Here is a 72,089-nt window from a genome sequence, read left to right as displayed (position 1 = left end):
TTTACAAGATTCCAGAACCAAATCACAGTCATCGCTAACTCTGTTTGACGCATCAGATTCAAGCATTAACTTCATCATCGCTAACTCTGTTTGACGCATCAGATTCAAGCATTAACTTCATTAACCACTACACCCCAATTCACTGAATTCAGTCTTTATTTATTCTATAGTAAAGTTTGGATACACGTTGCGTTGCTGTGTTTAGTTTCATGCATTTCCCCTCTTTTTTTTCTTTCTTTCTTTTTTTTTTTTTTTTCACGCATTTTCCCAGCAAGCAGCTACTGTTCATGTGCTATCCACAACTTTTGACCCTTTTTTGTGAATAGTATATTCATGCACTGTTTATGAATTCATAAATTTCTTTTTTTATCAATTTTTTCATTAAAAATAGATCTCACAGCCCTATTCAACTATTCATACATTTAAAACCTAATAAATTCTAATAATAGAAACTTATAAACGTTACTGGTCCCCCCCCCCCCCCCCCCCCTCAATAGGACAACCACTCGTTGTTTACATTGCATATAATATATATATATATATATATACATATAAATTAAAATTTTCTGACCATCTATTTCTCAGTCAAACCGTTTTATATTATTTTATTTTTTCTACAAATTCTTTTAAGTTTTTTCTAGATTTATTTCAATTTTTTAATTTTACTTTTTTCAATTTTAAACCCTAACTTTCAAATTTATATTCAATTAAAAATTTTTCATTATATACTGTGGTTAATTTTTTAATTTTATAAATTTTTCTTCAAAATTTTTAAATTAAAAAAATTTAATTAATGATTGAAAAATATTTTTCACAAATAAACTAAAATGAAATTAAGAAAGTTACTTTAATTAATAAACAAAAATAAAGAAAAAAAAAACGAAATTTAGAGAAATTCTTCCATATTTGCCCGAGAAAGTAACATTTTACCTAGAAACAAGCAGTAATTAACGAAGTCGTTATTAATACTACAGATTAACAACCACAACCGCAAGATTGGCATTTGACAATTACGAGGAAAATGGATCAGAAAAAGAGAAAATGAAAACCTAGAGCGGCGAGGCGTTGCTGTTATTGGCGTTGGCGGTGGTCATCATCTTCTGGAACTCCTCGAAGTTGACATTTCCATCGCCATCAGAATCGACGGATCGGATCATCCGGTGGCAATCTTCGACGGAGCAATTCATGCCCAAACGGTTGAGGACGAGGTGGAGCTCGGAGGCGGAGATGAGGCCGTTCTGGTCCTGATCGTAGAGCTTGAACGCGTCGCGGAGCTCGGAGAGTCCGCCGTCTTCTGCGGAGCTGGAGCTGCAGAAGGCGGCGAACTCGGTCAGGGAAATGAAGCCGTCCTGGTCGGAGTCGAGCTCGTCCATGATGCGGCGGAGCTCGTCTTCGTCGGAGAAGGAGGAGCCGAGGGAGCTGAAGACGGCGCCGAGCTCCGTTACGGAGATCTTGCCGTCGCCGTTGGTGTCGAAGCGGTTGAAGACTTTCTCGACTTCTTCCTTGCTCTGGATAGAGAGGGATGATGGTGATGGTGATGATTTGTTTTGGGTTGATGAAGAGTTCAATGGGGCTGAATTGGTTGCCATGTTTTTGGGGGTTTGGTTTGGTTATTGAGATTTGAGAGCGAGTACAACGTGAATTTTGAGAGAGAAATCAGAAACAGAAATGAGAAATCTATTACGGAGAGAAATGGGAGCGGTTATTGTTCATTTATAGACCAAGTTTGACAGATAAGCCGCGTATGACTAGGACGTTCGTATTTATTTTTGGCCCCCACACGCCCCTTATTTTTATTTATTTATTTATTTATTTATTATTTTTTTTTTTTTTATGAAAGCTTATTTTGTTTTCAGAATAGTACCACTGACAGATTTTTTTTGAGACGAAGAATTTTTATTTTGGGAAATGATAATTTCACAAAAATATTTTAGAAATTATTAACATGAGGAATGGTTAATTTTTTTTTTTTTGAAAGAGGGATATTCATTCATTTAAATGGATAATATATCATGATACAAAGCATCCATGGCGGGTGGGGGAGAATCCTCCATCCAGTACAAATCCTCATCCAGTGAAAATCTAGCATGTTGAGCCAAGGCATGTGCTACCCTATTCTCACCCCTCCTAATACAACAAACAGCAGACCAATGCAATCCCCTTATCAAATGGCGAATATCATCCACAATGTTACCAAAAAGCGAATTATTTTCTGCAGAAGAAGAAATAACGTGAGTAACATTACTGTTATCACCTTCAATGATCAACTTATAAAAACCTGCATCCACAGCAAATTCTAAGGCTCTCCGGCAAGCGAGTAACTCTGCTTCTTCACTGGTATATATAGCCGATCCACAAGCAGTCATAGCAGCCATTACCTCTCCCTTTTCATTTCGAATAACTGCTCCAATTCCTATTCTGCCTAAGTCTGAAAATAATGCTGCATCAAAGTTGAGTTTGTACGCTTCTGATGGTGGTGGTTGCCATACCTCTCCATTCGGTTGCTGCCTTGGCTGAACAGTTAGCTGGGTTTGAGCACTTTTAAACATGAGGAATGGTTATTAGTAAGGAAAAAAAAATGATTTTTCAATATTTTTACAAATTGTTGAAATGGTAAAATTCTTAGAACATTCACATTAGTCCGTGTATGATAGAAAAATGTGTAAAATTTACACAATTTTGCCTAAAAATAACTCATTTTAATTTGTGTATAATTGTGATAATTGTGTGAATTTACATGTTTACTACAGTAACCGTCTAAATTTACACTGACACTTTATTTTTGTATTTAGTTGTTTAATCTTTTTTTATATATCTTGAGAATGAAGGAAAAAAGTGTAAATTACATGTTTGCTACAATAACCATCTGAATTTACACTAATATTGATCATTTTGTATTTAGTTGTTTAATCTTTCTTTATATATCTCGATGATGAAGGAAAATAGTGTAAATTTACATGTTTGCTATAGTAACCGTCTAAATTTACACTAACACTATTCATTTTTGTATTTAGTTGTTTAATCTTTTTTTATATATCTTGAGAATAAAGGAAGAGAGTGGATATTAATTGTTGTGTATGAAAAAAGAGAAATAATTTTAAAAAAAATGAAAAATTGATATTTTATTAAATATAATATAAAATAGATAATCTGATGTGGGGTTTTGAAAAGTCAGTATATAAAATCAAAAAAAAAAAAAAAGTTCATATGCTAAAATAGATAAGAATTTTTTCACGAACCGATGTGAATGCTATTACTGGTTCTCATATGAGCCTACTGTTAACATCATTTTTTCACTTATCAATAAACACTCACCACATAAGTAGTTTGTAAAAATATTATAAAATAGTTTGTATTTTTAGCAATTTTTAGTAAAAAAATTATGTTCATGGTAGGCCTAGGAGAGAACCAATAAGAATTTGTCATATCAATTTGCCCACGATAGTTTTTCAAACGTATGACATTCGTTTCATGATGATCGCATTTTATCATCATGTTAAGACACAAATTGGTTTTGAACCTAAATTTCTTATTCGATGACAAGAAACTTTACTAGTTGAGTTAATTGGAACCAATTAATATCTCTTTTGTTCTTATAAATATTTTCTTAATTGAATTATTCTTATTAATTAAATGAAAAATTTTGCGGGTACAATAAATTCTCACAATATTTACACAACCACCTTGTTTTGAATTGAGAAAGGTCTATTTGTATTTTTTAATCTAACTTTGATTTATGGTGGATTGACATATCAGTTTGTTGTTAAAGTATTGTGAGATTTTCATACCCATAGAAGGACTCTAGTAAAAATAAAGATATATAATGAGTTGAAGTTCATTGACAAACTTTCAAGATATTTAAAATGAAAATTATTAATTGTTTAAAATTATTTTATTATCTATATTTGGTTTTTGATAAAACTTTAGACTTACATGATGTATATTTATTATTAACAGAAAATAAGGTATTTTTTTTCTTTTACATATAATTTTGCCTTCAAAATAAGTTTATTTATTTATATATTTACAATTTAAATATTTTATTGAATTTATGTATGATTCTTAATTAAGCCATACAAGAGCATAAACAGGTTTAGCATAGAAAGAACATATTACATAAATATCTTTATTTTTTGCGATAATTTTATATATGGTAGGGTTTTCAAAATTTTAATTGGTTTGTTGTTAAATTATTAATTAAATAAAATGAAGTCAAAATTAAACTAACTAATGTTTTAATTTGAAAATTTTAATCCCTATATTAAAAATATATATCAAATTGGTCCTCTCCTTATATTCTGATTAATTAACTAGATACAAAATGCTATTTTTAAATTAAAATGTTATAAGAAAATTTTAAAAATTGTTTAAAGTTTTTTTTTTTCCTTTTTTACTATCCTTTTCTCTTATTTTCTTGAAAGAATTCTGTAGACCAAGGTAGTTGAGACCGTATTGTACTGTTCGGTATTTAATTTATTACTAGTAGGTAAATCGATTCAAAAATACCTACAAAATGTACAACTTCGAATTTTGTTCAATATGGAATTGAATCAGCCTTTTTGGGAAAAACTGACTATTTCTACCGGTAAATCTAAACCAAAATAAAATAAAATTTGTCACTCACCATAATATCCTTGGTTGCCGCCACGTTGCTGATCGCACCATCCTCTACTTCATCTTGCCCTCACATTGCTCCTCTCCTCTTTCTTCTTCCTCTTCTTCATTTGTTTCTTATTTTATGTTTTACTTTTACAATCCTTTCCCCTTTGATTTTTCCACCCAAGCCTACCTCCAAGTGATACATAGATTTAACTGCCAAGGTTACCCCTAGGTGAGACAGACTTAAAATTTTAAAGACTTTATATATATTAGTGATTATCGTGAAAGAGTACATTGGTATTAATTGGTACTGAAATATTTTATTAACCTAACCAAATCGAAACAACATTTGATACAATGTTGACTACCATGGTTTTGCCCTCATGGCTATGCTCCTCTGTGAGCTTCCTTTGTCATTGCCGTTCACCTTCTCATTACTGCCAATTCTCCTTGTCAACGGTGACACTCCTTGTTTCTTGCGTCTCTATATCATCTTCCCTTTTCTCTATATTTTCCTCCTACAAGGTCAATAAAAATTGCTATTGCTTCGTGGAATGCTAAGGAATAAAAGAGGGCTTGACATTTACCCTTCTTGGCACCCAAAGCCAAAGCCCTCTTTTATTCCTTAGCATTCCACGAAGCAATAGCAACTTTTATTGATGCCAGGTCGTTGTCAACAACGACATGGGGATAAACCTTCAGATCTAGGGGCTTGTGTCATTGGTTTGCACACTAATGGGTTTTGTGTAGTATAATTCTAGTACTAATTAAAAAGTTAAAATTATGTTGTGAGTATTTGTTTCACTTTTACGTAAACTTATTATTTATAGGGTTCGTTTGAATACAACTTATTTTTACTGAAATTGAAAACTGAAAATATTATAGCAAAATAATTTTTAATATTTTTTTTGAATAAAGTGGTTATGAGTCCTATGAACAGTGCGTGAACAGTACATAAATAGTGCATGAACAGTAAAACTTGTCTCTAAAAGCTGAAAAGCGTGAAAAAAAAAAAGAAAAAAGAAAAAAAAGGAACAAAAAGCAAATGCCAAACGCAATAATAATTTCTATCCAAACACTTACATAATCATTCATGTGGATAATTGGAACAGTAAAAAAACTGAAAAATGATCTATTTTCCTATTAAATAGCTAGTGATTCGGTTTTTAAAATCATGAAAATTGGGTTGTGTGATTATTTAGAATGAAATGCATTTACCTTCCAATTAAATAATTAACTAACAAAATTTTGAAAAATGATCATTTTACTCATTTTCAAATTAGAATTTTCAAATTAAAACAAGAAAGATTCAATTTGATTTAAACACAATTTAGGAGATGTTTATGCATTTTAGTTATTAAACTAACTCTATCCATATTTTTTTAATGCAACGATTTAAAATATTTGTTTATTATTTAATATTCTAAAATTTTTAAATTGGCAAATGGTGACAGATGCTGTGTTGTTACTTGGCAACGTGGAAAAAAGCACCCCACACGGCTTTGACGCGGCTTTGACGCGTTTTTGCTTTTTTCTTTCTTTACGCATCAAAAGGAAGAATGGGACGTACACGTGATTCCAAAGGTAAATTTGTTTGGAGGAATGGTACATATTGTTTTACAATATTTTTACAAAATGTTGATACGGTTAATCTTTTATTGACTACATCTAGCTTCATCATTAATATTACATTTTCATTTATCAATAATTAGTCATAACGTTAGCAATTTGTAAAAAATTTATAAAATAATTTATATTTCTAACATTTTTTTTTTCTTTTTAATTCAAAAGCAAAATAAATTGCTTTAACTAAATCGACACCTGTCACTTGGGTCTCAAATTGAATGGACTAGTAAGAGCATTAACACCTGACAACGTTTTCCCATCCTATTTTACCATCTCAAAAAATTACTTTATCAATTAAATCATAATATTTTATAATGCACCCAACATTTCAAAACTCTATTATTCTACCATTTTATTAAAATATATATTTTTTTAATCTTTCTTTATTATTTCTTTCTAACACTCACTTTTTTTCAAATTTAGCATAATTCCAACGGTCACATTTTCCTTGACATTTTATTAAAATATTATTTTTTAATCTTTCCAACCATCCTTTTTTTAAATAATGATTTTGATTCCAACGGTCACATTTCTTTCCAACCACCTTTTCTTTTCTTTTCTTTTTTCTTTTTTTGAGAAAGAATCTCTCAAATATCAATGTACTCAAACTTGCCAACTTTAAAAATCCACATATATATATATTCTATCAAACCTACCAAATATTAATATAAAATCCACATACATATTTATAGATGCATCATGCCAAATGTCAATGTATTTAACCTTCCAACTTTAATAATCCACACACATACATACACACACACACACACACACATATATATAGAACCTGCCAATTTTTTTTTTTTTTTTTTTTTTTTTTAGAAAGAACCGGCCAATATCAATTTACTCATGATGGGCTTTTGTGATAAATGAGTGAAACTCATGATGGAATGTATCAAAATAGCAACCTATTCAATCTTGATCAATGGGGAACCCCATGGCAATATTGTACCCTCAAGAGGACTTAGGCAAGGCGACCCCCTCTCGCCTTAACTTTTTCTTTTCTGTACTGAAGGGCTACATGGCCTGATTACTAAGGCAGCCAATAGTGGAGACATTCAAGGAGTTTCCATTTGTAAAAATGGACCTAAACTAACGCATCTTTTGTTTGCAGACGATAGCCTTGTTTTTTTCAGGTCCACAGAAGCTAAATGTCGCACACTACTCCATGTATTATCTACCTATAAGAGTGCATCTGGGCAACAAGTGAATAGAGCAAAAACCAACCTGTTTTTCAGCAAATCCACAACACCAAACATGCAAATTTTAATCAAGAATGCTCTCGAGGTTGAGGTGGTGTACCAATATGAAAAGTATCTCGGCTTGCCTTCCTTTGTGGGTAGGAACAAAAAGGCAAGTTTTAATAATATTAAACAGTGGATTTGGAAAAAGCTCCAAGGATGGGAGGAAAAATTGCTTTCACAAGTGGGGAGGGAAATTTTAATCAAAGCAGTTGCCCAAGCTCTCCCCATGTACACCATGTCATGCTTTAAGCACCCCCTTGGTTTATGCCATGATATTGAGTCTCTTATTCGTTGATTTTTTTGGGGACAAAGAGGCAACAACAGAAAGGTAAATTGGATAAACCGGCAGGAGCTTTGCAGGCCAAAATCTCAGGGGGGGGACTCGGCTTTAAGGAGCTGCCAAGATTTAATGACGCCTTATTAGCAAAACAGACATGGCGGCTTCTCCACGAACTTGATTCCTTATTCTATAAAGTCTTCAAAGCCAAATGCTTTCCAAACAGCTTGGTAATGGAGGCAAAGATTTCAAGCTTAGCATCTTATGCTTGGAAAAGTATCATCAAAGTGAGAGAAGTCATAAGGAGAGGTGCAGTTTGGAGGATTGGAAGAGGAGACTCTGTTCGGGTTTGGGGAGATAATTGGCTGCCAAGGATTGACACATATAGAGTTTATCTCCATGTTGGTATGGTGCAGGAAACTTCACAGCCAGCCTATTCATTGATCAAGTTAATTGTAGGTGGAGAGAAGACTTGCTGGATTACTATCTGATGGACTTTGAGGCAGCCAAAGTAAAAGCCATTCCCTTGCCAAAAACACAGCAACAAGACACTCTGACTTGGCCACACAATCCCACAGGTGAGTATACTGTGAAATCGGGGTACAAGTTTCTGTAGAAAGAATTCCAAAATCAGCAACCAGGTCCTTCAAATTCAGAAGCAATGAAGCCTTTGTGGCAGCAAATTTGGAGATTGAATGTTCCATCGAAGGTAAAGAATTTGGTGTGGAGAGTATGTAAAGATTCGCTGCCAACAAAGTCCAATCTGGTTCAAAGAAGAATAGTTGAAGAAGACACATGTGTTTGTTGCAAAAATCATTGTGAAGATGTGATTCATGCCTTATACTCCTGGCCGAAACTCCAAGACTTACGGAGTAAATGCCCATAATGGAAACAAGCAAATTTGCTGCTATACCCAACCTTTATTGACATTATGAGTATTATCTTGGCTGAACAAAAGCATCCTGAGTTGTTTTCGATGGTGGTTTGGACCATATGGCAACAGCAGAATAATAGTTGCCTTGGTAAACATGTGTTGCTGCCTTCTCAAATTCTGCAACAAGCACGGGAAAAATTGCAGGAATTCTCCACTCTTCACATTCCCACATCACCACCTAAAACTACACTGGTTTCTTCTTGGAGACCTCCAGACCATGACTATGTCAAAATAAAATTTGATGGTGCACTTTTGCGCAAGGAAAACCGGGCTGGAATTGGCGTTGTCATACGCAATGAAGAAGGTCTGGTATTGGCTTCACTTTCACAGCAAATACCTTTACCTGCAACAGTATTGGAGGTAGAGACACTTGTTGCAAGAAGAGCTCTTGAGTTTGTAGTTGAGATAGGAGTAAATAGAGTTATTCTGGAAGGGGATTCTTCAATTCTCATCAAAGCACTCCAAGGCAGAAACCACTCCTTAGCTCAATTTGGTCACATAGCAGAGGATGTTAAATACATTGCTTCATGTCTTCAACATTGTATGTTTTCACATGTTCTAAGGCATTGTAATAAAGTGGCTCATGTTTTGGCAAGAAGAGCACTTTTCTATCCTCATATGTTAGTTTGGATGGAAGATGTTCCACCAAACGTTTTTGATGTATTACAAGCTGATTTGAAGGGCCTTGCTTAATAAAATGCAAAGTATTGCTTCTCAAAAAAAAAAAAAAAATTTACTCCAACTTGCTGATTTTAAAAATCCACATACATACATATATATGCAACTTGCCAAATATTAAGGTACTCAACCTAAATCCACATACATATATATATATGCAACCTGCCAAATATTAATGTACTCAACCTGCCAATTTTTAAGATCCACATACATACATATATATATATATATATATATATATATATGCAACCTGCCAAATATCAAATATACACAACTTGCTAACTTTAAAAATCCACATACATATACATAGATGCAATCCACATACATAACTATCAATGTTATCTTTAGAAGACTCGTACATATATCAAATTACAATAAAACACCACATGCATAACTCACACACTTAAGTTTCTACAACTCCCCTTGTAATTGCCATAAATGCTCAATGGGGTCTTTGTGTGCTCCCGTGACAGTTGTATGGTAGGATTGTCATCAATTTGCTCATAATCTAATTCCACTGCTTCATTTACATCTTGCTAATCCTCAACAATCATGCTATAAAGAATTACGCATGCTTTCATGATGTCTTGGAGTTTTTCACTATAGAAAAATCTTACAGGTCCACGCACAATTGCGAATCTTGCTTGAAGCACTCCAAATGCACGCTCTACATCCTTCTTATTTGCCTCTTGGGCTTTTGCAAATTTTATTTTATTTTATTTTATTTTATTTTTTTTTTTTGTTGTCCTCGTGGAGATGGAATTGTTTTAACAAATGTTGACCACTTTAGATATATGCCATCAGTAAGGTAGTATCCCATTGTATACTCAAGACCATTGATTAAGTAATTAACTGCAGGAGCATGTCCTTGTTCAAGCTCAGAAAATATAGGAGACTGTTCTAATACATTAATGTCATTATTTAACCCAAGTAACCCAAAAAATACATGCCATATCCGAAGATCAAATAATGCCACTGCTTCCAAAACAATGGTTGGCTCACGAATGTGACCAGAGTACTGACATTTCCATGCAGTTGGACAATTTTTCCATTTCCAATGCATGCAATCAATGCTCCCTATCATCCTTGGAAATCCACGTCTCTTTACCCATTGGCTAAAAGTCTAGCAATGTCTTTGTTGTTTGGGGACCTCAAGTATTCATTGGAGAAAATATCAACCACCTCAAGTATTCCATGCAGAGATGAGGAGGAGGTCCTCATTTACACTAAAGTTGCCACCACGTTTTGTTGAATTAGAGGTGACAATTTCAACTTAAAAATAGTTCCACAAAATTGGAATCTCCTTGTAAGAAATTAACATATCGTGATATGTCTTCTTGTATAACCATCCCTTTTAAATAGGGAACTTAAAACAGTTAGTGTATGAAGTCAATTCTTATTTGTATCTTTACCCATTGGCTAAAAGTCTAGCAATGTCTTTGTTGTTTGGGGACCTCAAGTATTCCTTGGAGAAAATATCAATCACCTCAAGTATTCCATGCAGAGATGAGGAGGAGGTCCTCATTTACACTAAAGTTGCCACCACGTTTTGTTGAATTAGAGGTGACAATTTCAACTTAAAAATAGTTCCACAAAATCGGAATCCCCTTGTAAGAAATTAGCATATCGTGATATGTCTTCTTGTATAACCATCCCTTTTAAATAGGGAACTTAAAACAGTTAGTGTATGAAGTCAATTCTTATTTGTATCTTTACAATCAGTATAAGCTAATCATAATATTTTGGTGGTAGCTTCTTACGTATAATAACATCCTACAATATATGTTGACAACTCCTAATCAAAACAATATATGTTGACAGCTCCTAATCAATATATTTCGACTATATATACTACAATAATTTTTTGTTACAAAAATACTAGCCCTTTACACAGCCAAATATTAATAGAATATTATAGCAAATATAACTCAAAATATATTTTGTATAGTATGTTTGCAAACACAGCCCATACATAGCCAACATGTACAAATAGAAATCAAATAAACACCATAAAGTTGAACACAACAAAAACCACTAATAAAACCTTTGCATACAACATATTAATTTGTTGAAGAAAAAATCACTAAACAAGAACACTGATTATCTAACAAAATTGGGATTTTAGTAGAAAGAAATAAAATAATTACTATTACAGATCTATTAAACTTTGCAACGAGGAGTTGTTGAATGATTTGTGAGGAAAAAAAAAAAAAAAGAGCTTATCAAAGAACGGTTTTATAGAAGGGTATAAAAACAAAGAGAAAAGAGAGAAGGGAGAGAAATAGATAGAGAGCGAAACTTACTGGTAATTAAAGTTGAACCTGAGCAAACTTTCTAAAATCCCATGACAGAGAGCGAAAACCTCTCGTGATGAAGCTGAATCTCACCTCTGCAAACATCAACAACAATTCTTTAATCAAAACCCAAACACAAACACAAGCTGAATCCCTTTTTTTCTTGCAGAGAGAGAAAAGAAACACAAACACAAAAACTAGAATACATTGATCAAAACCCACCTAGTATATTGCTTTGATTTTGATTTGATTTGATTTTTCACAATGTGTTACGGTCAGCACAACACCGACAGAGCTTCGTTTTGAATACAAACAAAATCTTAACCCAAACCCAAAAACCCTTGAGAATCTCAGTTTGAAAAGAGAGTGATAAAGTAAAGAGTTAAATGGGTTTATGAGATGAGTGAATCGGCAAAGGGATTTGGAGATGGGTGAGGGTGAATAGGTTGAGCTACAGTGAGAGATGAGAGAGAGGCCATGTGAAGCTTTAGCGATGGAGATGGGTGAGGGTGAATTGGTTGAGCTATAGTGTGATGAGAGATGACAGAGAGGCCATGTGAAGTTTCAGCGATGGAAAGGGTGAGAGGCTTGGTGAAGCTTTAGCAATGGAGAGAGAGATAAGAGACTGTTGAAGCTTCAGCGATGGAGAGAGAGAGAGAGATGAGAGACCGTGTCGTGTGAATGGAGAGAGAAAACCTAACATTTTGAATAAAATACTATATTTTGTTTTACAATTGAGGTACAGTGCGATTCCATTTAGAATTGCACTATAGCACAATTCCAAATATTTTTACAATAGTACCTTTTTAGAAGTCTAGATGTAGAGTTTGTTTTGGGCTTTTATGCTAAATTGAACCAACATATGGCATATAGCATTCCCAATGTGAATGCTCTAAGAGCACTAGCATCCAAGGATGCCAAAAAAACAAAACCTTTTTTTTTGCATCCTCAAATACTACTTTATCTATTTTACCAATTCATTTTACAACTTACCCTATATCCCATTTTTTATTTTTACGTACAACCCAATAAAATAATATAAATTACCTAATAAAATAATAAAAAGTATTCTTATATCTCTCTTTCCTCCCACTATCTTTTTCTATTCACACACAACCACAAGATTAAATATTATTATTTTCTTTACAACCTAAGAATAGTAAGGTATGCAACCTTACTATTCTTAAGTTGCAAATTTTTTTAGGTATAAAAACTCAGATGGAGTGAGTTTTTGCTGTTTTGGGTTGTAAAATAGCAACTAGGGGGTGTTTACACCCCCCAATGCTAGTTCTCTAAGGATTATAAATATGAAAAAAAAAAAATTGTGGATATAATTTCTTGGCCATGATTTTGGCTGTGTTTGTTTCAGTGGTAAATTGAAATTCGAAAGCAATTTACACCCGAGTCCATGTTTGGCACCACTTGAAAATACAGTCAAACTAAAAATAGAATTCAGTTTAACTGTAAAATTGGCTACACAACCCGTAAAATCATTTCAACCTTCATTTTACCTTCAATTCATTTCAGTATTTCCTCACTCCTCACACACTCCTCTCACTCAGTTCGAATACTCCACTCAAAGCTCACCTCAGTTCATCCCTCCCTCTTCACGCGAAACCACCACAAGTTCGAGCTCCACCCCATGCACCGATGAGAGAGAGAGCTTCAGTTGTTCATCGATGCCAATCCGAGCTCCACCCCCACACTTCGATGAGCAGCGCCGCCGTTATCCCCTCCCTACTTGTGAGTTTTCTCCCTTTTCTTCTTCATCTCACTCAACCTAACCTCCGACCACTCCAAGCCCACCTCGAGCTCTGCATGTACCTAATCTATAAAGCCATAACTCTCCCTCACATCGGTGAAGCCCTACCCTCCTCCAACATCTCTGATTTGTTATTTGAAAATGTGTTTGTGCAAGCATGCTCTGTTTGTATGGAATAGGTGTTGCCGTGTGTCTGGTGTTCATGTGTACACTTGAGCTACTATAAACATGTGAGCATGTATTCTAATAATAAAAGCATAGCATGAAAATGGACTAGGACCCATTTTGTCTTTCTATTTGCTATTGCTTTCCTTCACACTGCTTGCTTTTCCTTTTGACACTGCTTCCTCCCTTCTCTCTTTGTCTCTATGTTTCTTTGATTCTTGTCGATTGTTGTTGTATGTGCTTGTTGTGGTTGTTCTTGTCACTGCTATTGTTGTGGGTTGTAGTTGTTGGGAAATGGCAAAAAGGAGTGACCTTTGTTGGGTTTTTGGCTTAATGGTAGAAAGGAAGGAGCTTTCTATGTTTTGGCTCTATTTTTGGGGTTTTGGAGGTCGGGGAGCTTGTTGTGTTTGTAGTTTTAGTTTGATGTAAAAAGGATGGATTTTTTTGTGGGTTTGAGTTTGTAAAAGAAATGAGGGAGCTTTTGGCAACAGTGAGTTTCTGATAGGTTTTGGGGCCATTGTGGGTGAATTGAAATGGTTGCTGTGTTTGTGTTGGAGGAAGGATTTTTATTTGTTTTTTTTAGAGTTATGTAGGGAAGGGTATTCTTCATTTCTTTTGGCGCCAAAAAGCTAGGTGCGGGGTTTTAATTTTGGGTTTTGCGCCAAAAAACTGACATGAACGTACTATATCAAGACAATTTTATCCCTCAAAATTTTCGAACCCGCGCCATTTTCTCCCTTGTTTCTCATATCTGAAATTGCGACATAGATGACTACATAATGCAACTTATGTTAGCAGCCGAGAGAGAGCATTACATAAATAGAATTCTGTATGAAAGTGAGAGACATTGTGTAAGTCAAATTAGGATGAAGCCTATAGCTTTCCACCAGTTATGTGACATCCTTACTGAGAGAGAACACATATGGCCTACTATTCACATATCCGTTAGTAAGCAAGTGCTAATTTTCTTAGACATAATTGGTTATAGTGTGAGGTTCCATATAATTGGTAGTTGGTTCCATAAATCGACTAAGACGGTTCATAGATATTTCAGGGTCGTCCTTAAAGGGATTCTGAAATTATATAGAGCTCTAATAAGATTGCCTAGCGAAGATACACCCACAGAGATAAGGGATAGCAGAAGGTTCTTCCCATATTTTAAGGTAAATATTGGGACTTTGTGTATTTTTGTAAATTGTGAAGATTTTGTTTATTTTTTAATCTATCGAAAATTAGGATTGTGTTGGAGCCATAGATGGTACACATGTTTGTGCATCTGTGCCACCTGAAATACAAGGAAGGTTTCGTGGTCGCAAAGATGGAACCACTCAAAATGTGTAAGCTACCATTAGTTTTGACTTGAAGTTCACTTATGTATTTGTTGTATAAGAAGGCAGTGCACATGATTCACGTGTGTTAAATGATGCATTTACTAGGCCAAGGGGATTTTCAATTCCCAAAGGTATTATAGGATTACTTCACCTTTTGGGTTTATTAGTTTTAATAAATTTTGTTCGTTTTACTAAAGAATAGTAGTGATTTCGTTTTATTTTTCAATATATGTAGGTAAATATTATTTTGGTGATGCTAGGTATGGTAATAAAAATGGAATTTTGTCACTTTATTGAAGTGTTCGATATCACTTAAAAGAGTTTAGTGATCGTCCTCCTGAGAATGAACATGAATTGTTCAACCTCCATCACTCATCCTTGAGAACTCCCATTGAGCGAGGGTTTAGAGTATTGAAGAAACGTTTTCAAGTCTTGGATGCAGAACCATTTTGGTCTTTTGAAACCCAAGTGGAGGTAGTGTTAGCATATTGTGTGATTCATAATCACATCATGGGAGTTGATCTTACTGAATATATTATAGAAGCTGCAATGAACCAAGTAGAGTCTAGTAGTGGAGAACCAGAAACATGTTCACGTGGGGACTCCATCAAAGAAAGTAAAGTGTGAAATGTAAGAGAGATGAGATATGCCATGCCATGTGGTCTGATTATATCAAGAGTGGAGAGTAGTACTTTAAATATGTGTGATTCAAATTTTTATAGTTGTAATATGTAATGTATTTTTCTATGATTAATGACACTGAGAATTATAACTATCTGTTGTGTAAGGACAATATATTTACTATAGACTTATGGTGGTGTAAGGATAATTATTTTCAGTATTACATTGTTATTTCCAATAGTTGTTTCGTTTTTTGTGCACATTTATAAGTTCATTGAAGTTAATTCGTTTTTTCCTCAAATAAGCATGGTTGTATGTGTGTTTGTTTTGTTATTCATATGCACAGTAATACTTTCACTATACAATTTTTATATGTGGCAATGTTGAAAGAGAAAAAGAATGAGAAGGTGGGCTCTAAGCAGTTCAGGTGGTTACCCCCAATACACACTACCATGCTTATCCTACTTGTTGAAGAGGCTATGAAAGGCAACAAGTCCTCAAACATTTTCAAGGTAGGCTCTTTTGCCACTGTAGCCAAGGCCATCTCTACTGAATTTGGGGTAGAGTGCTACCCCTCGTTTGTGGAGAATCGGCTGCGTACATTGAGGATTATGTGGAGTACCATCCAGACTCTTCGGAAGAAGAGTAGATTTGGATGGGAGAACAACCTCAAGATGATCACATGCGACGCCAAGACCTATCAGGAGGAAGTTATGGTATGGCTTCCAACAATATTTTGTTAATATAGTCTTATTTTGATGCTCCTGCGATGTGTACTGAGTTATGTTAGTAAATATTGATTATATGAGTGAATATGGCATCTATATGAGTCAATTTTAATTATTAGAGTGAATATTCAATTTTCTACGTTCCTTTTTCCCTTACAGGCGCATCATAAGCATGCCGAGTTTTTGAACAAAATGATAGAGATGTACGATAAGTTGGCCCTTGTAGTGAGTAAGGATATGGCATAAGCGGCTTTGCTAAGTCATACGTTGATTTTGACACACAGTAAGAGAATGATGGTGACACTAAGAATGTAGCTGACAATAACGAGGAGGGTGTGGTGGATAAGGGGGACAAGGGGAAGAATGTGGTAGAATCATCCACCACCAAGTCCACAGCTTCAAAGTCCTGCAAGAGAAGTTGTGCACCTCCCAATGATGATAATGTTCTCACTGATTTGTCTAATCAACTTAAGGAAATTGTTGTGGCCTTGAAAGAAATCAATTGAGGGCTTGTTGATTACACCAGTCTTTACTCTGAGGTGATAGCCATGGCGTCAGATGGGTATAGTAAAGATATGCTCACAATTGCCTTTAATCATCTGTGTGAAAATAAGAAGGCAACTGGAGGATTTCTGGTCAAGAATGCTAAGTTGAGGAGGCTTTGGATGGATAGTTATTTTTTACTCAACTCTAACGACACTGTTTGGTGTTGACTGTTATGGTAGTTTTTCTTTTTGGTAATATGTCGTAGTACTAGTATTCACCTCTGATTGTACCATATATGTGATAGTATTGTATTATCTGTAAACATCAGCTTGTATAAGCAGGCTATGTATGTATTTCTAACCTTGGACATATGATGATGGTATGTATTTTTTGTGGATTGTTATGCTCCAAGGGATAACAGTTACATACCTTGACTATAGGATGTAATATTTTGTGTGCTTAGGATGATACAATTACCCAAGTTATGTATGTTTAGTGTAAGCATGTAGGGCACATGTGTACTATTTAGATACCACGTGTAGGTGTCATTTTTGTAGACCATGGAGGCTCAACTCCAATGGTGAATGCTACATTATGTGATTATTGATATGAATATTATGAAAATATTTATTAGATGCTCTTTGTTCATGTTGAAGTAGATGAGTACAATATTTGTGTAGATTGTTACAGGAATGTAGGTTTCTATTTGCTGTTCATTTCATATTTTCCGATTTTTTTTTTAACAAACCAAACATGGGAACATGAATATAGTAAAACTATTTCTGCAGCAGCCAAACACTAGAAATTGTTTTCTGCCATGTTTTCCATGGCGCAACCAAACACATTGAAAGCATTTTCCTTACCAAAAAAATATTTTCCCCTGAATCCATTTTACACTCGAAAATGAATTTACATAAAGTCAAATGCAGCCTTTAAGTAGTGAGTTTATGTGAAACTAATAGGCAAGTCAAACTTTTATGTAAAGTTGTAGTACAATTGTTGTGGTCCTAGAAGAACTCAGTTAAATAAATTTACATATGTTAAATTATTATTTAAAAATTATATTAAAATTTTGATTATTAGAAAAAAGTATAATTTTTAATATTACAATGCTCATAAATCTCATTAACTCAAATAATGTAATTACAAATATAATGTAATTATTAATTATTAACATAGATTTGTAAGTGATTTTTTTTTAATTTGCATGTAAACACCCCATTATGCAACTAAGAATGGGTTCAAAAAATTTGGTATACTCCTTAAATAGCTTGTTATGGGTCATGCCATCATCTCAATCTAAATCATCCTTAGATGACTTACCATTTACACTCTTGTTAACCTCATTAGCCCTTCCAATTGAGGCTGCAAACGCCAAGAAGTTACATTCTCATCCCTACAATCATCTGACTTTTCACTCTCACACTAATCACCCATAGTCACATTCATAGTTTATCATTGGGGATTTTATAATTTGGATTATTTTCTCAAACATGCATCAAATATCCTAAAGTTTTTTTTTTTTCCCTTCCTCTAGAGTCTTTCCTAGGCTAAGAATTCTCACTAGATTTACTATTGGGTTGTTCACGATTAGGGATCTTTTTACCTAGATTAAAACTAGAGTTTTCTATGTTAATAAATTTGACACAAAATTCATCAAAGGTTTCAAACTAATTTCCTCAAACTTCTAAAGCTTTGATTTCTTTACATTTTTAGTCTCCTCGTGAGTTATTTCTAGAATATCCCAAGTCTCCATGGCATTCTCACACAAGGAGATTATCTTAAACTATTCTTGGGATACAACCATAAAAATTACATTCTATCCTTTATTACTCCAATTGCACTCATTCAACTAATCTTTAGACAATTTCTCTACCTTGGTTTGTCTTTTGTTCCATCGTTTTTTAGTTGACAGCCATACTCTCTAATCTAAGGATTTAAGGAACTATTTCATGCTAATCTTTCAATAGGCATAATAATTTCCATCAAAGTGAGAAGAAACTGTGAGGGATTTGCTTTAATCATGACAACTGGGATCAAGGATCACACTTAGAAGTTATCTAAACTAAGTGAACATAAGCTCTATAAGTGATACTGTCCACTAAGATGCCTTCACCTGCCATTCTATTAAAAGTCCCTATTGCTTCATTTGCTTGTTGAAGTTTAAACAAGCTGTGAAGAATTGCGTTATATGTCATAACACCAGACCTAGCAACTCGTTCTGGCATTATGTGATGCAAAAAGTTGAAAACTTCCTAGGCTCTTCCAACATTTAATAAACCACATATGATAGTAGTGAAGTTCACAGCATCTGGGGCACAAAATTTGCCTAATATCATATCATTTAATACCTTTAAAGCTTCTTCAATCCTCCCCACCTTATAATACCCATTTATAACTGTGTTCAAGGTAATGACATTAGGCTGATACTGGTTCTGAAGCATAAAAGCAAGAGCATTCAAAAGCTCCATTAGGTTATTCATAAAACAAAGAGTTTTTAAATATATATTGAACATTATAGTTTTTTGACTTTTGTCCACACCCTTCTTATTCATCATATATTGGAGAAGATTTCTTGCTTTTTAGAAGTTCTTAGAGGTCAAATTCTTTGCAACGACCTTCTACTAGACCCTAATATGCATACTTGGATGTTAGGTACCCAAACTCAATCCCTTCCTCCAGCAAGTAATATGCCCTCATATAACCTCTCTCCTTGCATAGTCTATGTATGATAGTATTGTACAATGCTAAACTTGGAAAAAACCCCCCTCTTCCTCATTACGTAAACAAATCCTTGAGTCCCATGATGCCTTTCGGCTTTACAAAGTGAATCTATCATCTATCCGTAAAAGAATTCCTTAGACACATTCTTCCCTTGAGACATATCTTCCACAATCCTAAACGCTTCCTTAAAAAACCCTTCTCTACACACAGGATCACCCAAGCAAAAGCAGCATTTCTCAAAGGCAAGTCCTCACTCATCCTCTCCCAAATGTGCACATCAATTCCCACCCACCTCATGATACATTATATGTTAGAAAACTGGGTACTACCCCATTCTCACCCATTTCATCAAACACCTTCTAGGCGTTACCCAATTCACCAATTCGAACCCCATATCTCTTGTTTAACACCAATTGAGTTGGTTTGTTTATGTGTGTGTATACATAACTTGTGAAATTTTAAAATCCTCACAAGTGCACTAACAATACCGATGTATAGTTTAACAGGAGCGATGTTAAATCCACAGAGACTTGTGTAGTTGTAGGAAAATTAACCAAAATCTAAACTAAATAAATCATACTCTAGTTCAACAAAAATATGATTTTTCAGATATAAAATCAAACTAAGAATACAAGTAATCTAAATAGGAAGTAATCAAAAGTAGTAAGCTACCAAAAGAAAAGAACCAATGTTTTGGAATCCACTATGTTAATTCAAAACAACATATGCTCATCATTATGGGTTGTTGATTTTCTCTACTCAAGGCTCTCAATCCATGAAGAAGCGGAGTAAAATAAGAGGACATGCCAAGCCTATGGTACTAACGAGGTGGACCAACCAAACATTGTAAGAGAAGAGAATTTGACCCTACTCAAAGACCCAGGATTCCAACCCAGCAATGTCATTCACTGCGAATTAGTGCTTGGCCTATAAGACACAAATCTCGGCTTACCTGACAATATAGAAATGAGCCGAAGAATGTATGCAGTATGATCGAAACATGATTGGTGAACCATAGAAGATAGCGCCTAAATCCAGCGACAGTTAACTCCACATTAAATAGATGTTCCCATCTTATAGGGCAATATTTATTACCGATTGACCGGCCTAAATAGTCATCCCACTAAAACGTGGAGGAAACACCTAATGAGACGAGTATCTTCTAACTCTCATCACCAAAATCCACTATTGAAGGAAGGGCTAACTAGTATAAATAGAACCTTTCTCCACCTGAGAAAGGGGTCCAAAAAAAAGGGGAGAAAATATATGTCTGGGGGAGACAACAACTATGAGAGAGAAACTGTAATCCTTTGTATAAAATTACTTCTTCAGCAAGACCGAGGATAATAATAGGAATAGATCCCTTTTTTTGTCTTATTGCACTTCAGTGTCCTTTAATCCGATTACCCATTTAGGGTGAGTTTGGTTCAGCTTTTTGTAAAAGTGCATAATGAAAAAGTGAAGTTTTGTTAAAAGTGCATAATGAAAAAGTGGAGTTTCAAAAAACTGAGTGTTTGGTAAAAGCTGTTAAAAAGTGCATAATGAAAAAACTGAGTGTTTGGTAAAAACTGTTAAAAAGTGTATAATGAAAAAGTTGAGAGATAAATTACCAAAAAGGACAATGTATATATAAGAGAATTTATTTCATACTTTTTTTTTTTTTTTGTTGGATGTGAGTTTATTTCATCTATTTCATATACTTACTAAAAGATAATAATAATAATAATAATAATAATAATAATAATAATAATAATATATTATTAGTATTATTTTAACAGACTCAATAGCAAAGGTTGATGTCTTTCTGATTTTCTATTTTCCCTAGTGCAATTAAGGGGTTCCTAAATTGTGAATACTGTATGTTTTCAGCCAATAAAAAAAATTAAAAAAAAAAACTATAAATCAGACAAAAAATGAGCCAAGCTAATTAGATGTAGCACAAAAGGAAAATGAAAATCCATAAAGAATGTCACCCCAGTCTAATGTACTATAAGGAAAAAACTTCATAAACAAACAAGGCCAAGAACTGTTCTGGTCAATCTCAAATGTCATTTCCTCATGCAGGTAAGAATTAAACGCAGCACATTTCATTTAGGGCCAATAATACCAACGGAATAGTAGATGATCATGGGTCCAACCCTGGATCCAAACAAGAAATCAAGTTGCTATTAAGAAAATGGAAATGCTCTCTATGTTAGAATGAGAAAATTAAACATGTAAGTGAAGATTAAAAAACTTAAATATTACATATTATTAAAAACATGTACAGATTATCAATGTAAAATTTGAAGCCACCCTCCGGTCACTTCTCAGCCTGTTTGTGCACAAGAATATCGTTCACAAGGATAAAGCTTTGAGACTGCACATGAATCAGATATTCCAGCTACTAGGTCCACCAAAACTTTCTCAGAAGATGTAGCTACCTATTTCCTGCAAAACCAGCAATGTTAGAGATTGATTGATTCCAAAAGATTTATTTATGTTTTTATTTTTTAAACATGACACTCATATATGAAGTCAGTGAAGAAGCAAAATAGACTCTGAAAATAGCTGAACCTTGCAAGAAATTAGAAATGATCCCTATATCAGTGACTAATTTTCTCGGCTCCCAATCCCAACTCAAAACAAAGCCCGTCACTTTTCCTTAACATTCAAATACTGAAAACCTATCATTAAGCCATAAATTGGGCATGTAATTGCCACATCAATCATGATATGAATCCAACTAAATCCAGCTGAAAAGGATAGCGCCCAAACAATTAATTTAAACAAACTTCAGTACTGTTCTTATTCAACCGAACAGCTTATCGGCTTATCAGTCAAACTTATCATGCCTTACACAAAGTTTATGTAAAGCCACCAATTCCTAAATTTATGATAAGCCATCAATCATTAGAGCTATGGTTGCTAATCAAATTAGCATATTGACTAGTCAGCTTAATCTAATTCAGTGAACATGTTCACCATTATCTCGCAAAAACCACCGAATTTGACCAAGTCAATATCAAACAAATCCAAATTACTCAAATTCTAGTATCACATAGTCGGCTATTTCAGACTCACAAACTATACTCATTAAACACTTCATTATATATTAAAATAGCACACTCGGTAAAAAAAAAAAAAAAAAAATCAGATCAGTGTTAAACACTTCATTATATATTTTTACTAACTAAACACTTCATTATATATTCCAATCAGCAAAAACAAATAACACAACAAGTAAAGGAACAATACACATTCATAGCAAGATCCGAAATTTTTTTTCCCACACTCAGTAAAAAAAAAAATTTCAGATCAGTGTTGGTACCTGGTGGTTTTTGGTAGCAGATCAGTGTTTTTGGTATCTGAGAAATCAAAACCCAGATCCATGAGAAATCAACCAAAGAACAGAGAAATCAAAACCAACTCAGACCCATGAGAATCAACCCAGGTTCGGTCCAAATCAAAACAACCCATACCCATGAGAAATCAACCCAAAGAACACACAGAAAAGTCATTACCCATAAAACAAACCACAATCCAAAACTACAGAAAGACTTACGGAGAGGAAGAACAAGAAAGAAAGAAAGAAGAAGAAGAGGAAGACGAAGCGGAAGAAGAAAAGGAAGACAAAGAAAAAAGACAGAGAGTAGAGAGACTTACGAAGAGGGCAGAGCAAGGCAGAGAGAAGAGATGGAGGCGTCGTGCAAACTGCGAAGGGAGAGCAGAGATGAGAGATGAGGGGCGTGAGAGAAAGTGCTGGGTATTTCGGTATTTTTCGGGTTTGCAACGATAATATACAAAACGCGCATAGCGCGTTTTCATTTATGGACCCCTGAGGGTCCATAATCCCTTCCGCGTTTGTCCTCAATTTTTTCTCAATGCTCAAAACGCAACTTTTATAAAAAAAAGTTGCGTTTTGAGCTTACCAAACGCATTTTTTGGTTGAGCTTTTTTCAAAACGCCCTTTTTGGGCTCAAAAAGTGGAAACAAACGGGGTCTTAGTTCTCTCATTGTAGATTTTCAACCCAGATATTATAAATTAATTGTGCCGATCAATTACTCGAATCTTGATATTTTGACTCACGTAATCATCAAACCCTTGTAAAAATCTAAAGCATGCTCTTCTTCACTTAAAAGCTTTAAACAAATAATCAATTGTATTTATTAAAAACAAACCACAAGAGATATCTAATTCTAAAATTAACAATAGAAACCAACCATTTAATCAATTAAGATATTCCTAAATCATGAGAAAAACATGATGAAACTCATATCTAGAATTCTATCTTTATCAATTGATGTGAAGCAAAAGAAATTTAATCATTAAAGAAACATAAATCTAGATAAAATCAAATATAATGAAAACATGTCATTACTCATTAATAAGACTTCATCCTCAACCTTAGTTGAAAATTTTAGCCTATCATGGAGTCAAGATATATAGAAGAATATGAATATAAAGAGTAAAGACATAAAGAGAGAAGAAAACTTCTTGTTTTCTCATATTAGATTTTCAAACCCATATATTATAAATTAATTGTGCCGATTAATTACTCGAATATCGATATCTTGATCCACATAATCATCAAACCCTTGTAAAAATCTAAGCATACTCTTCTTCACTTAAGAACTTTGAATCAAATCTTCAATTGTATTTATTAAAAACAAACCACAAGAGTTAGCTAATTCTAAAATTCACAGTACAAACCAAGCATTTAATCATATAAAATTATCCTAAATCATTAGAAAAACATGATTGAACTCATATCTAGAATTCTATATATATATCAATTAATGTGAAGCAAAAACAATTTAGTTATTAAAGAAACATTAATTTGGATATAATCAAATATCATACAAACATGTCATTACTCATTAGTTGAGAATTTTAGCCTATCATATAGTCAGATATATGGAAGAATATGAATAAAAAGACATAAAGAGGAGAAGAAAAAAATTAGATATCAAAAGCACATCCTTCTTTGCAATCAGTCTTCTACTCCATGTTGTGTTCTCTAGCCTCCATTAAATTAGTCTTTTTTCTCTTGTTTAGGCGACCTTCTCTTTTTCTTTCTCACATTTAGCCCGTGTTTTATATCTTTACATGTTGCAGAGAATTCCTAAAAGAATTAAGAAATTTGAATGGAAGTTCGCTAGATTTGTAGGCCCATATTGCAGGGTGATTTCGGCCTTGTAAACGTGATAATTTGGGCTTTGCATAAAGTACACTCTTTGAGTTAGTTTTCCAACTCAACTTGAATCATTGTAATCCAATATCTGAGTTGAAATTTATGCCTAAAATACTGAACTGTGTGCATAACAATTTCGAATATGAAATTTGACCAAACCTAACACCCCCCCCCCCCCCTTTCCATTTGTATACTTTCCTTGATTGATTATGCTCACCCACATCTTTTAGGTGTTTAAGGGTATGTTTGATTGAGATGATTTTAGGGAGAATGGAAAAAGGAGAGTGAAAAATAGAAGGGAAAATAAATAGAAAGTGTGTTTGGTTGGGGGGAGAGGGGAGGAAAGAAAATGGTGGGGCTTGTCTGTTTTTTCTTCGAGTCCACCAAAACTCAATCTCCCTAAAATGGGGAAAGTGTTATTTTTGTTTGATTTAATAGGGAAATGATTGTAAATTTATACAAACTACATTTTCGATTCTCCCATTTTTATTTTTTTTACCAAACAAAAAAGTTTTACATTCCTTTACTTTTCCACCTCTCCAACCAAACATAAATGAGGGAAACTAAATTCTCTTCTATCCTTCTACTTTTTCATCCCCTTCTCATTTTCTATTCTCTCACCTTTTCATCTCCCCAACCAAACGGCCCTACATTTGAGTTGGGTTCAACTCATTTGAATAAGAATCCATCCTTGTGTCTTAGATAAAACTCATTAGTATGTGAAACCCTATTTCCTAAAAAAAAAGGATAATTCATAATTAGTCACAAAATAATATAAAACTCAGTTTAACTATGCAAAAATGAGAGTATTTTAATTAATATATTTCATACACATCATGGCTAATTGAGCAATGAAGTGTCCTATTTAAACACAATTTTCCAAACTGCCACCTATTAAAAAAAAAAAAAAAGATAATACAAGTAAAAGAAACCCACAACCGATGAACAATGGAGTAATAAAAGATACAAAAAAAAAAAAAAAAAAAGAAGAAAAAGACAAAAAAAAAAATGCTTGTTAGTGGGAAGGACAATTTTATCTAGAGTACATCTTTCACTTTTTACTTTCATTTTCTCTCAAATTTGGAGAGATCATGCTTTGGTGGACTTGGAGGGAAAATAGTTAGACCCTACCATTTCTCTCCTCCCTCCCCTTCCACCCATTTTCTCTTCTATTTTCCACTTTTTTTTTTTTTTTTTTCTCACCTTCTATAAAATCATTCCTACCAAACATACCATAAATGAGGGTTTCCTATGATATTGGGACTACCTACATGGCACTTATTACACCTAAGCCCTTGGCCCAATAATTTTTTTTTTTTGGGAAATGTTAACGAGTGCCCTTAGGACACTGATTAAGAATCCATTTTAAGAAAACTAGTCGCTAACCCGTGCGATGCACGGGATAGTTAAACAAAATTTATACACATTCACTTTTATTGATACAATCATTTGAAAATAATTCTAACTAATACCTAAATGTAAGAGACACATTGACTTACTATTTAAAGTAGCTTTTTGAAGAATTTACACATATTGTGCAACTGAGCCTTAATTTCTCATCAACAATAAAAACATGGAAAGAAAATAAAAATTACAACAATTAATTCCATTATCTTTCATGCTATACTTTGTAATTGTACGGAATTAAGTCAACTCAATTTAAGTAGTTGTAATAAAATTGGCTTCTACTATTCTCTATTCTATAAAGATATGAACATATTAGATTTCTCAAACAATTAACGGTATTGCAATAAAATGATTTATTATTGAAAATAAGAAACAAAGAAAATCTATCTATAGCTTAAGAAACACAATATACTAAAATTAAAGAGATAAAATTTTCGAAGGACAAAATATTATAGATAATTTTAGAAACAGATTATACACTTAAAAGGGTTAGTAATTTATAGCACTTACCCCCACTATTAGTATACAGACACCAAGTGTGGTAGTCATAACCCTTTGAAAGAACCTTCCCCTATTGGACCCTATCAAAAAAAAAAAAAAAAAAAAACACCCAATTAACAAAATTGATCCAAAAGAGTCTAAAAAGCACACAAAATCAATTCAAAAACAAAAATATGAGACAAAGTAATTACTTTCCGCTGCCAATGAAATCGTCTTTTGTATTGCTGTTCCAAACTGCAACACTTATCTCTCTAAGGCCTTCAATTAACGAAAACACAAACTTTTCTTGAAATACCGGAGTATTATGACCATCTATACACACACACACACACACACAAAACAAAATCAGCATAACTCACTATAACTCTATAGAAGCCTCAAAAATATAAAGAGAAATTAAAGGAGTTGAATTTGATATTTATGTTCGGAGAGAGAGAGTTTGCAGAAACTATGGCTTTATATTTCTTAACTTGAGAGGGGTAAGATTGCTAAGGTTTTGAGGTGTTATAATATTTTTATTTTTATTTTTTATTTTTTAAATATTGTGCTGACGTGGAGCAGAGGCTTCGGTTTTATATATATATATAGATTTTGACATCATTTTTATGGAAAATGAAAAAAATTGTTAAAATATTAATTTTTTTTTTCTTTTCTCATAAAAACTTTCTATAACTAGATTCTTAACCAGTGTCCGCACTAGTTAGCGTGACTCTATTTTATTTTTTATTTTAGGTGCTGAATACCATGGCACATTGTGTTTTTCTTTTACATCAATCACACAAACCACAATACAGTTCAAAATTCTCATTCCCCTACCACACTCGCTGATCTCCAACAAAACCCTCTTCATTGCATTGATGGGCATGGATGAACAAATTGAAAAATCTATACTCGTCAAAGCTGAGGGAATGTCATTGCCGAAGGACCTCAAGGAGACAGAATAATTTTATTTTGGTATTGCGATCAACAATATCAATAGAGGCATTGATATAATATTCATCTGTTAGTTTTTTACTCAGGCACAGCTTTTAACTTGGTTTAGACTCGTCGCAGTGCTTTCAGGCTCTCATAAAGAACATGCGAGAATGAGAATTTTTATTTTTATTTTTTTTCTGATTAAAAATCTTGCCGTGGCAATATATACTTTAGTAGTCTCGGAGTAATACTCCAAGCTTTCTCAGAGTGGGTGAGCCCCATGTTGCGACTTACGTGTAAGGCCCACCCACTTCGTGAGAGCCCGGAGAAGGCACTAGCTAAATTTTTTCCAACCCAATGGACACCCCAGTGAGCAGGCCTTTCAGCTCATAGAGAAATGGGAGAGTTTTGATTTACCATGAATGTCCTTTCCACAAACATCAACCAAAAACAAAAACAAACATAATAAAAAAAATATCAAACACCATAAGTCTGCAAGTAAACAGAGAGCAGAACCAATAATAATATAAGTTTCCACTATTCCAAATTAGCTACAACACACATAAACTAACCAACACAAACACCAATAACAAAACGAACTAGCATATTACTATATCAGCAATTAACTATAAGCATCTGATCTGATTAATCAACGGTGGTGAGGGCAGAATGTGACCAAATAGTTGCCACCAGTGCAAGTAGAAATGCTAGTAGGATCATCATAAGCATAAGAGTAAGCCTTAGGACAAGCAGCCTTGAAAATCCTAGAGTATGCTGTGGGTTTACAAGCCTGAGGACTTCCAAAGCTCCCAGTACAACAATACCTCGGAGAATTAAACGCAAAGCAAGCACTCTTACAAGCCACAACTCTTCTATTATCATGGGACCGAACTTGAAGCCCAACTGGGCACATCATGTTGAGGTCGCTAACACACCCAGCGTAGCTGCATTTGCCTGATCCTTTAATGGGTGTGATAGAAATGGCCAAGTTGTAACCATCAACAAGGCTTACATCATAGAAGTCTTGTTCGCTTCCAAGAGTTATTTCTGCTAGTGTGGCTGGTGGGGCTCCACCTAGACCGTTGCAGAAGAGTGAACCACCACAATCACCAGTGGCGCAGAGGCCGCGGCCAGATGCGTCGAAGGTGCAGCCGTGGCGGCCCCATAAGCGGCCGGACCAGAGAGCAGGGAGGTGGAGAGAGTAGGCCTTGTTTGGTTGGAGCTTGAAGCCACCACGGGCTAAGATGGGCTTGCCTGCGCCTGGTTGGATGCCTGGCCAAACTGGATGTGTGCACTTGTTGTAAAGGGTCATGGTTGTGGCCGAGACCTCCGCTGTGACAAACAAATAATACAGAAATTAAGCACACTAGATTTTTTTTTTTTTTTTGATAGAGAGCACACTAGATTTTTGTTTCTATGTTTTGGTAAAGTAAAATTTAATGACTTTATTATAAATGGATTATGGACCTACTAAGACTAAAATTGTATGTGGTCGACTAATTCATTGTCCGACTTAAAAAATTTCGGAACAAAGACGTTGTTGTTGCATGTTATGCTAGCTAGTGTAGGTGTGCACTACTTCCCGATCTCACACATGACACAACAAGAAGTTACATGAAAAAAACTCTTCGGGTGGTCATAAATTACTGGTTAGGAATTTTGAATCCAAAAGCTTATGGATCTCCTTTGGCCTAAGCATAAGCAACCACTAGGATGTGTTTTTTTAGAAGAACGACTAGGAAAAACTTTGGCGTTAATAACCATACTAGCTAAGTTGAGATGGCATTGTATGTAACGGTTCATATGGGTGGGAAAATTGTTAAATTACTCATGAAAATAAACGTTTCAGGGTCCGTGCGTTTCATGTGTGTGTTTGAGACCTTAACTGAAAGCACTAAGGAAAAAAAGTGAAGAATGAGCACACAAATGGAGTGACATTGCTGGATTTGAGCCATGGTGGCGTGGCTACACTATTAAGATGAGAAACCAGAAGATGCGTGTGCGTGAGAGATCAAGAGCTATAGAGTATACCTGGAATGTGGGAAAGCATGAGAGTAAAGAGCATAAGAGCTATGAAAGATCTCAGCATTGCCTCCATGGCTGCAGATTGGAGAGGTTGATGATTAGTAGGAAAGGGACTTAAACAAGACCGTAAGAAAAAGGTGCCTTCTTCTCTCGACCCCTCTTTTAACAGCTAGCAAGACATGGTTTTTATAGAGAAAAAAGGAACATAGACTGTCACTCACACACAATGACCTAACGCCAACGGATTAATGTTACCTTTCTTCCTTTAATAAAATGTGGGCCTATATCACTCTGACTATAATAAGCTTTGTTAATAAATTTAGTTCTTTCTTAAACCAAGAGAAGTTGATAGAGGGAAACAGAGAGATTTGTGGGTGGTGGTGGGTGTAAAAGTTAAAACTGTAAATACATAAAGGTAATGTATATTTGGGGGTGAGTGAGTTGATTGAAGACAAACAGCGCTCAGATTTCGAGGACATGTCTGAGAGGTGGGGGGGACGAGTTGTCTGTATCCCATAAAAAAGAACAGGATTCACATGTTAAGGGAATCTCACTCTGCCATTCTAGGCTAAGTGGTGGATGGTGCCTATGACGCTGTACTCTGCAAGTTTTTCCTCACTTCTTCAATGTAAGTGTGCTGTGCAGAGTGTAGAGTTGAAGATTTTTCTCCCAATACTCAATAGATGAATTATTACAGTATTACTATTAAAGTATATTGATTGGCAAGTTGTTCAAACAGTACATTAACAGGCTCCAGGCGGCCAAAATGCCCAATACCATGTTTTTTTGAAATTTTTAGCAACAGAGCACTGTTTCGGAAATAATTTGGGATCTACCATTTTTTGTGGTACTCGAGCTTGGTGATTTCGAGTACCACATTTTTCCATTCCACCGTCGCCCTATATTCAAGGAGCCCTATAGTAGCGTTTTTCAGCCCTATAGTGACGTTTTCGGGCCCTATAGCGGCGTTTTCCTGCAAAATTTTTTTGTAAGTCCCCATACCAGGTTCAAGGGGCCCTATAGTGGCGTTTTTAAGCCCTATAGTGACGTTTTCGGGCCCTATAACGGCGTTTTCCTGGAAAAAATTTTTATAAGTCCCCATACCAAGTTCAAGGGGCCCTATAGTGGCGTTTTTAAGCCCTATAGTGACGTTTTCGGGCAACTGTTTTTTTTTTTTTTTTTTGATAAGATGTTGACCAATGAAAAGATGGTACTCGAGCTCGGTGAGCTCGAGTACCACAAAAAGTGGTAGATCCCAAATTATTTCCGAAACAGTGCTCTGTTGCTAAAAATTTCAAAAAAACATGGTATTGGGCCATTTTGGCCGGCTCCAGGCTATTAAATGTTATTTGGTTGCGTTTCAGTTTTTTTAAAAGGACTCAATTTTTGTACTGGTCATTAGACGTGTTGGATACGTGACATGTGTGTCTAAGATTGAACACGTGTCGCGTATCCAACGTGTCCAATGACACTAGCTACTGGACAAAAATCAGATCCTTTTTAAAAATATATATGAGTGAAAAGATACGTAAAAATACATATAATATTGTTTAAAAACTGAAAATATGCGTTTAAACTCGCAATAGACCTAAATATACTCAAAGAGAGAATGTCACAGCGCGTGTGTACCCATTCACCATATACATTCATTCCTCTTCATCTCGGCTGATCTCCTCTCGCATCTTTGTTTAAATCTTTTTTTTATTGGAGTCCGTACTATTTTCGAAGATCATCCACGCGCTCGTGACAAATGCGGTCTACTTTCATCTTCCTCTTTGGTAACATGAATTTGGATCCGGTACTGTTATCTTTTTTTTTTTATGGTGAAAAGAAAATGTTAACCAGGTAAAAAACTATTAAAAAGTTTTTAAAAATTTTTTTGACTCAAGGATAAGATTAAAAATGAACTTTTTAAGTTTTATACTCCATTTGTTTTAATGTAAATATTTTATATATAAAACATTTTCAATAAATAAATTTTCAAGCATTTGAAGGGATGTGATCACATTTGAAACTGCAAATACAACTCAGTCACTATTAAAGTACCACAAATCCAGTCACTGACATATTGGCACAAATTCAATTAAAATCCACTTCACCAACTACTCAAAATCAAAATTCTCAACAATTTAAACTGAAATTTTCAAATTTTAATTTATAAAAAAAAAAAAAAAAGCACAACCATAAATCAAGTTCAAACTCAAATTAGCTCAAAAAATAAAATATAAAAACTTAGATCTAAAAAAACAGTATTAAGAGTTTGGGAACAAAATCCACTCACTACCACTCCAAGACCACCAAAATCCACAGATCAAAGAGTTAAAAAAAAAAAAAAAAAAAAAAAAAGCACACCACTCACCCACCCACTATAACCCACAAACCAGGGGGGAAGTATGTACAAGGGTGGGGGGCCATGCGCCCCCCCCCCCCCCCCCAATTTGAAAATTTTTAAAATATATATACAATTATTTTATAGTTTTCAAAATTTAGTCTACAAAAATAAGAGTGACCCCTCAAAATATTTGAATTAGTCCAATAATACTCTTAAAAAAAATGGTCTAATAGTTATAGAGATATAACTTTATTTTTTGCTATTCTCTTTATTATTGTTCTCTTATATCTGTTAAATATTTGATAAAATTTGGTATCAAACATGTTTGAATCTATTTTTTTCAACCCGTTATGTGGTAATTAACAAGTCATTGACTCATTAAAGACAAATTTGTCACTAAAACTACACATGAAATGTGTCTTTAGTTGTCATATAATGAGTTAGAGTAAGGTAGCTTTAAATATGTTTGGAGTCTAATTTATTCCTCCAAGTTTTGGATCATTCATGTTTTTGAAAATTTCATTAGTTCAATTGAAAGATTTTTTACTTACTTTAGTATAATTTGATAATTTGTATTTAAAATGAAACTTTTTAAGAATTTCATCATGAAAATGGAAAAAATGAATTTTATTTTACGAAAGATCATCAAAAATAATTTTGATTGAAAATACTAAGTTTTTTTTTTGTTGGATATGTGTATATATATAACTTGTCAAATAAAAAAGTGTGTATATATATATGTGTCTGTGTGTGTAGATGTTGTCATGATAAATATATTAACGTTGCAACTTGGCCTCCCAAATAAAAATTTATGACTCCGCCCCTGCCACAAACCATCACAAAAACCCAGATTCATGAGGGAGAAAACAAAAACAAAAACAAAAACAAAAACCCACTCACTATCAAGATTCCATAACCAATATCAGAGCAACGACGGTTCAAGATATGTAACCTAGACCCAAAAAACCCATTCTTCTAATTATACTTCGTATTCTTCATTGTTACTAAAATTGGAATTAGAAGTAAGTAAAACTCGAACATGAGAACCTACGGTGGGTGGCAGCAACGTAGGCTGAGGCACCAATGAATATGGAGTCGCTAATGGGTGGCGCTAGTGGATGGTCTCAAGTCTGGGTTATCTGGGAGATGGGTTTATGTGAGAGAAGATGTAAAATGTTTTCCACTTGTTGTAAGAGTAAAACATCTTATACGTTTTTGCCTTGCCTTTTACTATTAACCAACTTTTTACAACAAAATAAACACCGTAAAATGTGTAAAATGTTTTCTTGAAAATATTTTACAACAAAACATACAGAATGTTAATTTCAACCATTAAATATGGTATTGCACATATCTCAATCCATCTCACACTATTTATCACTTAACCTTAATTTGTAGATCTTTGAACTCCCTTGGCCAAGATTGTTATCTATCAACTATCGTCTGTCATTGCATATGGTACTTGTCCATAATGTTAATTTTTCATTCAAAAAACTACTATAATTATAATATTTACTTATTTAATTTTTTTAAACAGAATCATTATTTATACAACAGAAAGTCTTAATCCCAAATTTTTGGTTTTGAGTATAAATTCCGTTATGCTTGGAAGTCTTTTTTTTTTTTTAGTAAACTTTGACAATCTAGTTATTATTCTCTTAGCTTTACCTCACATTCTAAAAGCATCCACATCAATTGGTGGATACTCTTCTATAATACAAAAACTTCCTCATTTTACACATTTTGGCCAAAAAACGTCCCACATCAGCTCATGTAAAACTGTGTAAAATCTTCTAAAAATTTTCATGAGCTACAGTAACTATGCATATATACACGGTTACGGTAGCTCGTCTATACATTATTATAATAATTTATAATTTCGCTCGTTTTTTTTTGTCTCTTCTCCATCTGCACAACCAACACCCTCATCATCATCTGCTTCTTCCTCTGATACACACACTCCCACAGTCAAAATCAAAAATCAAAGATCAAGCACAAAAATCAAAAAGCAACCACAAAATCAACAACAAAATCACTAAAAAACACCACAAAACCAAACACACCCACACACAGACACACCAACAGAGACAGAGAGAGTGGATCGGAACTTGTGGCAGATCGGCGTGCTTGGATCGGAGTGCCTGGATCGGCGTTCTTCTCGCCGTGCTTGGATCGGAGACAGAGAGAGTGGATCGGCGCTTGTGGCGGATCGACGTGCTTGGATCGACGTTCTTCTCGCCGTGCTTGGATCGGAGACAGAAAGAGTGGATCGGCGCTTGTGGCGGATCGGCGTTCTTCTAGTCGTGCTTGGATCGGAGTTCTTCTCGACGCCGTGCTCCCTGCTTGGATCGAAAGTTCAAAAAGTTTGGAATAGAGAGGAGTGAAAATCTTGGAATAGAGAGGAGTTTCAGAGAAACTCTAGAACAGAGTCTCATGAGTGGAGAAAGAGAGAGAGAGGCTCGTGAGTGGAGAGTGAAAAGAGAGGGTTTGAGATAAAATAATAATAAGAAAAGTAAGAAAATGATTATTTAAATAAATAAGATGGTAGAATAGATGAACTGATGTGGGTGTCTTGTAAAAATGAATGTGTAAAATAGAAAAAGTAAATTTTTAATGTAAAAATTGGTGTATATAATACACGAACTGATGTGGTTGCTCTGATAGAGTTTATGTAATTATCTAATTTTTTGAATATTTTTTGTAAGTCTTACTCAAGTTATTACTTTTTAAAATAAATTATTTAAGGTTTTTTTCTATGAAAACATGGAGTTATACTAAATTGATGTGACGTGTCATAAGTGAATCTGGCCCGTCTCCAACCTAAAGTCAATTTAGCTGCTTACCCGATCTGTTTACCAGGCCTTGTGGCAGAGTTCATGAATTTCGCTTTAAAGATGTACGGCTTGGATGAAATGTTGAGACCTTTTGGGCTGGATGTGAACTGTCCACCTGATGCAGGATATACACGTGAACAAAGTTAATTGATTCTTCCATTTCTTGTGACTTGTGACCCACACCAAACATTTAGCAGAAAATACAACAATGGTGAGACTATAACAAAGACACAATTTTAACCACTACTCACCGTATTAGTATTAGTGGTAAGATTGTGAACTCACGTACGCAAGCATTTTTGGCAGACAAAATCCTCATTGTCCAAACTCCAAAGAGTTCTATTGGAATTGTTGTCGTCTAATGGATTGTGCAGAGATCTGAGGCATCATACTATTGTTTGTTTATCTTTATTTAGTCAGATTAGAAAAATAAGAGAAAAGGAAAATAGATCTATATACATACATATATATTATATACACCCTATATATATATAAACACTAGCAAGTACATAGATAAACGCAATGCCTAGGCCATACGCATCCCATTACGGAACTTCCATAGCTGCTTAAAAAACTCTTACCAATGACTGACCCTAGTACTCATATAGACTATAGAGCAAATGATGTAGTCTTAATTTTTTATTAATTCGATGGACAGAGGCTTCGATTTTAAATCACATCGGTAGTCAAACTTTACGGAGATATCATTTTTTTTGTTTTTTTTGTTTTTGTATAGATAGTTTTCTTCTTCGAAAGAAAAAAAATAATTTTCCTTTCCGGTTGATTCGTGTTGATCCAATTAATTTTTGATTAAAAACTCTTCGCCTGTGTACCGTGACACTATCTTTTGAAAAGGTTTTCAAACGTCACATCGTTATGGCAGAGCAGCATCTCTATAAATTTGCAATTTGCAAGCTAGATTTGGGAGCCATTTCTACTGAGTGAGAGAACTGACTCAATCAGAAGGCCCAATTTATGGTTACCATGTGGGCCTACGTGGTGAGTTGTTAAAGACTAATGCCTGGAACACGTTAATTAGTAATGCCTGGAACACGTTATTTAGTACAATTTGTACTCGCTATATGATGAATTGCAATTGATAAAAATATGTCCTTATATGAATTATCATTACATTTTCACAAATCACAATTTATTACGTAGCAAGTTATGACACAAAGTTGCTATAAATATTAAATTATTTTCTTTTTTTTTTCTTATTTTTAACCGGGATAGAGTCAGAAATTTTGATTAGGAGGGGCTGAGTTACACATTCATAAATACATACATTTACACAACTACATATATTGATACATACATACATTTTATATAAACTTTAATGCGTATATGCAAATTGTTTACTTTGCCACTAATATGTACAAAAGGTTTTACCATTATTTAATTATAATTTTTTAAATATTTTATTTTTGGAGTGTTATCAAACCCTAACATTAAATATCCTATATTTTTTTTCACAACATTTTAGGATCTGTTTGAGATTCGCTTATTTTGCTGAAACTGAAAACTTTTTGTTGAAAATACTGTAAATAAAGGTAAAAGTTAGCTAAAATAGTACAGTGGAACCCATAAATAGTACCAAAATGTGTAGTGGGACTCATGAATAGTAGTAAAAATAAACTGAATAACAAAATAAGTTAACAAAAATAATTTTTGCTAAACGAACACTAAATGTGGGTTTGGATTCGCGTTTCCAAACCCATGTTTGCGTTTTCTACCATCTATTTTTTTTCCCAGCGCATGAACAGTAACATCATATGAGCACTATGCAAGGGACAAAAGGCATTGTTCATATACTATTCACGTACTATTCACCTATTTAAAAATGATTTCGTTACAGTGTTTTCAGTTTTCAATTTCAACAAAAATAAGTTGTATTCCAAACGGACCCTAAATGAAGCATTGACAAACAATTGGAAACTTAACAACAGTGGCAATAACAACAAAAGACTTGGTCCCAAATTGAAAAGGAAATAAAAATTATATATTTATGTAAAAAAGAAAATTTCTTTTTGAGTATTATCACTTATATATCCTCACTGTACGTAGTTTTTTTCATTTAACATTTTGCGAATAAATCAAGTATTGACAAACAATTCGAAAATTAACAAGAATGAAAGACTTAGTCCCAAATAAAATAAAATAAAATAACTCTACGAGGAAATTTATTTTACTAAAAACATACTATTTGAAATCAACAACCAAAACTTACCAATTAAGAGAGTGAAAAAACTAAAATGATTTTTTTTTTCATTACAAGGCAGATAGTTTGTTGCTCTTAACGATTATTTTTTAGAACCCAATGTTTAATTAGTTGTTCAATACGTTTTTGCAGGGGCCAGCTCTTATTTTTTGGAGGGGCCAACTATCAATTTTAATGTCTAGTATCTAAAAAAATTGTAAAATATATATACATTATAAAGTATTTAGAAAATTTTGGGGGGGCCATGCTAAGTGTACCTCCACCCCTGATTATTAAATTAGATTTTGGAGCCATTTCTACTAAGAAGTGAGAACTGACTCAATCAGAAGGCCCAATTTATGGTTACCATGTGGGCCTAAGTGGTGAGTTGTTAAAGACTAATGCCTGGGACACGTTATTTGGCACAATTTTGTACTACAATTCGCCATATGATGAGTTGTGATTAATAAAAATATGTCCCCGCATGGCTCACCATTACATTTTCACAAATCACAACTCATTATGTAGCAAGTTGTGTCACAAAGTTGCTACAAATATTAAATTATTTTCTCTTTTTTCTCTTATTATTAAATTAGTATCTCTCTCTTTTAAGTCTGTCCATGTGTAGTGTTTATTATATTTTTTTTTTTATATTATTTTAATGTGTTGTTTGTTAAAATAAAATCTTTGATGTTGAATGTATTGTAAAGTGAGTTGTTAAAATAGATAAAATAGATTTTTGAGTGGTTAAAAGTTATATTTTTTGAAAACCTTTGTGAATGCTTGGTCTTATATAACAACTGGTATGCCTACATGGTAACTCTAAATTTTGCAATATACCCTACATTAAATGTTTGATTTTTTTTTTCTACTTCATTTAAAATAATATAAACAACTTATTAAAATAATGATTAAAAAAATCACCACAAAAACCAATAACAATCAATCACAACCACCTCCACCATTGCTCCACTAGCCACAACCCACCACATAAAATTAAACCATTGCTCCACTAGCCACAACCCACCACATAAAATTAAAAAAAAAAAAAAAAAAAAAAAAAAAAAAAAAAAAAAACAGAACCACAACCTAGCCACCAACAACAACCACCATTACAATCGCAAAATCTAGCCACTTTCCTCTTCCACCACCATCACAAAACCCAGTCATGATTTTAGTATTTATTCTTGGAGAGTGCTCTCGGGCTCTAGAGCATGTAGAAGCAGAAGCAGTTATGGTTATTGCTCTGTGCAAGAAGTTGGTGTGCCCTCCTTTGGGTGGGGTGTGGGAGGGTTGTGTGTAAGGGGTGAAGTCTCTAGTGTTTTTGTGCTTACCTTCTCTCGTTGGGGGCAAAAGTGGGTTTTTTGGCTGTGAGGATACATGGCTGAGGAGTTGGAGGAGTTGTGGAGTAAACTATCTTTCACCAAGGAGGAAGATGAGGGTATCACCTTAGGCAGTAATAGTACCAAGGTAGCCAAAGAACGGGGAAGATTTTGTGTGGTCCTTAAAATCCTATCCCATAGAAGTGTCAATGTGGAAGCTCTTAGGAAGAATTTGAACATGCTATGGAAACCAAGTAAGGGCGTAAAATTCAATGAGCTTGAGGAGGACTTGTTCCTGGTGGAGTTCGGGGACAAAAGGGACAAAAGGAGAGTGCTTGACATGAGCCCATGGAGCTATGAGAGACAATTAGTCTTGCTATAGGAATTTGAAGGGGAGCTAACATCGAGTGAAATCGAACTGAGATGGTCTCCGTTTGGGTCCAAATTTACAACCTGCCACTCAAGTGTAGAACAAAGGAGACAGTGTGGGCAATCGGGTCAAAGTTGGGGTCGGTGATGGAGGCGAACGTCTCTGACTCAGGAGTCCAATAGGGTAAATATCTCTGGGTAAGGGTAAGGATGGACGTTACCAAAAAATTAGTGCGAGAAAAGAAGATCATTATCGAGGGAGGGGAGTGTAGATGGATATAGTTCAAATACGAAAGATTACCCAACTTCTGCTATAGATGTGGTCTTCTTAGCCATGCGATTAGAGACTGCCCAGAGTCAATGGGATCGAACTACCAAGTGGATGACGGCCATATACAGTACGGGGCCTAGTTGAGGGGCGAACCAAGTAGGAGGGGAGGTTTTGAGTTGACGAAAAAAGTAATGTGTGGTGCACTAGAAAACGGAAAGATGGCCACTAGAGGCGGAACGGAGAAGGGGTAGCCACAATGCAAACTCCAGAACACCAAACCGAGGTTGGTAGGGCTTATGAGGAGAAGCTGACAGGTCGGAGAGACAAACCAAGCGCCTTGGGAAAGTCAACACCTGAGTTTTCAGATCAATCAAAGGATGTTTTACATGGAAAAGGAAAGCCGTGTGAGGGAGTAGAAAAGAAGATTGAGAAGTTAGCCCAATCAAGATCAAGTGAAAGTACCTTGGACTCATCCATAAATCATGGTGACTAGTCAATGGATATGCATTGGGAGAGGGCACCTATTCCTACAAAGGAGCCCAATTTCAAATTTGTAATGGCGCCAAACGAGGAGCATAGCAATGATGTGGAAGGCCCAAGTAATAAAGAGGTTAAAATGGGCCCAATGGCCTTGAGCTACGACCCAAAGGAAGGTTGGGTGGCTTCTAAACTCGGCCCAAGAAGTGGGCATCGGAAAAGATTAGTGAGAGAGGTGAAACAAAACAAGCCCAACGATTAAAAAAAAAAAATGAAGGAGTGAAGCCTCAAAAGCGTGAGGGCCCAACCCCGTTATAAGAGTTGGACCCAAATATTATAGAGCAGAAATGAAGGAAGGATCTGAAACAATTTGTGCGTAACCTAGAAAATGAAATAATTGAGAACAAGACAGAGATTATGGATGGTGGAGTGGCGATGCCTGCAGAGCAGGACCGCCGGGCCTCATAAGTCTCTTTGCTTGGAATTGCCGGGGTCTTAGGTCCTCCTTGGCAGTTTGTACTCTTATTGATGTGGTGAAGGAGAAGGACCATTGTTGGTTTTCCTGTTAGAGACAAAAGCAAGGTCAATTAGGATTAAGGGGATTCAAAACAAAATAAATTTCACGCAAGGAATAGTGGTACTAAGTGGTGGAAGGAGCGGAGGTCTGGCTTTGTTGTGGAGGGAGGGCACGGAGGTGACTTTCAAGAGTTGCTTGCATTCCCACATTGATGTGGTAGTCCGAGAAGAGTTGGCGACAACCCCATGGTGTGCTACGAGGTTTTATGGCCAACCCAATGCAAACAAGAGACCTTCCTTGTGGTAGCTACTGGAAACATTGAGGGACTAGTGCTCACTGCCGTGGGTAGTTTTTGGTGATTTCAACGAAATCACGCACCAACATGAGAAGATTGGGTGGATGGAGAGGGATGTCAATCAGATTGAGGGTTTTAGGGAATGTCTAAGTAGGTCTGGTCTCTTCGATTCGAGTTTCGTGGGGCAACGCTTTACCTGGTGCAATAGGCGTTTGGGGAACCACAAAACACTACTCAGGCTTGATCGTATTATGGCTAATGCTAGCTGGTCCGAGCTTTTCCAGGAAGCTAGAGTGCGCCATTGTTCAATGTCAAGCTCGGATCATTGCTTATTGATGCTTACTCTAAAGAATGGGTAACCAAAGAAATCGGTTAGAAAGTGCTTTCTCTTTGAGGCTATATGGGTTAGAGAGTTAGTATGCAGGGAGGTGGTGGAAGGAGCATGGGACCCGTACCGTAGGGATGCAGATTACAAAATCACAGATAGACCCAAAAACTGTCAAGCGCGTTTACAAAGTTGGAATTGGAAGGTCTTCGGGAATGTCAACCGAATCTTGAGGCAAAGACAAGATAAACTTTAGCAGCTAGAAAGTTTGAGCAGATTACATGAGAATGTAGAGGAAATTTAGGGATTAAGAAAAGAAATTAACAAAATGCTAGCCAGGGAAGAGATCATGTGGAGCCAAAGGTCAAGAGTGCTGTGGATTAAATGGGGTGACCATAATACAAAATATTTTCATGCTACGGCTAGCCAAAGAAGATGAAGAAATAGGATTGGGGATATACAAAATGTAAACGGGGAGTGGCAGGAGAATCAGGAGGTTGTTGAAGGTATAATCTTAGAGTATTTTGAGGGGATTTTCAAGTCAGGTCAACCTTCCAACTTCAAAGCAAGCCTGAATGCCATAAACTAGAGGGTATCCCCAGAGATGAATGAAAGTCTAGTTGCTGAATTCAAAGCAGAGGAGGTTTGGCGAGCTTTAAAGCAAATGCATCCCACGAAGGCCCCAGGGCCAAACGGTATGTCCTCGATTTTTTTCCAACATTATTGGGATATTGTAGGTTTGGATGTGATAAATTGTGTTCTTAATACTCTAAATTCGGGTGTGATGCCATGTGGAATAAATGAAACATATATCTGCCTTATCCCTAAAGTAAAATCACCCAAGAAAATTACGAAGTATAGACCCATCAACCTATGTAACATTATCTACAAAATAATTTCTAAAGTGCTTGCTAATAGGCTCAAATGTAAGCTTGCAGAGATTATTGAAGAGTCCCAGAGTGCTTTTGTATAAGGTAGACTCATTTCGAATAACGTTTTGGTGGCATTTGAAACAATGCACAGTATAGACCAAAGGAGGAAAGGGAAAGAAGCTCTAATGGCAGTGAAGCTTGGCATGAGTAAGGCCTACGATAGAGTCGAATGGGCTTATTTGGAGGCTATGATGAGGAGGATGGGCTTTCACGAGTAGTGGATTACCTTTATTATGATGTGTGTGACCACTGTGGAGTATTCGGTTCTAATAAACGGAGAAGCAAAAGGAAAAATATCCCCAACTAGAGGTTTGAGACAAGGGGATCCCATCTAGCCTTACCTTTTTCCTGATTTGTGCCAAAGGGTTATCGGCCGTAATTAAGAAGGAAGAGAGGGAAGGGCAGATTAAAAGAGTGGCTATTTGTAGAGGTGCCCCGCGTTTATCCCACTTGCTTTTTGCTGATGACAACATTGTATTTTGTAGAGCCTCGATGGAAGAATGTGATAGGCTTATCAAAGTGGTGGAGGAATATGATGGGGATTCAGGGAAGAAGCTTAATAAGGAGAAAACCTCTCTCTTCTTTAGTAAAAACACACCTAGGGAAACCTGAGAGTATGTGCAACAAAGATTTGGGGCTTAAATAGTCCATCACCATGAGAAATACCTAGGACTACCTCCATTAATTAGTAAAGGAAAATGAAAAGCCTTCAATCGAATTAAAGATCAAATGGGACGACATATAGCGAGTTGGAAAAGAAAGTTGTTGTCAAATGCAGGTAGGGAGATACTTATCAAGGCAGTGGCCCAAGTTATGCCTACATACACGATGAGCTGCTTCAAGCTACCGAACACACATTGCAACGAGCTAAACTCCATGATTAGTAATATTTTTGTGGGGGCAGAAAGATAAGGAGAGGAAGATGGCATGGATCTCGTGGAAAAAATTGTGTATTCTGAAAGATAGGGGAGGCATGGGGTTCAAGGACTTGAAAGCCTTTAACTTGGCTCTACTCACTAAGCAAGGCTAGAGACTCCAAAAAAATCAGAACTCCTTAGTCCATAAGGTCTTCAAAAAGAAATATTTCACAAAAAGCTCCTTTATGGAAGCCCAATTGGGAAGGAGGTTGTCCTATGTTGGCGAAGTATCATGGCAGCAAGGGAAATAGTGGCGAGAGGGTTTAAGTGGTCTATTGGAAATGGGGAACAGGTTCGCATTTGGGCAGGGCGCTAACTGCCAACCCCGAGGTCTTTCAAAGTTGTAAGCCCGAGACTTTCTCATGCTGATTCAGAGCTGGTGGCAAGCCTCATTGACCTAGACCGGAGAGGGTGGGATGTAACTAAATTGAGAAATACTTTTATGCCCCAAGAAGCCCAAGTAATTCTAGGAATCCCTATCAGCCCTCGACTACCGCAGGACTCGCTGATATGGGCTTAGACACCAAGTGGCAGATTCACTATTAATAATGCTTACAAAGTAGCTCAGATGTTGTTGAGAGAGTATAATCACAAATTGGAGTGGGGGGAGTGCTCAAACAATTCAGGTATGCAGAACCTTTGGAAGCAGATTTGGAGCTTGAACTGTCCTAATAAGGTAAAACATTTAATGTGGAAAGCGTGCTTGAACATACTCCCAACCAAACACTAATTAAGACTCAGGGGCATTGGGCGAGATGATAAATACGAGTGGGGGTGCAAATTGGCAAGGGAGGTATGGGGAAACACAAGACTGAAGCTACCATATTTAGAGTCCATACTAAAGGACTTCATCGATAGTGTGTGGGAAATCAAACTCAAGAAGCTTGAGGTTGATTGGGAATTATTTGCAATCACGGCATGGAGTCTGTGGAGTAATAGAAACTCAGTATGCCATGGAGGAAAGTGCAAAGAAGCGGCATTGATAGCTTGAGAAGTGACTGCATATGCGTAGGAGGTTAGACAAACCAATGAGGTTCAAGGCAAACCTTCCCAGTCAGGTGGGAAAACTTGGACTCCTCCTAGAAGGGGGTGCTATAAGGTTAATGTTGATGGGGCAGTGTTTAAAGAAATAGGCTGCTATGGGGTAGGAGTAGTCATTAAAAACGAGGAGGGGCAGATAATGGGGGCGATGAGCAAGAGGTTGGATTTGCTTTTGAAAGAGCTGGAAACGGAAGCTAAAGCAGTGGAGGAGGGCATCATCTTTGCAAGGGACCTCAGCTTAAGGAACATCAGTGTAGAAAGTGATGCTCAGGTTGTGGTAAAATCCTTTAAAGCACAGGGCCAAGCATCGAGTTCCATTCATTAGGTGATTGAAGGAACAAAAATGGAACTCTGTGGTTTCGATACATGGGAAGTAAACCACATATGCAGAGCTAAAAACTTTGCAGCACATCTCATGGCAAAACATGCCAAGTTTATTTTTGACTATTGTGTATGGGTGGAAGATACCCCACCTGTTATTGCCAATCAAATTCTATATGATGTAGCTCAGTTGAGCATTACCTCAAGTTAATGAAATTTCAGTTTATCTTGATTATCAAAAAAATAATAAATAAATAAAATTTGATTAACCCTTTACCACCAAAAAATTCAATTAAGGTAATTTTCAAATTACCACAGCAATGGGTCCATTTGTAAATTCAATTAAGGTAATTTACAACATGAAGACCTTAAGTCCATTGGATCACCATCTATTTGTTGAAGACCTTTAACGTAACCAAATTTGTATTTTACTTGAAAGCAATGAGTTTTCTCTTGGAGTTTCTTGGCCTCTTCTCCATCTGGGGTCTTGAAATATGTTACTATTTGGTGACCAAAATATCAAGCTTGCATACCATAGAAACCACCTACACACCATAGATAGTAATAGTTCAACCCACCACCCATAGCCACCATCATTCAAATCCACCACCAGCAACCCACAATCCCCTACCACAATCTCAACTCAAATTCAACCCACCAACACCACCATGGACCAACGAACCAACCCTAGCAACGACTCATAACCACCACCATGGACCAATGAACCCACCCTAGCAATGACCCACACCAGCCTAATCTTAACCCAAAAATGACCCACCACCAACACTAAGAACGCAAAACGCCAATCTTAACGACCCACTAGCAACAAATCCCATGAACCTAGAACTCTGAGAGGGAGAAAAGGGAGGCCCCAGAGAGAGAGAGAGAGAGAGAGAGAGAGAGAGAGAGAGAATATACATATTTTAATGAAAGAAGAAAAGAAACTGGATAAACGAAATTTTTTATTTATCACTTTGTTGCTATAGTAAACTGCCAAAGATGGCGGTTTACTGTAGCTAGATTGTCAAAAAATTTTAACTATAGCACCACTAGCATTAGTATTGGTGGTGCTAAAAAGCTAAATTGCTATTTTTAGCATCACAAACAACAAAATTGGGGTTGCATAGGTGGAGCCAATGCAATAATTTTTTGCTTCTCAACTACTGTGTACAGTTTTCTTTGGTTGTGAATTGTAGCTCAAAGCTATATCAAAATATTAATATTTTATTTCTTACTCCAATTAAATAATATTTAGTCTCTTCAGCTTCTTCCTGTAGCACTATAGCCCAAAACATCTTCTTTCCTATTTCCTCTTTAGCTCTTCTCCCTTTCGGTGATGATCTTAGTGTCGAAACAATGAGACTAGGCTCGACAATGGTTGGGTTTAGTGTCGAAACGGTTCGTGGGTGGTTTCAATGAGGATCTTAGTGTCGAAACGGTTGGTGCTCCTCTTCCCTCACCTCCACTCCGTTGTTGGGTTTGTGGGTGGGTTGTTGGGGTTGTGGTGTATGGTTACTACGTGGTTCGGTGTGGGTTGTTGTGTGGGTTGCTGAAATTGGTTTGGTGGTTGTGGTTTGCTGTAATTGTGGGTTTTGGATTGCATATCTGGGTTTTAAGATTTCTGATTTTGTGTATTGTGTGCTTGGCTTGGGTCTCTTGAGGGTGAGATTTCTAGGTTTTTGTTTTTTTGGTCTTATTGGTTGCTATTTTTTTTTTTGTTGGGTTTTTGGTTGACCTTAAGGCTGCTATGATGGTGGTTGTGGTTTGGTTGTGCCATGATGTTGGTTGTGATATGGTTGTGTCGTGATGGTGGTTGCAAGTTGAAGAAACGGAGAAGAAACAAAGAAGAAGAGAGAGACAAAGAATAAAAGAGAGAAAAATAATAAATAAGTGAATAGTGTTTAACTCTGATGGGAAAATAAGAACATTGATGTGGAGTGAGTTGTGAAGTGGTAAGTTAAAATAGATAAAGTGACTTTTGTAGGTGCTATATAGCTAAATTTTTTCCTCCACCAATGTGGATGTTCTAATAAAGCTTGGTTTTTGAGGTTTTGAGAGCTAAAATGACTTTTTTGCTATTATACCTCCTTTACTGTGAATGCTCCAAGACCACAAGCATAAATGCTGAAATTTTAGCATACCAAACACCAAAAAACCAACCATATCACATATTTTAAATGCTAAAAAATTTGGCATTGATGAACAGTACCGTTCTATTAGTCGAATTGTGTGGAAGAAATGCTAAAAATTTTTCTTTATTTTTTTTATTCTACCTCTCTCCTCTACACATATTTGATTCTCTCTCTCTCTCTCAAACGAACTTGCAACCTCTCGTTGCTACTGCCACTGCCATCACCGCCTTTGCTTGCTATCTTGCCTTCTTGCCCATTGTCGATTTGAGTTGTCTTGGTCATGGGTTAATCTTGGTGGAGATTTTGGTAGGTTTGTGATGTGGGTCATGGGTTGATTTTGGTTGGTAGTTGGTAGGTTGGCTGATTTATTTATTTTTTCTTTTGGTGGTAGTGGGTTTATTTAATTTCCTTAAGTTTTTTATTTTTTATTTTTTTAGTTGGTTATTGAGATTATTTTTGTTGCAAATTTGGTTTGATTTGGGTTGTGGTCATGGTGGTCAGTGATTATAAGTGAATTTGGGTTGTGAAATTTATATTGGGTTTATCAGCTATGGAGTAAAATGAATGTTTTGATTGGTTAAATATATTATTTTAATGTGTTGAAAGTTAAAATAGAAAATGTGATACATGGTGTATTATAAAGTGGAGTGTTAAGATGACATTTGGGATAGAACGACTAATACCAATGCTCTAATAATCACAACTCTTTTTTTCATAGTAATTGTCTAATTGCCACATTCATTTTTTTATATGATCATTTGCATTATCTTGTGCAATTTTTTGTTTATTTTAGCACACAAGTTTACTTTTTCTATTTTACAAAATCATTTTTAAAAAACTCTCACGTTATATTATCTATTTTACCAATTATTTTATCAAAATATTATTTTTAGCAATTTTTTTTATAACTCTCTTAAATCACCTCTCTCTCTCTCTCTCTTTTTGTGTATATATGAATAAAGAAGTATTTAAAAAAATTCTTGTAAATAGTAACTATGTATATGTAGGGGGGCGGTTTTGGGGCTCAGGCCCAACAGGCGGGTGGTTCTGGCCCAAAAGTCCCTCAACAATGAATTTGTAGAGAGTAGGTTACAGAACTAGGTCTTTGACAGGGGAAACGTAGTTATGACCAAGCCATGCAACCAGTTGGACGTAAAGATATTCCTTCAAACTTTTGAAGTAACGGTCCCTGGGGCTGTTTCTTCTACTTCTACCTCCTTTCTCTTTTTCTATCTTTTTCTTCTTTCTGCTTGCGATCCCTTTTCCATGGGGATCTCCTTCTCTTATATAGCATCCTTCCTAAGATCATGACCCTACACTTGTCAACCATCTGACCCTCCACTTGAGTGCCTGTCCCATAGGTCATCCTTCCTCTTTTCTGTGAGTTGCACTGGCCAAGATGATTCTGCGTTCCTGTCCTTTCCACATTAATGCGGCTGGAAAAGTAGTTCCTTGGCATTTAATGCGGCAGTTGTGGTTGCCCCCCTTCCTGAACGTCACGCACTATTCCTTCGTATTGGGTGACCTTTCGCCAGGTATGGAGTGCGAATTGGGCACTTACTTGGCGAGTCCGAGGAGGTACTCCTCCTCGGACGCCCCTAAGCAGGCCCGGCCCATCATGGTTGGGATGGGATATCCTACGCCCATGCCTTTTCTTCTTATCGTGGCTGGGCTTGGTACATGAACTACGGCCCAACATCAGCTGACAGATTTTACCCCCCACAGTATATTTACACCATTATTGTAGCAACAATTTAAATTTACACAAATTTACATGGACTAATGTAGGTGATTTTTAGATTTCGATGTGCAACAGATGGACTGATATGAGTGCTCTAATTACCACAATTTTGATGCAATAGATTATGAGTGGTTGTCTCTTATTTTTACATGACTTCACCATTTACTTCACTAATTGCAATTTATCCCAATAATAACAACCAGTAATAACCTACCAGTCTACCATTTAGGATTTGTTGTATACATATTGTAAAAATGTTATGGACATATCATTTCTCTATTAAAAATGAGCAAGGTTATATCTACAATATTTGCATAACAAATCTTAAGTCAAAAGATGTTACTAGGTGTTATGGTGAGAAAAAAGATTTCAATGGTGGCCTTAAATTGGAGAAAGCGGAAAATATTGTGAAAAAAGTAATGCTATAAGAAAAACATTTTTACAAAAATTTTACAAATTAATAATACAACAAATTTATACCGTTTCTCGTTTAAGCTGATTGCTAGTATCAATATCCACTTTTCAATAATCATTAGTTAGAACAATATTTTTTATAAAGGGTCCAATTAATATACTTATGATATACATTAACCAATCCATTTTTTATAAAATAATATTTTATTATGTGCTCATAGGCTATACATCAATAAAACCCTTTTATAAAATAGTTTGTAACTGGCCTTTACTATTTCCCATCAGGCCGTTTGACTTTTGTTTACCTAAAAATTCTCATTAATAAAAGTAGTTATTGAGGCTAATAATTGTTACACGGATTTCCAGGTTTGGATGCGGATTCACAGCCCACTGCGTGGTCAGAATACAATTACGAGTGATTGAACAGACACGGCGAAAGTGGAACGGCCCCAGATATTGCGAGAGACGTTAGGAAAGGGTCTCTCGACTATCCTTTTTCTTATAGGTAGGTTTATTGGCCGACAGAACTGACAACTTTGAGTGCTAGAAACTTCACTTTTATTTTTCCAGAAGAAATGAGTGCTAGTAGCTTTATTACTTTTATTCCAAGTTCTCGATTGTTCCCTACAAATTACTCTCTAAATTTTCTGTATTTTTTTTTTCGTTCCTATAGTTTCAAATTTTATATTAGTACCTAAGTTATATTTGTTTTTAATGTGATTCCTTGGACAATTGGCAAAATATTGTTAATGGCAAAAAAGCACAAAAAAAAAAAAAAGATCATATTTTCATTTTACATTGTTTGATTTAGTTTTCTAACTTTTTTGTCACTGAGTTGAATGAATTATTTTTAATAAATGGATAACAAGGTGATATGCAAGATCTGATGAACATGTATGTGGGGAATGGACCATGATCATGGTATGAGAATTTGCATAATGATTTTGGATGTGTGATGAACACGCTTAACATTTTTTATTGTTAAAATTTCCATTGATGCATGAAATGATTGAATGTAGATCTGTCAAATGGGTTTGAGTTAAAAATAAGTTATTCTAAACGTGTTGAAAGGGGGTCGGGTTGATTGGATTAAGAGCTGACCTGTATTTTTTCATCAAAAAAAGAAAAAGAAAAAAGAAATACTAAATGTAAAAATTAACAAAATACTCAAACACAAAAGTTAAATAATACTATTTAGATTCTTAAGTTTACATTATTCTAAATTCACTAATGATATCATCAATATAAAAATTATATGAGTTTCAGTTCAGTTCCCAAAAAAGACGTATTTTTGATTTTTCTAAAAATATTTTACATTAAAAAAACTAGAAAAAAAAAAAAGAAAATTAAGGAGAAACACTCAATTTCCATTATCCAAAATTCAAAATCTGTGGGTCGCACCTAAAAATTTGATTTTTGGTTCAATTTTTTAATTGAGTTTTCATAACTCAAAACTCAAAAAAATGAGTTAGAATAATGAGATTTGAGAACAATTTTTAGGAGTTTCCGAATTATAGAAATTGAAATATCAGCACATTATTGTAAATATTGGGTGATACGTGGGATCCATGGTCAGATCACACATGTGGTCTAACGGTCATTTTCTCTTTTTCTTCTTCACTTTTTCTTTCTCAACTGAAGATTCCTTCTTTCTTTCTCTTTCTTCTTTTCTCTTTTCTTTCTTCTTCACTTTGGTTTCTTCTCTAATTTTCTTATTCTTCTTATTCTTTCTTTCTTTCTTTCTTTCTTCACGCGGTAATGGCAGTCACACTGGTTTCTTCTCTCAACTTCTTATTCTTCTTTACCTTTCTTTCTTTTTTCTTCACGTAGTGATGGTGAAGATGGTTGAGGCCCAATAACAATATTAGAGCTTCGATTTTGGATGTGATTTGCGTTTTAATTGGGCTGAGATGTGCTTTATGGGCTTGGAATTTGATGTTCAGCGTAATTTGTCGTGGTGTTGGAGGTTTTGATGGTGTGAGTGGATTTGCTATGGTGGATGGGTCTGATTTTTTGTGATTTGTGCGGTGGTGTATGGAAAACAATGGCGGTGGGTTAGGTGGGTTTGTAGGTTGTTGGTGGTGGTAGGAGGTGGGAGATACAGGATGTGGAAGTGTCAAGAAGTAGAATATGTCTACTCCTAGAAAACAAGAAACAAAACACGTTTGTTTTTGAAAATAACCTTGAATCCATGAGGGATCTTTGAATCTACAAGGGTCCTTGAATCCACAAGGGTCCTTAAACCCACAAGAAAAAAGGGTCTGGAATCCACTAGAACGTAGAAAGACAAAAGTTTGAATTTTATTGATTGAATAATTGTTTTTAAAAAAATGTTTATTGACTTAGGGGGGTCTATTTAAAGGCTCGGTAAAACTTAACGGACAAGAAAATATATTATAAAATAACTCCTAATAAATATCTAACTATAAATTTGACCTAAAAAGAATTAAAAGCACCTAAAAATAAGGAAATAATAAACCTAAACCTAAATTAACAAAAATTACAAATTAAATACTAAAATCAATAAATTACAATAATTAAATAATAAATTGTGTCCTACATTAGACCCCTCCACTTGAAGCAAACTCGTCCTTGAGTTCATCTTTGAAATTTGAAATCTTCCGCTCCAAATAAACAAATACTTCGAATGCTTGAGCCATTCGATTTTCTTTCCATATTTGCAACTCATCAATGGAAAAAACAAATCAACTTGAATTTCTTTTTCCTTAGTCTTCATGTAATTGTAGAGATTTACCAAATAAGAATTGACAATTGAATCAAATCTATCAACCCTAATAAAATTAATAAATTTCGGTGTATCTCTTACAACCAAAATAAAAGGAGCTTGAACATTGTGTTAGGACATATGTGATTCACTTGTGAGGAACATATGTCACTATTTTATGTAATTGGCTAATCTTTTGACAAAAAGCACCTTACTTGTATTTGGGTAGATCTAGGATGTGTTTAATACTTCAAGAAATTTTGTTTCAAGATCAAGTGTTGAAGCCATGTAAGTCTATCCAAGATTCAAGTCTGAAAAGTGCCTATCATTAAAGCTCGACAGCTAGCCATCTATCGAGCTTGAAGAGCTGTTCAGCCCTATGGCTTGACAACAGCTCAACAGATAGGGTATCTGTCAAGTTTTATGAAAAACAGAATTTCAATTCTATTTTAACTCTAATCTGTGATTATATGCTTGAGTTTTCTTTTCTCAGAACCCTAGACATAAAAAATGATTATTTTAAAGGCCGTCATCAATGACACAAGTTGCACTAGTGTTGAGCAAAGTTTGTTCAAGTAAATTGTGACCGGAGACAGAGTTTTGCCCTAATTCATCTTTCTTGTGAAGAAGTTGCTGTGTTTGTGCACTGTAGAGTTTTGTGACCAAGCATCTTTTGGATTTTCATCGTGTGATGAAATGAAGAACTTTGCAGCCAACAACTTTCTCTAGTTGGTGATTGAAGTCGCGTACTGAGATCCGCACAATTGGTTAGTCATGTACTGGGAGCCGCGCATTACAAGGAGAGATTGTCACTATAGAATAAGTCCAATTGGGTATTGGGGTAAGGGTTCAACTATTAGTTGGTATAAGGTACTGAGATTCCTTTACTTGTAATCGCTTGTTGTGATAATAATGAAATTTCGGGAGTGGTGACCTTAAAATCATTCGGTGGGGTATTTGTCGTGTTGGTTTTCTCCATTCGTAAACAAATCACCATGCCAATTTAGTTTCCGTTGCACTTAGTTTAATTGGTGATTTGTTTGTGCTACCACGCGTTTGCATGTTGATTTGATTAATTAATAAACTTGGCTAATTAATTAATTAATTTATCACAAGGGGTCAATTTGTTTTTGGCCTATCACGTTGCAATCATCTAACTTGAATTCATCAATATCGTTGACGACTTCCTCTATAATTTCTTCTTTAATGGTCTCTATTATCTCGACCTCAAGATCTTTCTCTATAATAGGGTCTTCATTAATCTTCTCTACAATCTTTATTTTAGTTTCTTCTTCTATAATAAGATTTTCATGAACTTCCTCATAAACTTCTATATTTTCTTTAAGAAAAATGTGCTGTTCAGCATACAATACTTCTCTTAATGGTGGAATATATAGTTCTCCAAAATAATTCAAGTATGAACTTCTTGGCCAAAAATAATCTTGATTGGTATACGACAAAAGTTCATCATAATCCAAATGATAAAATTTGATAGCAAGCATATTTTTCATCCTTGGCCATGAACGAATTTTGTCTTTACCTTGTCGGATTCTATTAGCCTATATTTGTTCCCACCAATGTAAGGCACACTCTCTAAGTTTATACAAAATAAGTTTAACTTTTCTGTCATCACAAATTTTCTCTTAGTTAAATAAATCTTCTCGATCAAGTAACCAATGAAGAAAATTTACTTTATAAAAATAACCATTAAAACTTGCAATTCTCTTATAAGGCCTATATGATATTTGCTTACCAATAGATTGCCCGTGAGTTATGTTCTCGCGACAATTATCCCTATTGTTTCCATGCTCCAACAACGGCATCCTAGCAAAGATATTTGTGAGTGTTAGTTATATGTCACGTAATACTTACTAAGTTTTCTTTCATCGGAATTGCTACTGTTTCATACATTAGCCACTAGACCAAGATAAGTCAAGGCTCTGATACCAACTAATGTGGGATGTGGAAGCGTCAAGAAGTAGAATACATCTATTTCTAGAAAACAAGAATAAAAAAACACGCTTGCTTCTGAAAATAACCTTAAACCCATGAGGGTTTCATGAATCTACAAGGAGAAAGGGTTTGGAATCTACTAGAAAATAGAGAGACAAAAGTCTAAATTTTATTGATTGAATAATTGTTTTAAAAAAATGTTTACAGACTTAAGAACCTATTTAAAAGCTTCGAAAAACTTGATAGACAAGAAAATATATTCTAAATAACTCCTAATTAATACCTAGCTATAACAGGAACCAAATTTGACATAAAAAAAGCACCTAAAAACAAGGAAATAATAACCCTAAACCTAAAATAACAAAAATTACAAATTAAATATCAAAATTAATAAATTACAATAATTAAATAGTAAATTGTGTCCTACATCAGCGAGGGTGGCTGGGTTTTTTGATTTGGGTCCTGGGTTTGGCCTTTTCGGCTCTTAGAGGCTCACTCCTAATTGGAGAGTGCATGTTCACACAAGTAAGGAGGGAGGGCCGTTTTGACCCAATCAGGCTCCATCATTTTGAGATAAAGTTGAGTTTTGCAAAGTGAAAATTGAAGCCAAAAAAATTGGGATTGAGTTAAAGATAAAAATAGATAATAAGATATGAGATATGAGTTAGAGTTTTGAGTTATAAGAACTAAGTTATGAGAACTGAGATTGAATGATGCTTCAAACCAAACACCCTTTAAGTGTCCATAATTTTGGTGGCATTCTTGGGTGACAGCAACACATTCCTTCAACTCTCGTCCTCTCATATACCAACTTTGTTCTGCATAGAGATAGTGAAAAAGATGTTGGTTCACTTGTAGTAGATGAGACTGACAATGACAATGATCTTATGAGTTTTATTGTAAAAGTTTGGAGTTTAGAACAATACTCTAAGCCTTTTATCATGCCAAAGGATGAAGAGATGTTTCAATCTAAGCAACTTGATATTCTTAAATTTTGGTGTATAGACTAATGCTCTCACGTGTGTGTGTGTGTGTGTGTGTGGTGGAGACACATTTGGGTATGTCCTTCCCCTTCCGCTAAAGTGGAGTGTTCCATTGACCAACACACTTGTTTATAAAACCACAAAATGTCTCTTTCCTTTTCTACGTGTATTCATGCTATTTTAATACCTTCACCCTTATTTAAAAATATATTTTAGGAGTTAATTTCTTCTTAACTCCTTAACGATTTTGAGTAGTAACCCCATGGTATTATTCTCCATGCGGAGGTGAACCCAACCCAACTCAGGCTCACCTAAAAGGACTTAAGGGTCCTACTTTGTTTTTGGCTCAAAGATAACCACCCAAACACAAGGCAAAACCATTTTTCTCACAAAGTAGGCTTAGAGGCACAAAAAGATCATTTTCTTTAAGATAATATTGCCCCTCTTGATTGTGTTTTCTAGTTTGCAAACTCATCTAAAATTACACAAATAGCAAATCATCTAAAATTCTACAAAACGAAATTTGGAGAATTCTATGAATTACTCTTTATTGTGTGCAAGATAAAAATAAAAAAAAAGAAAAGAAAAAAAGAATTTGAATGTTTATTTATAAACGATGAAGATACCAATGAAAATGCACAATTGAAAGATCACTTGTTAAGAGACATAGCCTTTAAAATGTTGTTAAGATCGTTACTACTTGTAAAGAACATAACAATTCACTTTTCCTTTTTTTTTTTGCAAAATTTTACTGATAACTACCTTTTTGTCACAATTTTGCTTGAACTGAAAGTTCAAAAACGTGTACCAAAACACTTTTGAACGTTTAGACCCCCAAAAACCAACTTAACCAACACAAGCAATATGTCAAACAACAAGTGTGCGGAAACTTAACATATGCTATAATGTGAAATAGGTTAAATACTATCTAAGCCATAACAAAATAAACCACAGCAGATAATGTAAAGGCAGAGATAGAGAGGAAGGAAGATGCAAACACAAAGATAACACCCGATGTGTTATCGAAGAGGAAACCGAAGACCTCGGCGAAAAACCTCTCCGCCGCCCTCCAAGCGGTAATCAATCCACTAGAAAATACAGTTGGGATACAAGGACAGCAATAGACCCTCCAAGCCTAATCTACCCAGTGCACCTAAGCCCTCCAAGCTTCTTGCTCCAACGAGGTTGCGCCGAACCTTTTTCTTTTCTAGCTTTCCGGATTCCGCTACTACATCGTAGCATCAACCAATGAATATTGGCTCCTTCCTAACTGCTTCCCAGAACTCCAAACGTCTGTCTCACAGAGATGATAATGGTGAGAACCAGGTTTGGTATAATGGCCTCTCAAGGATTTGACAATGGAGAGGAAGAGAGTGAGGGAATTTGATGAGACTCTAAGGTAGAGATTGTGGGTGAAACAATCTGGTTTTTCTTTAGGGTTTCTCTCTCAAAATTCTCTCTAGAAGCTCTCTTTCAATCGTGGGTTAAAAGGGTATTTATACTGGAGTGAAGAGGAATGCGAAACGTCAGGTTTTTCCAAAACAGGGGTGGCTCGCGGCTTGACTAAGTCGCGAGTTCCAGTCGCGAGTTAACCGTATGGCCAGTTGTCCTGTTTTGTCCTGTAGTGCTCCAGCTAGCATGACTGTTCATCTTCCAGCATGCTTGGCACGTGTGCATCTTCTGGCGGGTTGAAGCCGCGAGTCCACCCGCGAGTCCCAGCCGCGACACTCTGTTTTCTTGCACACTCTTGAGCAATCTTCACACTATCTCACTCACTACCCTTACAACAATCCCACCTAAATACAGGGTTACTAAATGCTGAATTACAAGCAAATTTGGTACGGAATAAAGCCAATTAGATGGTTGAATAAATTCAACCTTACAATCTCCCCCTTTGGCTATTCCGTGACAAAACCCTAAAACAGACTCTAGACTTAACGTGTGAGTTGGGAACAGTTGATCAAAACTCACTCACACCTAACTCTAGAAGCTGTGAAGCACTTGAATCATATGAACATAAACTCCTGAAACACAACAATACACCATGATCATTGTAAGCAGAAAATTATAAATGCATATGAAACAGGCAATATGGGATCAAGCAAAAATGGAGTTAATAAACAAACCATGGCTTGATCAACCAAGTGAACACCACAAGGTAGTGATCACAGTGCTCATTCACACTTGGAATGAACACAAGGACATACAAGTTAACAAGCACAAGGCAAGACACTTGTATGTTCAACACTCAACCAATGCATAGCTCACATGACATATGCATCTAGGAACAATCCTACAAGGGCACAAGAGTGACAGTACAACAACCACAATGCAGAACATTTAGATTAAAGTACTGATTTCAACATAGCATAAAGGCTGCACTTAAGCATGGTACATACCATAAAGCCTACAAACTATGCATAAAACAATAACCCTGAAAGCTTACAAAAGCACATGGGTACAAACCACATTATATTGAATAAAACTTTAAACAATATAAACTAAAAGTGCTTAAAGTTTCTCCCCTTCAAAGTGATAAGAAGCTGTGATGCACTTGGAACATATATATACTTGTACCCTGAAACACTTGCACAAAACACATTAGACCCTCAAGGTAAAGCAAGTAATAAATGACAAGTATAATATAACAAGTATAGAAATGACTACAATGATCACATAGCAAAGCAAATGATCATCTGAACATGCATTCAATGAAGCATAATAACATAGGGATATATGCATGTCCAAAGCACAAACATGATGCAATGAGAACACCAAAGCATAACACAAAGCACCATAAAGCCAACAAGAAAACAAACAGAACAAGGTTTTCTAGTTAACACAATGTCTTCTCCCCCTTGGTATATGCATCTCCCTTATGGAATATCTCTCCCCCTACAAATGTGCATGAGAAATAGAATTTCTCCCCCTAAGGATGTGCACAAGAGTCATATAGAAATGACAAAATACTCCGAAACATTCTCTAGAGTATACTCTCCCCCTTTTTGTCAGGAATAGACAAAGAGTCAAGAAGAAACGAGGGCAAGAGATGAAGGTATGAACAATGCTAATGATGCATGAGGGGAAAAATGAAAATTTTTGAAAACAACTTTGAAAATAACCCTCAATATGCAAAACACGTGATTTTCGCGACTGAAGCGAGTTGCCAAAAAGTCGCCAGATCAAGCCGCCAAAACACTCAAGGACAAAAATTTGAAAAATTTTTCTAAGTGTTTTTCGCGACTGGAAGGTCTACCCGCGAGTGAGTCGCGAGCTGAGCCGCGAAAATCTCTGAGTAACCCTCGCGACTGGACCTTCCACTCGCGAACAAGTTGCCAAAACTGACCCGCGAAGACGCGACTGAGTCTCGCGACTTGACTTACCCGCGACTAAGTCGCCAAAACAGGGCAAAACTGGGTTTCCTGAAAAATGTCAGATTTTTTTAACAAAAAATTTCCAAAAACACCTAAAACACTCAAAAATCTTTTTGCGCTTGAATTAACAAAGATTGAGCATGTGAAAACACATTTCATCAAGTACAATCACACAAATGAATATGTCATTTATTGAACATAAACTTGTGTGCTGTGTGTGGATATCAACAATGAGATAGTCCTTAGTCTAATGTGAAGCTTCAATGATCAATTCAACCAAGGCATACACAATTAGTACTAGATCAAGTGATCCCTCTCAATTATAGAAATATGTATATATGACCTCCCACAAAACTTGATAACATATTTTGGAGCTTTACATTTGACTCCATAACATTTGATCATTTTGATCTCTTGAGACAATCACCTCTCATTGTGAGAGTGATATTTAACATTTCTCTTTGAAGAACAGGCCTTTGGCCTTTTTGAATGAACATTCACTTTTAATATAAGGTCGCTTACCCTTTTTCCTAGTCAAATACTAGAATGTGCGACAGGCTTTTGCAGCTCAATATCTCTTTTCATTTGGAGATTTACATTTGGTGAGCTCTTTTTAGCAAAACAAAAATAAAAAGTGGGAAGATATATAGACACAAGTCTATGCATGTCTCAAGATCAACATAACCATTCACTAATCATTCATGCCAAGTTTGAAGATCTATTTACAACAATCACATAGATTTCAAGATTTTTCCCACAGTGATATGAGTGCATGAAAACAAGCAATGCTCGAAAATGCACAAAGCCATTAGCACAAAGGTACAAGGCAAAACAAGTTTTGAGACAAAACTCAACAACGTCGATCAAACTTTTTGATTTTCTACTTTTTAAGTGGTTTTGGATTTTTACACACACAAACCAAAGACATAAAAGTAAGATCAAAACAAAAACAAAACAATGCATATAAAGATATGCATGATGCACAAATGCATGATAATGAAGCATCTAATGCATGAAGGGTCCTACAAAGATCGAAAGAATTAGATCAAGGACCAAAGGAGCAAAAGCTCAACCATAGGAACCCTTCCTCATCCAAACAGAACAATTGTTTGGAATGAGTGTCTCATGAGAAGTGAGACGAGGGTTGGAAGAATGAGAACCGGAGATGCACATAGACAAGGAGTTAAGAGCATTAAACACTTTCTTTAACAACATGCTATTATCACTCAAATCCGGTTTATCCTTTTTAGCACAACTTCCAAGAAGCTCAAGTTTTTCTTTTCTTTTGATTCTTTTAAAAGCATGAAACTTAAAGCATTGAGGTCTTAGATGACCAAAGGCACCACAATGGTGACACACAATGTGTTTAGGTCCACTAGGCCTTTTGGGAAGGGATCTAGCAATATGGTTTTGTTCCCTCTTCAACTTATGACATTGAGGTCTTATATGACCAATCACACCACAATGGTGGCAAGTTGGAACAAACTTAGATCCATCCAAAGCCTTAGGTTGAGACCTAAACAGAGGCTTTGACTTAACAGCCTTTCTCTCCACATTTTGATTTCTTTTATGTGGAGGAACGTACACCGATTTGTCCTTAGAGGTAGAATACTCATTAGGCACAAGATCAGGTACCACAACATGATTGCAACACATATTATCATCCATTTTATCAATGGGTTCAGCAATCAAACACTTGGCATGCATCTTAAGAGACTCATTTTCACATTTTAACTCATCAACAAGTTTGTTAGACAAAACAAGTTTAGCATCCAAGTCCATATTCAAACATTCAAACTCTTTTAGCTTTTCAAGAGAATCTTCAGCAAGTTTTTTATATTTCACAACCAATTTGTTGGATTCATTGAGCTTAGCAATCAAATCATCCTTTTCACAAAATAACTTGCTCAAATTCTTTTGAAACTTCTTAGCACTTTTCTTTAAGAGTTTGTCAACAACACCCATAGATTCAAATAACATGTCATCACACTTATGAGGATTAACACTCATAGAGGCATTTTCACAAACACGTGGCATGTTACATTCATCACCAACCAAATCATGCAAAGAGTCATACAAAGCACAATCCATGGCAAATAAACACAAAGGGGTCAAGGATCACACTTAGGTATTTAAACCACAACAAGTGTACCCGCTCTGATACCAATTGAAAGTTCAAAAACGTGTACCAAAACACTTTTGAACGTTTAGACCCCCAAAAACCAACTTAACCAACACAAGCAATATGTCAAACAACAAGTGTGCGGAAACTTAACATATGCTATAATGTGAAATAGGTTAAATACTATCTAAGCCATAACAAAATAAACCACAGCAGATAATGTAAAGGCAGAGATAGAGAGGAAGGAAGATGCAAACACAAAGATAACACCCGATGTGTTATCGAAGAGGAAACCGAAGACCTCGGCGAAAAACCTCTCCGCCGCCCTCCAAGCGGTAATCAATCCACTAGAAAATACAGTTGGGATACAAGGACAGCAATAGACCCTCCAAGCCTAATCTACCCAGTGCACCTAAGCCCTCCAAGCTTCTTGCTCCAACGAGGTTGCGCCGAACCTTTTTCTTTTCTAGCTTTCCGGATTCCGCTACTACACCGTAGCATCAACCAATGAATATTGGCTCCTTCCTAACTGCTTCCCAGAACTCCAAACGTCTGTCTCACAGAGATGATAATGGTGAGAACCAGGTTTGGTATAATGGCCTCTCAAGGATTTGACAATGGAGAGGAAGAGAGTGAGGGAATTTGATGAGACTCTAAGGTAGAGATTGTGGGTGAAACAATCTGGTTTTTCTTTAGGGTTTCTCTCTCAAAATTCTCTCTAGAAGCTCTCTTTCAATCGTGGGTTAAAAGGGTATTTATACTGGAGTGAAGAGGAATGCGAAACGTCAGGTTTTTCCAAAACAGGGGTGGCTCGCGGCTTGACTAAGTCGCGAGTTCCAGTCGCGAGTTAACCGTATGGCCAGTTGTCCTGTTTTGTCCTGTAGTGCTCCAGCTAGCATGACTGTTCATCTTCCAGCATGCTTGGCACGTGTGCATCTTCTGGCGGGTTGAAGCCGCGAGTCCACCCGCGAGTCCCAGCCGCGACACTCTGTTTTCTTGCACACTCTTGAGCAATCTTCACACTATCTCACTCACTACCCTTACAACAATCCCACCTAAATACAGGGTTACTAAATGCTGAATTACAAGCAAATTTGGCACGGAATAAAGCCAATTAGATGGTTGAATAAATTCAACCTTACATGAACAAAATATATCCTGCTTGAGTGAAATACACAGGGAATTTTCTTTTTTTGCTCCTGTGAAGTTTTCATCAAACATTTTAAAATCAAGCAGAAAAGTTCGTTCATCCCGCAACTATCACTCGCTCATGCGAACCAATTATTCACTTGAGCGAAACTAAATTTAGCTCAAGCAAAATTCTTAAATCAGGTCCACTTTCTTAAAACGTTGTTCATTCTTCTAATCCAAGAAAATTCTCATAAACTACAAAATATAACTTCTTAACTTGGTCTAGGTTTTCTAATTTGTTGCAATTACTATTATACATCAACTTGTGCAAGTGGAAAGCCATAAGAAATAAAACACATTTTCCTCAAGATAATAACTCTTGAATCTACAAAGAGGGTTCCTTAAATCCACAAAGAAAACTCTAGAATCCACCATAAAATAAAGGGGAAATATATTTGCAATTTTATTAATGAGAAAACTACATTACCTTGGAGGCTAAAATGTTTTTAAATAGAAAAAGAACTCCTAGGATTGCTAGGTCAAGGTGGCCCTTAGAAAATCCTAAAGCACTCCTAGAACAACTAGAAAACCCTAATTCGTGTTAAGCACGAAATTTGGCTAGAAAATAGGAAAAATTACCAAAAAATTACAAAATTACAAAATCAAATCCTATTGTCTATGAAAGACATCCCAAAACAAATGGGAACTAATTTTGACTTTTAAATTGAAAGTTATAACAAGAGATAAAATTACCATAAATAACAAAACCTACTAATTAAAGGCCTAAATGAAGGAGTTTGCTTGAAAAGAGAGGTAAGTCATCGTTGTTGGGCAATGAATTTTAATCCTCATGACAATTCTCTTCAAGTCACCAAATTTCACATGATTCTGTCGTCGACATTGGTGATCTCTACTTGAACTTTGCTACTTCCTAAATTTCTTGCGTGTTGACTTTTGATGATCTCTCTATTCAAAGAAAGTTTATACTAAATCAATTTGGCTTGGTTCTTTATAACTCTACCCTTAAAAATCTTATGAAAAGACAAGGTGTTATATAGGGTAACCCAAATTATTCCATCTTACTTGGCTTTTAGCCACACATTCCTCATAATTTCAGAAAGAAACATGAATGAAACAGTGAAAACCCTAGACCAACGCAGCCTTTTGAACCTCGAAAGCATAATTCCTAAACCGAGCTCGATTAAATTTCTTAAGCTCAACCATGAGGAATTTCAGCTTCTTATAAAACTTATAGGCACAGCTGAAACTTCTCTCTTACAAACAGCTTGCACAATTTCCATAAACCTGAGTTGATCGATCCCCCCCAAAAAAGAAAGAAAAAAAAAGGTGAAGGCTTGGGACTGGTCAACGTATTAGTGAACACTGAACAGTGCAATATTCATAGGCAAGTGGTAAGATATACCCGGAGGCATAAACTCCATAGTCGCACAACTAAAATCACTCAGCTAATTACTTAAATTAAATAAAACTCTATTCAATTTCCTTGCAGGAAGTTGCTTTTCCACCCTTCTATTACACCATGTGAAAAACCAACCCATGTCTCCAAACTATCATGACCACCATTCTATTAAACCACCCTTCTATTAAACTCCTCTTCAAACTATCATGACCTTCTCCACCAAACATCTCACTAACATGAAGGACATAATTAAAATCCACTGTTACCACTTACCAGTCAAGGTTCACCTACAGAAACTTGACTTTTAAATCAACCAAATCAGTCCATAACTTCTTTCTCAACACCCCAACATTAGCAAAATACACCATAGACAAATAAAACTCAACTTTGCCAACCCCATAGCAAATATAATAGTTAATAAGCTTAGCTGATTTAAACAACACATTTGCTCTAAAACAATTTCCCTTCTAACAAAGGCAAATCCTGCCTAGCTCATGGTGAATATAGTTTTCCTTAAAACACCATCCAGGAAACACAAATTCTTTTACTTTGGTAGTATTAAACACCTTCAACACAGTCTATAGTTTATATAGCATAATCAATGAAAAATAAAATTTCCTTTCAATATGTTAAACCTCCTTATGCTTTAATAGGTCACTTAAGCCCATCAGATTCTACATCAGAAATAACACTAATAGAGAGAAGGTATTTCTTACACCTGTTTCATGTGACACATATGGATCCCAACTTATGCTTCAACAAGTCATTTAAGCCCTTTAGATTCTACATGAAAAGCTACATTGATAGGGAGAAGGAATCTCTTGCACCGATCTCATAGGACGCATATGAGAATTTTGCATTGATAGGAGATTGAAAAGATTTATCCCTCAACCCTCCACTGCTAGCTAACAGCAGCTACGACCTGATCACCCTTTCTTATTCTTCATTATGAGTTTATTTCCATTAACCACATTAGCATCAATAAATTATATCAAAGTGACTATCTTCCGCATCAGAAGTCTCATGTTGCACATCACAGATTAAGGACACCACCTGTTGCTCAGTAACTATTTCCTATACCTGATCCTCATCAACAGCAGTCTCCAAATATACATCATCTTCTTCATTCCACTCATTCAGAAGGAAAATTCGAGACATTTTCCAAACAACTATTACGATCCTTCACTCTTTAAGGACTATTAACATAGAAGTTTGAAATTCTCTCCCTTTCAAAACTACTAAAATTTTTCCCGTCTTCAAAATTTTATTATGTCTTTCCAACGATAAATCTTGACCACTCGTGAAGTACCCTTCTAATGTACTCCCTACCTCTGAACGCCGTCCTTACCTTTAGGAATCACATTCACCATTTTAAAACTTTGAGCTTTGATCGACCTCCACATAGATCCTGGCATATCCCCTCTTAATTGCTTCTCAATTTCTGCATCAAAGTTGAGGGGCTTGCCTATAGGCTATCACTGCGTATGTAGCTCAAAGACTTCAGCTCCCAACATTCGACCACCATATGACGAGAAATTCACAAAAATTGGCCCCAGTTTAGGGACAACATTTTTCACCTTAAAAAAAAATGTTGTCATGGTTTGTTATGAGTCCAACTGTCCAAATAAAAGTGATTTTGTTCTTATCATAGCGAATCATATAAACTGTAGTGAAGAGTATTGTGTCTAGCATTACTTGATTGGCACTTAGTTAAGGCAGGGGAAATTAAGTTACATACAGTGCATCCATCTTCTCCAAATCATTCGTAGTATTCTTGATAGTAAATTTTAGTGGTAGGTTTAGGTGAAAGTGATTTTACTTTAATCAAAACAAGTCATATTAGTTGTTGTGAAAAATGTTATGTCTACCATTACTTGATTGACACTTGGATAAGATAGGGGAAATTAAGCTACAAATGGGGTGTCCATCTTCTCAAAATTAAGCTTTTGTTAATTGACATGCCACATTCTATAGTTTAAGACTTGATCAAAAGCTTGAGAATTTGATGATTTAAACAAGAAAAATTCTTTCAAAGTATTTTTAGTTGTAAATTTCAGTGGTGGGTTTAGTTAAAAGTGATTTTCCTCTAATCAAAACAAGTTATCAGTTGTGAAAAATATTGTGTTTGACAATTGATACTTTAGATAAGATAGTGGAAATTAAGTTACAAATGGGGCATCCATCTTCTCAAAATTAAGTGTTTGTTAATTGACATGCCACATTCTAGAGTCTAAGACTTGATCACAACCTTGAGAATTCGACAAGTTAAACAAGAATAATCCATTAGTAGTAGTAAAATCTTCCACCACTAAAAGGTTGCCATTGTTTTTTTGCTAATGCTAATGGCCCGACGATCACCGTACCATCCTTATTCTCTGTTAGAAAGAAATTCAGTGACCCATGGTTGACGGGTTGGGGAAAAAAATTCTTGCAATCCGTGACCTTCCAATGGGCTCAAATACTTTCTCCTAAGCCTAACTCTAGATTTGGCCCATTATCCACATCAGCCACAAAGTAGCACCTATCGGACAAGCTTGCAATTTACCTCCAACAATTAAGAGAGCGTTTGGAATATGTGTTTGAAAATATGTGTTTTGTTGTTTGAAAACATGTATGAAAATATGTGTGGATGAAAAAGTGTATGGAAATACGTGTAACGTTGTTTAAAAACTGAAAACATGTGTTTAAACAAATCTACCAAATAGCCCCTAAGGTTTCAGAAATCAAACTAGACAGAGAATCAGAAAGGAGAGATTTCCGTTTCATTAGTTTGACTATGATCGGATGGGTAATTCAGGGTAGTCCGAATATGATCAGATGGGTAGTTGAACCGGTGATGTCATAAATAATTGGCAAAAACACCATTTTGGTCCCTACATTTTGGAATCATAGTCAATTTGATCTCAACATTTTGATAACTATCAATTTGGTCCTTATAATTTTCAACTTATAATCAATTTGGTTCTTATTGTTAAGTTACTAATGGAAAATGCCTACATAGCAAACAGTGAACTTTGTTGGCACACTTGATGCTGACGTGGCAACTAAAATAATAATAAATTTTGTTACTTCATTTAATAAATAGTGTTTATTTTAGTTATATAGTCATTGAATAACGTGTTGAGTTTGTTTTAATTTGTAATTTTTTAACAAACTCTCTCTTTATACATGGGTCCTAAGCCCACAACAGTTACATGCTAAAAGATTCATTACGCCTTGTGGGGCTAATAAACAGCCTCCGCTAATATCTGTGGATTAGATTCATTCCCTTTAGAAACCTGTTGCCTTTTTGTTTGGTAACTCTGAGGAAGCTCTGCTATCATCCTAAACTCTCTTGCCTAAACCACCAAACTCTCCATAATCATGCTGGGATGAAGGTGCACATTGGGCTTTTAGAAGCCGGGACCACTTACCTTGGATGGGGGTGTTGTTTTGTTGCTGCAAATCGGAGGGCAGGTCACGGGTTAGAGAAGCAATGGAGATATTCTTTGGGGCCTATGTTTCAGTTTCGGTTTGAGTGGCCACGTGACTGAACATAAAATTCTGCACGTGATTGCATTTAAGCTTCTGCATGTGATCTAAGTGAAGGAATCTGAATCAGAAACGTTACTCCCAGAAGTAAAGCTCCGTGCGCACTCATCTGATCCAGCTTTTGTTCTTTTGTCAAGGATCCCCTGCTTCGAATCCAAAGTTCACATTGCTTGTCATCGTGGGCGAGACGACCACACCAATAGCAGATTAATATCAATAGTGACACGAACCCGTATAAAATTGCCTCCATCATCATCCGTTGATTCAGGTGATCTCCGGACCTATCCGATGATATTACATATACTCTCTGCCACCCTTTTAGAAATGAAGTGGATTGGGATGTCATGAACTTGAACCCAGAACAGAGCTTTATCAAAAACTAAATCTTTGAGTTTAGAATACTCATCAAATTTCTGTAATCACCACCAAATGCTTATCAAAACTCCAAGGTTGATTTTGAAAAATTCTTTCCACGTCTGAGCTATTATCAAAACAAAAAGCACTATATGATCTCCCAAATTTCGGACTTTGAAACCGTTCGCAAATCTCCAAAGTTGCTTTAAGGTACGAACCACGGCTTCCATCAGCAGGTAGTGTGAAGTTAGAAATTTTGCTGCTATAATGAAATCTCTAGACTCGTGGACTTTTGGAAGGACAAAACCAGTATCTTCTTTATCAGAAAGTGATAAATTATTCCAATTTTTAGTCAAATCCTCCATTGGAAAGGAGTTACGTAGAGGAAAGGATTATGAAGGAGAGAGCAAAAAGGAAAGAAAAGAATGGTGTTTCCCTAAAACCCCACACAAAAAAAAGACAACCAACAAGCTCTTGAGACACACTTAGTAACCCAAGAGAAGACAATAACAAACAAACAAACTCTCCTTCAGGGAAGGGACAGAAACTTCTACTGCCCTGAGAAGAAGGATGAAACCCAACTTTCTTAGTGACAGAGAGACAAAAAATCAAACCACTTTCTTCAGATAAAGATGGGTGGACTTCATCAGCAAATCTGCAAAAATGAAAAATAAAAAGATAGGCCATAATTAATAATCAAAAATCAAAACTCCTGATCGAACATGCAGCATGATTAATAACCATATTTTTAAGCCTTAATGAAGGAAGATCATCACCTCTAAAAAACATTGAGCAGTTGCTAATCAATTTTAATGTAGAAAAACTTCTTTATGCATAAGCAAATGTAGCATGCATTGTTAATAAAATTTTGTAAGCAATACATGCATTAATTAAAAAAAAAAAAAAACTTTTTAAGAAAACATTCCATATTAAGATTTTTTTTTCCAAACTATTTTTGTAGTGATTTTAAGTTTTTAATGTAACACAAGTGGTATCACACCCAATTGGGGTATGCAACAAGGTGGCAAGTTTATCAAGATCCCTTTCATAATTGAAAGGCAAGTTGGGTGTACTTGTAGCCTACACACAAGTGTGCATCACATAGGCAAACCTACACAAGTAATATTGAGAAAATGCGCAACACTCTTGTATTCCCAATGGTGCTAGATCAAAATTAGAATGACGCATCATGGGGTTCTTATTGACATGGACATACTGGGTTCCCATAAATAATCTTGTGTGGTTGACGTGTGATTCATATGGATGGTGTACAAGAGCCCATGAATGACTGGTGGTGAATGAAAAAAATCATTAAGTGAAGGGGAGTTTGTAGGACTTGCTCATGGTCTACAAAAGAGAGGTCTCAAAGCCCTACTAAGAGGTAATGTCTTTACAAGTAAGGGAAGATTATTAGGTATACAATTATGAGTAAAAGTCTCACATAGAGAAAAAGTAAAGAAGTTGAGAAATTTAATTTAATATAATTGGGCCTAAACTCATAGGTTTATGTTTTTGGGTTAAGTGGTGTCTGTCTTTGTATGTTATATTAAGAACTTAATTGGAGTCTCCCTAATGTATCTTATATGGTATCATAGGCATCAATTAGGGCATGGTTCTACAAAATGGCTACCCTGTACGAATATCATTTACCTCAAAATTACTACAAGCCACAACCCTCATGCTATTACCTTAAGTAGAATCACGCTCTATCCCTAGGTGTCTTGATCTCTGCCTAAGGTTAGGTTGTCATGTGAAATATTTACAAGAGTCTTTCTAAGGTATTGAAAGCATCTAGACTACCTTAATCCAATCCATTCACTTTTCTGAGTTCTCTATCAGTATGAATGGTGGAAACATTTATGATCAGCGTACCCTAGTTCTTAAGTAATTTTTTTTTGGGTGAGTTTTTGTGTAAGCTTCGACGTACCTTAGTTCTTAATTGGTACTAATGGCCCCACTTCATTTTATTTTATTTTTATTTTTATAAAAAAAAATCATTGTATAAAACACTCATTTGAAGTACTAATGTCTCATTTTTTTATTTTATTTTTTGTCTTTTAATATTCAATTTGTTTGCTATATATAACTTATTAACTTTATGAATATTTATAGTTACCATAACATTTAAGTGGAGTTTTTAATAAATTATAAAAAGGGATATTTATTATTTAATTTATCAGAATTTAATGGATTTGTATATATTTAATGGTGTATTTTCTAAGACTATTATAATATTCTAATATGTAATGATTTGTTTTACCGACCTAGTGATATTAGAATAATTGGTAATGATTTTCTCTTGTTCGTTCTTTTCCTCACTCTTTGCCTTCGTACTTAGCTCTCTTCCTACCCTAATTGGTATGAACTCTCAAGGGCTGTTCGTTATATTTAACACTCAGTACACGTGAGAACAGGTTATTGAATCGTACGTGGGGCATAGTCTCTATATGCTGTCATTTCAAAATTTAGTGTATGTATGGGTAGAACTGAAACTGAATTTTCAGCAGCGTTGTGTATTTTTAGTAGGTTTTGTGTATTATTTATGGGACCTGTAGGCACTTTATTCAGCAAAAATAACTTTAAAAATGGATCCCACGATACTATTTACATATTTAAAAATTATTTTGTTACAGTGTTTTCAGTTTTCAGTAATAAGCGGTATCCAAACAGACCCTTAGTCTTCAGAGACTCGCATTCTTTATCATCAAATCAAGATGCTTATCGATTTTTGGTGTTGACAGAGATTAAATCATAAATCTCTTATTCAACTATCACAAACACAATTAACTAAACTGTGCACCACAATTATTTGTTGTTGTTGCATGTCGAAAATATTTATTTAGAGATTTAAATTGAGAGAGCAAGAGAGTTATGATAGGATATAGACCTCAAAAAAAAAAAAAAAACAAAACAAAACATCACATGACAGAAGTTTATAATAATGTTTTTTGTTTTTTATGAATGGAATTTATATTTAACAATGTTACAGTAACTAGGAGGAAAATTTATGATAAAGATAGGGACGTTGAGTGTGATAATTAAACTGAACCATGTAGCTAGGTAAGCTTGATCTGGTCGGTTAGTTCGTACACATATATGTTTCTGAAGTATTGTGTGTTGTCAATTTCTACTGCAGGCCATGTGCTATGAGTCCATTACCCCATTTCGTCAATTTCACGTGCGGGATCCACATTGTTCATTCTTTCTTTCTTTTGACAGAGAGATAGAATGAATGAACAATGTGGAAAAGATAAAGTTTGGCCTCATGTTTGAAGCTTTGGGCTCTAAAAGTAATAACCTACTAATACAATTATTCATTAATCATTTGAGCAAATGCCATATATAGGCTGATGCTCTATCGTATCTTAAAAGAAAAAAAAAATTATATATATAAGATGCAATCGAATCATTTTAATTTTACTCAACAAAAAAAAAAAGGAACAAGAAAAAGAAAAAGAAAGAAAGAATCATTTCAATGAATTACTGGATTTTATTCTAGCATACTGCAGCTGAGATATATTTAACGGTAAAATTTTAATGTAAAAATTGCAACCATAAATTAATGAGAGTGACCACTCGGTCGACAGGAAGCTTAGCCTGAAAATTGAAATAGACAATGACACAAGGACAGACAAATTACATTCGTTTTGTTTTCCAACTTACAAACATACATTTAAAAGATAAATTAATGCATTTTAGCTGTATATGCTGATTGCTGAGTGGAGACAAGGTATTTTAACAATAACAGTTTGAACCAATAGAGTCTTTTTTTTTTTTTTTTTTGAGATAATTACAATATACTGTTAACCCCGCAGTTTCGAACCCTTTCTCCCCTAACCCTGCAGCTTGAATAGCTTGGTTAGTACATTTATATTTTTCCCACTGAGTAAATAGTTGAAATGGTTAAACTGAATTGATTTTAGGCAACTTTTCCAAACTCTGATTTTTTACTTTGATCACAATGCAGGGGTTTTTTTTTTTTTTTTTTTTTTTAATAATTATTTTTAATTAATTTAATTATTTTTTTTATTTTAATAAAATAATTTGATCGTTACAATGGAAAATGAAAATATTTAAAAAATACCAAGAAATGCCAATTAGGCTACAAAGTTCTTGACAATCACAAAAGTATTTTAAGTATGTGGAAGTTTTAGTTTATTTAATTGACATATGAAGTCTTTGTGAATCATGCTCTCTTTAGACTTGGAGGGGTTTTATTTTTATTTCTAATTTTTGGGGGGAGGAATATCCTAAAATGAACCCCAAAATAAAAGGACATGTTACTTTTTAGGCGAAATTACACCGTTGGTTCCTTAAGTTTACTATTTGAGCGTAATTAATCTCTTAAGTTTCAAGTGCGTGCTATTAGTCTCCTAAGTTTTAAAAATGAGCACTATTAGTTGTTTGTTAACTGCGATTAGTAGTGTAACTTATACATATGGCTAATGAAATAATGAATTGATTTTTTTTTTTTTTTTTTTTATTTTTTTTTTTATTTTTTATGTTATGGCGTGGATTTTTCTTTCTTGGATATATTTTTTAATGAAAGCACCACCAACCGATAACTCTAAGTGACAACGACTACACCCACAACCTCCCTCTCAATCACCAGATTTTTTTAAAAAATATCTTTCTATTCTTAATTGCTTCAGATCTATTCTCACTCTCTTTATTTTCTCATTCTCTTTTTATTATCCGGAGAAATATTGTCCAAAGGGCCAAGGGAAAGCTTCAAATGGTGCAAGTGCAAAACCCAAGGATCAAAGCAACAAGTTGATTTCGATATAAATGTTGGATTGTTGGGTTATCTGAATGCCCACCATGGTTTTGTAGATATGTTTATACCTATTTTTCATTTTCATATCATAATCTGTGAGAATCTTTGTTTAATCATCTAGTCAAGAAGACAGTGTAAAATGGACTTGGACACAACCATTTGAGAATGTAATCTTGGTTGTGGTTGTTTTCCTGATAATGGCATAGTAAACGCATAGTTTTCAGAACCGGACCGGACCGGGAGATCGGACCGTGAAAACCGGGAATCGGAATGAAAATCGGCTTTTTAAGCATAAAGAACCGGATTTTTTGTTAATTCAGTGAACCGCTAAAACCGGGGTTGGACCGTACGAACCGGTGAGAACAGTGCGGTCCAACCCCTTAGCAATTTTTTTTTTTTTTTTTTTACAATTTTATTCTACTTAATTAAATTATCCATCTCTTACAAGGAATAAAAAAAATTATAATTAAAATCCTTCAAAGATATTCAACTTTACTTCAAAAATTAATCATAAATTTTAATGTTTTTATGGTTATTATTTTATTTTATTAACTTTCTTATTTAATTATTAAATATATGCTTGAAAATCATTAAATTTCCCTCACATATATAGATAAATTGTCAATTTTGCTAGTTTTATAAATTTAATATCTATATTTAGGCTTTAATTAATTATTTATTTAATTATGACGTCATCACGGTTCGACCTCAAAAACCTTGAACCTCTTCCTTTAACGATTCAATGAACGGTCCGGGTCTGAAAACCTTGAGTAAATGGGGACTACGGAATACCCAATTTATTAATAACAATATAAAATAATCTTTCACTCACCAGTGCAAAAAGAGGAAAAGAGCAATAGCTGAGAGGGTTGGCCAAAGAGGGGAGGATGAGCATTGGAGGGAGGACGACCCTTGATTTGGGTAATACCATTTAGGATACGAGCCAGGTAAATGAATTCATGGGTTTATGATGTGTTAAGTGTGTTTCATAATTTTTTAATAAAAAATAGCACATCACTTAAAAATATGTCACGTAACTCTCTTTCGTTAGCAATGTAAGCATTTACACTAACGACAATTAACGAAAATTAACAAAAGGATTAATAATGTTCAATTTTTTAAACTTAAGGGAACAAAAGCGGTCACTTGAAACTTAAAGGACTAATTACGCAAACATGGTAAAATTGAAGGACTAACAATGCAGTTTTGGATTTGTTGTTTTAAACTTTAGACTTTTACAATGTTTAACTTAAATTTTAAAGTTTTCAAAAATGTTTCGTTTAAACATGATGTGGCATGCTAGTTTAAATGAAATTTATTTCAAAATTTGAGTTTTAAGGGAAACATTTTGAAAGTTTAAAATTTACATGAAACATATGCAAATAAGATTTATATAAAACAATCTAAAACTATAATGTTTAAAAATATATATTAAACTACATATTTGACCCTTAAAGTTTGGGGCTGTTTTCATTTAGGTCCTTAGTTTTCAAAATTTTCATTTTTTCCTTAATGTTTGATTTTTTATTTTCATATTAGCTTTTCCATTCATTTTTGTTAGTAATCTAATGGTTAAGTGCTAGATATGTTGTGTATATTAACCCTTGTCATCCATATAATTTCATGTATCATTAGATTATTAATAATTGAAATAGATGATGAGTAATATGAAATCAAACACTGAAAATTTTGAAACGTAAATAACAAAAATGAAACAACCACAAACTTTCAAGGTCAAAAGTGTGCTTTAGTTTAAATGAAATTAATTGCAAATATAAGGTTTAAATTAAA

At 35.1% G+C, this 72,089-nt stretch overlaps 4 protein-coding genes and 1 pseudogene across 4 annotated transcripts; 1 reads left to right on the top strand and 4 right to left on the bottom strand.

Moving 5' to 3' along the window:
- Nucleotides 1-885: 885 nt before the first annotated feature.
- Nucleotides 886-1,697, bottom strand: LOC126702330 (probable calcium-binding protein CML27). The gene has a single exon (XM_050401005.1). It carries the CDS (start codon nucleotides 1,587-1,589, stop codon nucleotides 1,050-1,052), a length of 540 nt encoding a protein of 179 aa, XP_050256962.1. The 5' UTR covers nucleotides 1,590-1,697; the 3' UTR covers nucleotides 886-1,049.
- Nucleotides 1,698-1,994: 297 nt separating this feature from the next.
- LOC126704050 (uncharacterized) lies at nucleotides 1,995-2,549 on the bottom strand. The gene has a single exon (XM_050403088.1). The coding sequence runs from the start codon at nucleotides 2,547-2,549 to the stop codon at nucleotides 1,995-1,997; it is 555 nt and encodes a 184-aa protein (XP_050259045.1).
- A 16,256-nt stretch (nucleotides 2,550-18,805) lies between these two features.
- Nucleotides 18,806-20,471, bottom strand: LOC126704049 (pentatricopeptide repeat-containing protein At3g18020-like; annotated as a pseudogene).
- Nucleotides 20,472-27,959: 7,488 nt separating this feature from the next.
- LOC126702171 (thaumatin-like protein) lies at nucleotides 27,960-29,692 on the bottom strand. The gene is made up of 2 exons (XM_050400827.1): nucleotides 29,498-29,692; nucleotides 27,960-28,798 (listed from the first exon to the last, which is right to left on the bottom strand). The coding sequence occupies exons 1-2, from the start codon at nucleotides 29,562-29,564 to the stop codon at nucleotides 28,116-28,118; spliced, it is 750 nt and encodes a 249-aa protein (XP_050256784.1). The 5' UTR covers nucleotides 29,565-29,692; the 3' UTR covers nucleotides 27,960-28,115.
- Nucleotides 29,693-42,511: 12,819 nt separating this feature from the next.
- On the top strand, nucleotides 42,512-43,645 carry LOC126704048 (uncharacterized). The gene is made up of 2 exons (XM_050403087.1): nucleotides 42,512-42,571; nucleotides 43,292-43,645. Exons 1-2 carry the CDS (start codon nucleotides 42,512-42,514, stop codon nucleotides 43,643-43,645), a joined length of 414 nt encoding a protein of 137 aa, XP_050259044.1.
- Nucleotides 43,646-72,089: the final 28,444 nt, after the last annotated feature.

This window comes from Quercus robur, chromosome 10 (assembly GCF_932294415.1).
Source record: "Quercus robur chromosome 10, dhQueRobu3.1, whole genome shotgun sequence".
In the NCBI taxonomy this organism is placed as follows: domain Eukaryota; kingdom Viridiplantae; phylum Streptophyta; class Magnoliopsida; order Fagales; family Fagaceae; genus Quercus; species Quercus robur.
Note: the sequence above shows the minus strand (reverse complement) of the source record. Positions and strands in the feature narration are given on the sequence as shown.

Coding starts and splice junctions, on each gene's coding strand:
- LOC126702330 (XM_050401005.1), bottom strand. CDS start 1,589: ATGGCAACCAATTCAGCCCCATTGAACTCTTCATCAACCCAAAACAAA.
- LOC126704050 (XM_050403088.1), bottom strand. CDS start 2,549: ATGTTTAAAAGTGCTCAAACCCAGCTAACTGTTCAGCCAAGGCAGCAA.
- LOC126702171 (XM_050400827.1), bottom strand. CDS start 29,564: ATGGAGGCAATGCTGAGATCTTTCATAGCTCTTATGCTCTTTACTCTC. Junction 28,799..29,497: donor CATGCTTTCCCACATTCCAG/GTATACTCTATA, acceptor TGTTTGTCACAG/CGGAGGTCTCGGCCACAACC.
- LOC126704048 (XM_050403087.1), top strand. CDS start 42,512: ATGGCAGCAAGGGAAATAGTGGCGAGAGGGTTTAAGTGGTCTATTGGA. Junction 42,572..43,291: donor CTATTGGAAATGGGGAACAG/GTTCGCATTTGG, acceptor GCATATGCGTAG/GAGGTTAGACAAACCAATGA.